Consider the following 70541-nt stretch of genomic DNA (forward strand, 5'->3'; position numbering starts at 1 on the left):
CTCCATTTGCATTTAGCTTTTTCCATTTTTTTTTTAAAAACAAAAAAAATATTATATATCATAAAAAATTACTTAAATTTATTATAAATAAATATTTTATTTATGGTGGGTCATTTATAACAAAAACTCTTCATATTTTTTATTTATTTATCTCACTTATAATTAAAAGAGAAACATAATTTATTTATTTTTGACTTTTTTTAATTTAAATTAATAATTATTCTATTGTAAAAAGATATTACTTCATTTATAAAAATATACAAATAAATACTTTATTAATGTATGAACATTTATACAAAAAAACTCTCTATATTTTTTTTTCTATTTGTTTATCTCACTTCTAATCATGAAATCACAGTATTAATTTTCTTACATTTTAAGTATTTTTATTTTTATTTTTGAATTTACTTACTAGGAGTTACAACTCATGACTTGCCGCTTTTTAATTTTTACTTTTAATAATATTCATGACTCTCATAATTTTTATATTCATAACCTCCAATTTAAATTTATAAGTTTACGTGTCTTATGAAATTCCTTTATTTTGCCTATAAATTTATATTAGTTTCATGAAGATTTACATTCACAATTATTCTTTCTTTTTTCATCATATAAGTTTGATTTGTAACAAAAAAAAGAAGTACATGAAGCTAAGACTACTTCATTGAAATTTTTATTTTTTATTTCCTCTATTTTTGTCTATATAAATTCGTATTTGATTTGTGAAGGAAACTAAAAGATAAATTATTAATCCTAAAATGAATTTCAAAGTTAACAAAATAAAATATTATATCTCATAAAGAATAAGGAAAAATTACATTTAATCATAAATTTTCCTACATAATCATTTTTTACAGATAATCAATATACATGTGTAGCTCAAAATTCAAAAATTATTATATATCATAAAAAATTACTTAAATTTATTACAAATAAATATTTTATTAATGGTGGGTCATTTATAACAAAAACTCTTCATATTTTTTATTTATTTATCTCACTTATAACAAAATAATCACTTATATTGTAAAAATATATTACTTCATTTATACAAATATACAAATAAATACTTTATTAATGTATGCACATTTATAAAAAAGAAAAAACTCTATATATTTTTTTCTATTTGTTTATCTCACTTCTAATCATGAAATCATAGTATTATTTTTCTTACATTTTAAGTATTTTTATTTTTATTTTTGAATTTCTTCACTATGAATTACTACCCATGACTTGCCCCTCTTTAATTTTTACTTTTAATAATATTCATGACTCTCATAATTTTTATATTCATAACCTCCAATTTAAATTTATAAGTTCATGTGTCTTATGAAATTCCTTTATTTTGCCTATAAATTTATATTAGTTATATGAAGATTTACATTCACAATCATTCTTTCTTTTTTCATCATATAAGTTTGATTTGTAACAAAAAAAGAAGTACATGAAGGTAAGAAATACTTCATTGAAATTTTTATTTTTTATTTTCTCTATTTTTGTCTATATAAATTCGTATTTGATTTGTGAAAGAAACTAACATGTAACAAAAAAAAAAAAAGGTACATGAAGTTAATCAATATATCATTCTCAAGTCCTTATTTTTTCATTTCCTTTATTATGTCTATATAGATTCATATTTATTTTCATGAAGATTCACATACAAAGTTATAATTTCTCTTCTCATAATACTTGCTTGTGAATTAGCTAACATGTAACAAAAAAAAGTATATGAAGGTAAGATATATTTCATTCTTAAGTCATTCTTTTTATTTTTATGTACTTAGACATGCTTTCTTAATATATGTTTTTATGTTTGTATTATAATTTATCAAGTAAGTATGATTAAAAAAAATCTCTTTAATTCTTAACAATGTTTTGTCCTTATGCAATTACTCTTTTTAATAGTTAGTTTTCCATATATAATATAGTTTGATTATAATATTTGTTAGATTTCAAGAAATAATTATTATTTAGTATTGTTATTACTATTGAAAAGATAATATATAAATAAATTGAATATGATTTATATATCATTCATTCTTTTGACATAATTATTTTTAATTCGTATATGCTTTTTTTTATTCAGTTGGTTACATATATGAAGAGTTTGACATATGAATCAAAACATGATGACGGATCTCTTTGCAAAGGAAGATGGTACAAGGAAAAAAAATTAAGCATAATTAGAGATTATTTTTTCACTTTAAAATTTATTAGCAACTTAGTTACTTTTGCTAGAGTTTTTAAAATTTTTATTTATGTAAATAATTTAGCTAAATGTATTATATTGTCAATACTAATCATTGGATCCTTTAGTATTCTATTTTCTCTTTGTTATGAAAAAAATATATATAATTATTTCATTTTAACAACAATAAAATTTATGATGATTAGTTTCACTTTTATGATAAATTATAAAAAGTAATTGAAAATATATTATTATTTTCATGATGTCATTTTTTGCGTATGTAATAATTTGTCGTCGTTCTTTTTGCTTTGAAAAGTATTTATAATTTTTATGTACTCACCAATTATTATATTTTCTCTCTTCATTTTTTGTATTTTCACACCTTATTTTTATTTTTTATTTTACAAATAAAATCAATACATAATTAGTAATACATTTAATGGCTAATAAAATTATACATTTGAATTATTTATAACTCATCTCTTCATCTTACTTGTAAAGTTTAATACTAAATATGAATCATGACTTTCTATGTTTCATTTTTCGTAAATCTTATAAGTATTTAATTAATGTTTAAAAAATTATAATAAGCAAATGTAATAATAAAATAAAAGAAAACAATTTTGTTTTGACGAAATCAGAGTTTGGATTGTACATCACTACTCCTAGAAAAGATAGAGAAAATTAAAACATCTAAAATATTTTCAACCTAATACAATATATTGTTATTTCAACATATTATTCGTTATTCCATTTACTTCACCACGGTAAATATTTTGTTCTAATATATACATATACAAAACAAATAAATATATTTTATATGTTTTTAAAAAGTATATCATATCGCAGACGAGGAGAAATATAAATATTATCTATATATTCAATACTAACCTAAATATTATATATTTCATATGATTATCTTATAAATATTTCATATAATCGCGCGAAAGCGCGAATAGTTTCACTAGTATATATATATACTCTAATAATATCAAGAAGTAAATGAGTAGTGTTCTCACTGAAACATTAATGCTTCTTCCTTTTTAATATCTTCCAAATGTATATACATTTTGATAGTATCAAACAGTAAATATGAATTAGTAGTTCAAAACAAATGGTAACGGCTTTGTAAATAGTTTTTATTTTTGAGGTACAAGTGTTTATTCCAAAATTTTAACATGAATGTTGCCCATCCTTAGGAGACATACCTCTCATTTGGTTTCTTTCGACTTTGACAATCCTTTTTATCCATTTACTTGAAAAATATATTTTATAACTAGACTTCGAATTACACTGAAATAAAAAAAATAAAATAAGAGAGAACAATAATTAATTATGATTTTATAGTTATTAAAAAAGAACGCATCTCAAAGGTGAATCCTAAATAAAGACTAATTTAATTATCTCGTAATATTTTTCAACAAACAGCTCATGATCGATAGAGACAAGACGAAAGCCTTTTTATTTCAACTCATAGTCTACTATACTACCAATTTCATCATGAAGAAATTAAATGGGCAGTCTAATCTATTTAATACTTATAGAATGGAAAATAAATGAAATTTGGATTTATATAGAAAAAAAATGGTACAACCACCGTAACCAATTATGTTGACTATATATGAAAGATTCCAAAAGGACAAAAAAATGTACACCTCCCATGCATGTCTTACGCGTAAACAAGCCAGTAATAATACCATAACAAATAAATAAACTATAATGATCGCGACAGAGTGATAAATATTTTCATTGCTTGCTTAATTAGAGATATTCATTTAAATCATGAGTATGCAAACTAAATCACCTTATCAAAGAGTGCTTAGCCTTTAATATTGACTCAATCTAAATTTAATCAAACATTAATATAAATATCGAACATTGATATAGTTACAAACAAATAGTGTAAATTAGGCCAGCAAATTGAATATAATGGTAAACTGAGCGGTAGTTTGGTTGGCAGGGAACACTTTGGGTCCATTAATTTGTACATGTATATATTCACCTCCCAATCTTAATTGGTACGGAACCAATCTCATAATGGACAACATATTGAAAATGATTTACTTTTTTTTTTTATCGGACGTATAAAAATAATATTGAAATATGTGGAGTATATATTACTAAAGTTGGAATAAGTAGTTATGTTAATATTATTTTTTACGGAAAAGAGTCAAAAATATCTTTGATTATTCGAAATAGTTCAAATATAATCTTTAACTATATTTCGGCTCAAATTTACCCTTTCCGTCAAACTATAGGGTAAAAAATACTCTTTCAATTAACAGAATCTGTTAAACGTCACTTGGATGTCACTTATGCCAATAGGACTCCACTCATGTCATGTAGACTTGTAAACTTCTCCTAATTTCCCCCAAATTTCTCTATCTTCCTAAACTTTTTGAACGATTCACCGAAAAACGTAGCAACCCAACCATAATCTTCGAACTCTCTCTGAAAGAAACAATTGATTTTTTTACGAAACCTTCCATCTTTTCAAATCAATGGAACTCTATTGACTTATGTGGCATGCCATGTTGCATTCACAAGGCATCCAAGTGGAGTTTCATAGATTCTGTTAATGGGAAGGGTATTTTGACCCTATAGTTTGACGGGAAGGTATATTTGAGCCGAAATATAGTTCAAAGGTATATATATCTAAGCTATTTTAAATAGTTTAAGAATATTTTTAACTCTTTTCCATATTTTCTATAAATACGGTATATCGAGCGTTAGTAACACATTTCATGATAATGTACGGAAATGGGACTATCCTTTTGAGACGTTACTTGTTTTATTTTTCAACACGTACAAGACAAGGCCCCATACATATATACACTTAAGTCCAAGTTTTGCAGGGTACCTTTTACGTACTATTATTCAAATTGAAGGTTAATTAAGTTTTTATTAGTTTATATGTGTCACGAGATGGCACAATGTATTGTGCAGCCATATATATAGTACGTACTCAATATTTCTTTAAAATGTAATTAAACGTTTCATATGTTGATAAAATTTGAACTTTGATCAAAAATAAACTTTTAAATTGTACAAATTGGTACTACTAATTGATAAAGTCCATCATATATTGACTTTGACGTGAATTTAGAAAAATACTATTATCATAGTCGATTTTATGTCTTCTATTTAAAAAACTTTAAATTCTTTCCAAATAAAATGTCCAAACACAATTTGAAAAAATTGACATTCTTTTTTCAATTTCAACTTTAAAATTTTCAGCGAGCTTGAATATTATGATATTGAGTGTTAGTATATGATTATGTTTATTTCACTAGAAAAATGATTGTAAGCACTAGTTGCTACTACTAAGATTGAAAATCAATATACTATTCATATAATTGAGAAAAAAGGTAAGCAAATAATCATGCAAACCATTGATTTTTCTTTTGTCTTCTTTCTTGAGCTACTAACATGTCGACTTCATTAGTAAATTACAAAAAGAGTTAAAGAAAAAGGTCATTATTTAATATACACAATAATAAAGTTTAAAGAACAATTAAAAAATCCCTAAAGAGAGATCTCATAAAAAATATCAATAATCATTCAATTTTAAGTATACTTTGCAAAATTCAGTTTTCATCACATAAAGAACATCTAGTTTTGGTAAAAAAAACGATGAAGTTAAATAACCAGATACGATTCATTCGAATTCAATAACTTTTAACTTATAAGTAAATACAACATGTATATTTTTCTATAGTTTAAATGATAATAATGTTCATATAGTAACTTTGTTAGATCAATTAGGCAAAAAAGTATACTAGGAATAAAAAAAATAAAAAACTATAGGATATAAAATATCAAAAAGAGAATGATTTTATGAGTGAAAATAGGGAGTGAAAGAACAAGGTAGTTTCTTCATGTAGGAGAAATAAACAACAAGTCGGTGACGCCCAGCTGTTCAACTGCCCAACTGCTTCTTTCCTTTTTCTAACAATCAAATAATCTATCGTCATTAGAGATTTCGAATTTAAATTATAAATATAAAAATAATATTGTTAAGAATATTGATGCTAATTTTTTATATTAAAATTTGTGATATGTGATATTATATTTATATAGAATATGAATATCAAATATTAAATAACGTGTTACATAATTATTGTTAATTTTCTGACAGGTGGACGGCTATATATCATTCCTTTCGGTTCAGAATTGCAAACGTGCGTCTGCTATTTCATTAATCTTTTGTGCAATGCAGCTATTATTAATTCATTCATTAAACGGAATAGGATTCATTTTTAAAAAAATCCTTTCAACATATTGATAAATGTTCAAAAATTGACAATTTTTTCGTGTATTAATTCAAAAAATTATCTCTCATTGAAAATACATATATCATGAACGTATTGAAAATGATTACAAGTGCCCCTTCCATCCCAATCAGTCCGCAAGTGAATTCTCTAGCTTATAGCACAGTATAAAGAAATTCTTATATCTTTTTTAAATTAATGGGTGTATGTGCACCCTTACATATGAATGTGCATCTGCCTCTGCGACCCACCCATCCACATTTTTTTTGAGTAAAAGTATCCACCAGCATATAAACGACATCAACAACATATCGAGTATAGTTTTATAAATATTTTTCTAAAGATGAAAGAAAGATAATTTTTAATTAATCGTCAATTCTAGCACAAGCTTAGAAGAAAAACAAGAGTAAAGAGCAATAACAAATGTTAAGAAATTCCATGAACGGGAAATTAGTCTCTTTATATGAATTTTTGGACAAATCTCTATCTATAAATTAGCTTTTGAAATTAAATTAGGCCAAAATATCATATCTTTACAATAAAATTAACAATAAAAAAAATTAAAATTATTACAAAATAGATAATAATAATAATAAAATCAAAAAATAAAATAAGGACGATACAAAATCGTTTGTGGTACACGCACGCAAGTAGGAGGGAAACGATAATTTTCACCAGACAAAACCGAAGGTGAAAAGTCAAAGGAATTCAGACTCCGAATCACGTGAGATTCTTTTCCAGGCTGTAATGTGGGGTCCAGTCTTACGTGGAGCTACTTGAAGTCATCCTTAAGCTCCTTAAATTAATTGGTTGATTTCACTAATTAATTAATCTCAACCGTTGATTAAAAAAGACAAGATAGATCTAGATTTTGATTCCCAGCTGTTAATACTGAAAAGTTAGTCAAAAAGTTGTAACCCAACTTGACATTTTCAATCAACTTTTTTTATTTTTAAAAAAACAAATGTTTAATTACTAATTATAGAAAAAAGAATTACCAATAATAAAACGGCGTTGGAGTAATAATAATATATGATTATGTTAATGTTGATTATGATAAAAACAGCTAGCTAATTCGGCTTTACTGTCTCTCATGTTTTAAACGCTCCCTTGTTTTATGTAAAAAAAAATGACTACCTACCTAGCTAGTACCAGAATCATTGGTACTAACCTTTTCCTTTATTTCCGTTTTTGCCCTTTCGAAAAATAAAACTTCTATGTATTTTGAATTTTCTTATGATGATTGTCGGTCCGTTAATCAAAATAGGCTCTTTTGTTACAATGAGAATGACTTGAAGTGTCTAACAAATATTTCAAAAAAGAGGTACGGGTTATATATCAATCATTAATCAATATATAAATGTCACTATTGTCGTGTGATATTTTTGTCTCTTAGATTGTGCGGTTAAACAATTGAATTAAATAGTTAGATATAACTTGATTGCCTCATAGAAATACTAAGTTAGAGAAATATTTTTCTATATTTCATATAGAGGCGGGGCTAACTAGGTGTAGGCTATGCGTTCTCCTGAACCCCCAGTAATTATAGTTCAAATCTTATATTTGTCTTGAAAAATCAAAACTTACTCTGATTTCATCCTAATTCCTAAGTGTTGATGGAAAATTTTGTTTGGAAATTAGTATGTCATGCTTCGGCTTTTTTAATAGATAAACCTATTTACATTTTTATCTCTTAAAAAGAGCGCTTAAAATGGTTGGATCAAATTGTCACTAGCAACTTGACTGTCTTACTTATCATTAAAACACAAGTTGAAAATGTATCGACATATATGTCAATCAAGTACCGATGGATAAAATCTAGCTATTTGAAAGAATTTTTTAATAAAGTTAAAAAATAGAGGTCACAATGTTTCTATTTGAGGAAACAAGTCTGAAACAAAACGAAAACATAAAAATTCTTATTTGAATTGAAGATGTATTTAATATAAATTATTTATCTTGATCATAAAATCTGAATTGTAATAAATTAAATGACAACAAATATAATATTATATCAAAACAACTTCTAGCATCATTAGAATGATTAAAATCACATTTATCGACCGACTATTCTTATATTTGTTGCAAATGTTTAGATTAGGTCATATATAATATTAATGAGGAGTTTTTGGTTTCGTGAAGTAACAAAATGTAGTTGTAAGTAGTAATTAATAAAGGAAAACCATGTGACATAACTTTAGGATTAATTGTGACTGATGTAGCCATATATATTGATCCTTTTTTTTTTATAAACTTTGTACCAATGTTGTTGTACGGAAGTTGTACAAAAATAAAAGATCGTTAATTAAAGATCCCAACGATTCATTTATGAATCTGGACTACAAGACAAAACAAAATGCAGTGAAATTGAAGCAATAATACTTGAAAAGCTTCAATAATAACACTAAATTCAATGTATCCACATTTCCTCTCATTTTCATAGACCTAATGTTCATATTAAATATAGTAATTTGTCCTCCTTCCCCTAGATTATTGGATATCCAAATTTGTCAAATTAATCTATGTGTTAATAATAACGACAAAACATCACCAGCTATGACAATTCTGTTTTAATATCACATTTAATATATGTCTATCGAGTATGTGCTTAACAAGTGATAGATATCCATTCATTTTCACTTATGGAAAAAAATTTAGTAAAAAAATCTGATCAGGATGATATTTTTTAATGTTGCATTTATTTAGAACACTTTTATCATTATAATGTTAATATATTTTAATTAAAATATAGAGTAAAGATTAATTTATTTTAAAATAAAAAATATTATAATTTTATTTAATTTTATGATCATATTTTCTGGCCATTTAGCACTTTTTTTTACTCGTAGATTTTGAGTTAAGTTTCATGAATTTAAGTTTGAGTCTAATTTGAGATATAAAACCATCTTTGGTAAAGAATATTGCATTGTTTATATAAAACTTTTAAACGTATATGTAATTTGTATCAATATTTATTTTAGTATTTATGTATTTTAAATATTAAATAGAAATATTGAAATGCAGATGTTAGTGGATATAAATTGCTAAGAAGGTGGTCATATTTTTTAGCATGACCTTTTCAGTTATTTGGTGTGAGGTGTGAAATATAAAGTATAATAATTTTAGAATAAAATGTATGACTATTTTATTTCGCTTTTGATATATTATTTATCTCACCATTTATTCTTTAGTATCGAGATAAGTTATCTCACATACATGATAAAATAACTCATTTATAATTAATAATCTTGAAATAATTAATCTCAAGACAACTTATTCCCCACCAAATAATCTCTTAATGTCATAATCACCCTTAATAACTCATTGACTATAAGTTTTACAATATTATTGTCTCACTATTATGATATTTAATCTATTAATCACTAATTAGTAATTCCCTCGTTCATAAAAAGTGGTGTTTTTTTCTTTAAATAGATAGAGAAAATCATGAGAAATCTGTAAAAATAATAGTGAAATTAGTGTAGTGAAAAACGTGATTTCAAGTTTTCAACTTCTTTTATTATATATAAAAAGGAAAATTACATTGAATACAAGTATTCTTTAATTTGACGAAACTTTGGAATTTTCTATTTTAATTTAGAATCATTTACAAGAACAATAGTGAAATTATTATAGTAAAAAAGTGGTTTCAAATATTCAACTTTTTTACTATATATATATTAAAAGAAAACATGACTATAAGTATTATTTTGACGTATCTTCTGAATATTGGGCTGTGCATCGATCGGTTCGGTTCGATCGATTTAATTTATCGATTTTCAATTTTCAAATATGTTAATCCAATGACAAATCAATAAAATACTCTTTATCGATTTTTGGTTATCTATTTTTTATTGTTATCGATTTACCCAATAAGAAAAAATTCGTAAAATATAATATGTCTTCTCACTTCTCTAAATGCCTTGATATAGTGAAACAAGAAAGATAATGAATAATTGCATTAATAAGAGAAAAATATAGTATGAAGTCTATAATTACATGTTATTACCAAAACATAGTATGGAATTTTTTATGTTAATCAAACTACGGACCTTTACAAACTTACAAATGCTACAACCTACAACTAGAAACTAAAACTATAATAAAATAGTGCGACAAAACTAAAACTAAAACCAAATAGTAACAAATGTGGAACCCTTACTTTAATCTTTAGGTTTTTTAGTAAACAGTAAAAATTAGTAAAACGACCTAGTGTGAAGTTTGTAGAGTACTAATAATTTGATATAGTTATAGTGTCTAATTATATATTAAATTACTAATATTTAATAACTAGGAAGAGTAAAATAATAAATTATTATCATATTATTGGGTTATTACTTTACCCAATAATCCAATAGTACCGAATCAATAATCCAATAAATATTTTTTATAAACCCATTAAAAATCTAATAATATTTTTCTCGATTCGATTTATCGATCGATTCAACTTTTCACACTCATAATTTTATTTAGAATTGTTTGAGTAATTCGATATTATTGAATCGAAATCGCTATAAATATAAATCAAACCTTTAATAAAAAAGTGAAATGTTTAAATTCTCATTTATTTAATTATCCAACGATAATTGACGATATATATATATTGAAACCATAAGATAAGCACAAACACCAAATAAGAATAAGAAAAAAACAGCTGGTTTGCAGATGTAGGCACCCTTTTTAGTTCTATACAAGTTATAACCCCTACCAACTTTACACAAGGCACTTTCCAAGAACCACACCTTCACCACAGTCCAAAAAGCCTCTAATTCTACCTAAAATGGCTAAAAAATAAAGCCATTCTCTTATGTTCATGCATTTCATCTTCTCTATATATACACCCTTTACATCACTTAACCCCACTTAACTAAACATCATTATTCATTTTCTATCTCTATTTTCTAAAAACAAAACAAAACACAATAATCTTGATATGGATTTTTTTAACAGATGTTCAACTTCATCTTCTTCTTCTGAATCATCTTCATCAGAATCTTCGCTTTCGGGTAAAAACCCGAATAAATCTGAAAGGATAAAAGGGCCATGGAGTGCTGAAGAAGATAAGATTTTAACGAAACTTGTTGAGCGTTACGGAGCTCGGAATTGGTCTTTGATTAGTAAATATATAAAAGGTAGGTCGGGAAAATCCTGCAGGCTCCGTTGGTGTAATCAGTTAAGCCCTAATGTTGAACACCGGCCGTTTTCTCCGGCGGAGGATGAAGCTATTTTAGCTGCTCATGCTAAATATGGAAACCGATGGGCCACCATTGCCCGATTACTTCCGGGTCGGACTGATAATGCGGTTAAAAATCACTGGAATTCGACATTAAAGAGGCGTTATCAGCAATTAATTCAGCAGCAAAATCAAAACCCGATTGGGTTTTCTGATGTGAAAATTAATGGGTCAGGATCCGGATCAGGATCTGGATTCGGGTCGTGTATGGAGTATTTGAATGTGGATGAGAGTCCAAAAGTGAATAACAATAACAATAATTACGCTGTTACGAATAATTGTAGCGGTGAATTTGATGATCCGATGACGATTTTGTCACTAGCGCCGCCGGGAATGAGCGGAGATGAGTTGCCGGAGAAGAAAACGGAGAGTTTTCCGGCGGGATTTTGGGATGTGATGAGAGGTGTTATTGCTAGAGAAGTGAGAGAATATGTTGCTTCTACGGGGTTTCCTAATTAAAAAGAAAAAAACAATGTTTATTATATTAATTAATTTGTCAATTTTAAAGTTGGCTTTTAAGCTTTGATAATCACTTTTGATTGTTGACAAGTATGCTTATAAATTGATTAATTACATGTTAAATATGTTTTTTGGAAGCTTAATCTTGAATTGCATCCTTCTTAATTGTTTTCAAGAACTATTTTATTTGCTGCCTAAAATGTTTGTCTTTATATGGTACCAAATTCCCAATAATATGCGTTTGGATGTGTAAGAGAGAATTTCTAATTCATTTTTTAAAACAAATTGGGACCTAACTTTTTATTATTTTATAGCAATGTTTTATTAAAAAACAATTCGACGTACTAAATTTTTGAATCAATACATACCCTTAATTTGTACATGCGTAACAAAATTGTTTCTATTACTTGATTAGGCATTTGGTTGTGAATTTCTATCATATATATATATAAGTATATATGAATTAAGTCATCAATAATTATCCTAAACAATAATTTGTTTTATCTCCATCATGTTTTATTATTATTAGTGTCATATTTAAGATTTGGACGATGTGAGTTTCAAGTTCAAAGTAGGTGTTTAAAATTGAACAAACAAATTTATATCCACCACTTATTATTCAATTACTAATTGGGTGATTATATAAACGTTATAAATCTCTAAAATTCAATAAAATCAAATTTTTAAGCTTCTATTTTTGGTAGAACTTTGCTTCATATATCGAATGTACATCTAGTTGTCAATAATCTTCATTTCATCAGCTGTTAAGTTATATCAATTTTAATTTTAAAAAATAAGTTGGGGACTCAAACTAAGTCCACGAAGAATTAGAGAATGATAAAAGGTTTAACTATCATTGTCTTTAATTTCACAAGATGTGTCATTGTTTCACTTGGAGTTCCCTCCGCTGTAGGTAAAGTTGACGGTACTCTACGAGGATGAAAAAAGTTTTCAACTTATTTGTTGCAATACAATTTAAAACAAATGTAATTCAATAAATTTCTCTTGATAAATATTTATTCATACATGATATTTACATCAAATTATATAAATAATTAGAATTACAATAATAAAAACAATACATTCAATATAACTAAACAGAAAGAATGGGACAAAGAAAAAGATAGGAATATACAAAAATATTTTCATGTTTTGTCTTTTTAGTTTGTGGAACAAAGTGTGTTAAGAGGGAATGTTCCTACTAGTTGCTACTTTACATATTTTGATTAAAGGCAAAAACATGATCCATATTTTGAACGTGCTAGAGTCCGTTGGTCATGTGAACGCGTTTTTTTTTTGGTTAGCTTTACAACACCATATAACTAACCCATAGATAAAGTAGCAAAAGAATAAAATTGTCTTTGTCTATTTTTTTTAAAGAAAAATTATGAAAATCAAGCATCTAAAAATATTTTTTTTCAACAAGATCTTTTTTTTTGGCCATGTATATACATATATGTCATTGAGAAAGAGATTACATTTGAAGAAGCACGGCTAGGTCATACCTTCTTGAGAGTTGTACAAATATAATTATAAACTCATTATTTTTAAAATTATAAATGTATTAGATAAATAAATATTTTGAATGATATCTTGGATAGCCACGTCCAAAAAGAATCTAATATAACTAGACAATGCTCGATCGTGTATTAACCTTTAGTTTTAGGTTATTTTTCGGTAATTTGCAAGGCGAATCACCTTTTATCAAATACTTCTTCAATCCACTTATATTTTTATTCAAATTCATTATAGTTAACCTCTCAGTGAATATTTGTGCATCTCCTATTTAAATGTCTAAACCATCTCAATCTCATTTTTCTTATCTTATTCACCGTAAGTGTCACTTCTACTTTTTCCGAAATATCTTCTTTCCTAACTATATCACTACTCGTTTCTTACACAAGAGAAACCAAAATTTTGATCTTAATAATTCTGAATTTTATAATGAGATAATTAGCTTCTAAAATTAATATTTGTATTTATTCAGAACACTGTCATATCCAGGCTTTGTGCGTGATTTACGTCCTAAAATTTCGTAACGGAGTATGAATTTATAGGAACAAAATTAACCAGCGGATTTTGTTCCTAATAATAACTGTTATTTATAGCGAAATCAGCAGGAATTAGGGTTTTACATTATACCTTTCAACTTTCTTCCCTGCCGATCAACAAATCAATGGCGAAACGAAAAGAAGAGAAAATTGATTATTGCCCACAAGTCACCAGTCGAATTATTCTAAAGGAGATTCAAAAAGAGTTTTAAAAAACCAAAAATTCGAATACTAACATACTCCTCTCTCCATTATCTTTCCACGCCGTACTGAACATGACGGCCGTCGGAGCAACGGGAGATACATTGGATCAGATGCTTCGATTTCTCGGTGTTCGTGACATTAACGATTTGAACTCCAAGTTTTTAAATATGATTCATGTTATTGAGAGCAGTAGTAATGGTGGCCCTGATTTGAGTTTTCTTAATGGAATGTGGGTTGCTCATACTCATGAAATCAGAGACTCTTTCAAACATTTAGCCAACACTCTCTACAAAATTCAGCCTAAAATTGTTGATTTTAAACTCAGGGTAAGTGCTCTGTTTAATTTCGTTATATTTGTTAAAACAATATGGTATGATATAATACACCAAAACAAAATGGTATGATATAATACACCAAAATACGATACTATTCATTATGAAACAATATGTAGCAATCATACATACAAAGTTAAATGAAATTACACGGAATATGTCAGTTGTTATCATTATATTTTGTATATGTTTTGAGATATTTGTTTACAGAAAAAAGATGACAGGAGTTTCTTATTGATTTTTATTTTTTTACTTGCTGTTATAATGTCTCAGAAATGTGAAATATTGGTGTTTAGATGAAAAATAGTTGTTGACACAAGTGACCCAAATTTTAGAAGCACTCAATTAGAAATCACTTTCATTATCTGTGAGGCGTATTCAGGATTCAAAATTTAGATTGTGCTGGAATTCGAGCAACCTACTTCCACATGGTTTTCAAACCAATTTCACTGATCAATATGCCATATTTTACTTATGGTTCGATTTGTGCATAGTCAATAACACGAATAAATTCATTATTGTGCAGGAAGAGGTAGCAGAAGATGTTAACATCTGGGCAGAGTCTGCATCAAGAGGCCTTATCAAAGATATTCTAAAGCCCAAATACATTACAGATGATACAACGGTTCTTTTGGCGAATGCCCTCTATTTTAAAGGTAGGTGGGATTTTGATGAAGAACGTACCATAGACAGAGACTTTTACCTACTCAACGGTGATATGATTTCAGTTCCCTTTATCACTGGCTGCGAACATTTCACCTATGGATCATTTGAAGGCTATCAAGTTGCTAAAATTCCCTATGAAATTGGAAAAAATGGCGTTAACAAAGATTACTCTATGTTTATCTTCCTTCCAAATGAAAAAAATGGATTGCTTAACTTATTGGAAAAGGTGAACTCTGATCCGAAATTCTTTACACAAAAATTCAATCTTTGGTCTGAATCACTTGATGCATTCTACATCCCAAAGTTCAAATTCACATACACTGCGATGAAACAAGTTATAAGAACAATGAGGGAAACGGGATTGACTCTTCCTTTTGATAAACACTGCATGGAGCTCACTGAGATTGTGAAACCTGAGGGGCCATTCTTTGTTAACAGGATAATACAAAAGGCATTTATCGAAGTAAACGAGAAGGGTACTGAGGCAGCAGTTGTTACTGTGGTGTCTGATGATGACATGGGATGTTCGTTGTATGAAGCCCCTAGCCCAAGATTTGTAGCAGATCACCCTTTCTTGTTCATGGTGAGGGAAGAGGCTTCAAGATTGGTACTTTTCACTGGAGCTGTACTAAATCCATCAATTGATCATTCAGATGCTAATTCATCAAGTGATTCAGATGATTGTTAAGAATGAAAAAGAGGCATGGGAGGACTTGTTTTTCGTAATTTTTAAAAAGATTTTGTTTAACAACATTGATGTTTTATGTTTTCCTTTGCTAGATGATCTTGATATATGTGTATTGCTTGTAACTTGTACCTGAGAAGGTTCAACGTCTAATATATATATAAATTAATCCTTGAGTTGTGACATTTGATATCGATGCTTTGACACGCAAAGCATGGCGATTGTGAAGCAAACCTCAGTTGAAACAAACTAGGCTAATTCCGTATTGAAAAAATACAAAATAAAAGAGATGCTCAATGTTTAAGTAAGAAAATCTTCAATCCTAATTACATGTTTTAAAGCGTGTAGACCTAGATCCAAAGTCGACAGTATCATTAGTGAATCAATTGTCAATGATAAGTAAAAACATGCATTCTAATAATATTATAGTAGAGGAACTTTCACATATAGCTACTCAAAAATAGTCTAATTACTTTTCGTAGCTATAGTTTGATAGTTATAGTTATAATTCGTAGTTACACGAGTGAGACTGGGAGAGAGAGGGAAAAGAGTGGGAGAAAGATGAATTCTATATGTATATCGGTTAAATAATTGTATATTATACAGATGTATTTGCACATATGGCAAGCGAGATTGGGAGAGGGAGGAGAGAGGTCAAAGAGTGGGAGAGAGGTGAATTGTATTATGTATATAGGTTAGATAATTGTATATTATACATATACATTAGTATATATGGCAAGCTGGGTTGGGTTGAAGGAGGAGAGAGGCGAATGAGATTAGGAGACGCAAGAGAGAGGGTTAAGAGTTGGAGACAGGTGAATTATATAGGTATATCGCTTAGATAATTGTATATTATTCATATGTATTTGTATATTTTGACGAATTATACATATACAAACGTGACTAATTATACAATATCAAAGTTAGCCCACGTAATTAATTAATGTATGATATTAGTCGTGAATGGTAAATAACAAACTATTATAACTATGATTAGTAATTAAACAATATAATTTTTTCATACTATAATGGAAATTCTATTTTTGGTCTTTGTAAAAATATTGGGCCTAATTCTTCTTTTCTCCACCTTAAGCCTATTGGGCCTGTTAACATTTTTTCTTCTGGGTCTAAAGCTGAAAAAGGCCTGCCGGTGAAGCCCTAATAGTGTATTACATTGATCGGAAAAAAACTGAAATCTTGGGAATTGTATAGCGAATCGATCGTCTGAGAGAGCGAAGATGAATTCAATGGTGGCTTTGGGGAAGAAATTCACGAGAAATATTCAAGATAACAAACGCAGATTGTTGTCTGCTAAGTATGAATTGAGGCGAAAGTTGTATAAAGCTTTTGTTCAAGATCCTCAACTTCCTCCTGAAATGCGAGAAGCTCATCAGTACAAGCTTGCCAAGTTGCCCAGAAACAGTTCCTTTACGCGAATCAGAAATCGGTGCATTTTTACTGGTCGACCTCGTGCCGTTTATGAAAAGTTTCGAATGTCTCGTATTGTTTTTCGTGGTTTGGCTGCTCGTGGTGCTTTGCAAGGTGTAAAGAAAGCTTCTTGGTAGACAACACAATACCCAGGTAAATTTTGTTTACGCTTTGATTGTGCTTGGATTTAATTTTGTGCAAAAAAGCTTGTTTGAATTTGAATTCTGCTTCTTAGTAGCCAGTGTTTGTGTTTGAGCAAAAGGTGTTTGTTGAAATGTCTAGGCTGAGGAAAACTATAGAAAGAGTAGGTTTGTTAATCTGTAATGGGAATGTGTATATTTATAGAGAAAGAAATTGAAGCAGCTGAGCCTGATAGAGATATACTGCCGCCTGGAGGCTGAGCTTAAACCTTGTGTATCTACAGACTACAGTACAAAGTTTAATATGCAAAAGTAGACCTTCCGCGATGAATGAGGGAATAAGACAATTGCTTTTAGGGTGAATAAATTCGATGAAAATGCTGCAACCAGAATGTGCAGCTTCGAAATTTGGTTGTACTTTGAGACTGTAATGTATTGTATGACTCGTTCCGTTGCATGTAAGCAGGATATGAGTAAAATTGGTCATTGTGTTGAAATCCTCTTTTATAATGATGAGATATGATGAATTTCTAGACCAGACAGATTTTTTTTCTTTCAATGTGCAAGAGTATTAAAACAGAACTAGTTTTTCAATGTGTAGTAGATATATGATCATTAAACCTCGGAGATTGTAGTGATTTTTTTAGTATTTACTGCATTACATGAAATGTTATGTTCTTTCTGTCAGAATGAAATGAAACTGATACAAAAATGGAAATGCATATAGAATACAGATTAAGCCTTCTGTTGTTACTTCTTTATTTAGTAATTTATTACCATGAGAAACATGCATTCGTTCTTAAGATTTATAATAGAAACCATTGAGAGCCTTAGTGATGATTTTATTTATAGATACTCAATGAGATTGCAAATATTTAGGAATACCTTAGTTTTATGATGGGGGTGTTTTGAATTTTAAAAGAAGTTTGAAACTGTCCATGGTTGTTTGAACTATTCACAGCAGTATGTTTTTAATGGGAAATGTCAATGTCACAAGAGGCATAAATATGCTCCTGGCTCACCCTTATCTCTATAGGGGCTTACATACTAGCATAGTGCTTATGATCGTGGTAACTGCAAGCCTCCTGTGTCTTTCTATACTGTCCTTTTTAGTTTGCCTTCCTCTTGTAATCGCCTACCCTACTTGCTTGGAATTGAAGTGTAGTAGTAGTTGTCTCCTCTTGTAATTGCTGACCCTAGTTTGGAAATGACGCTACTTTTAGTACATCTAAAGACGATGAAACTATATATGATATGCCATGAGATAGTTGTTTCATTTTCATCAGATGTGAAACCATATTCCTCGCTTCGTAGTAGTAGTTGTTTCTTGTAATTGGCCCTTGCTTTTCTGCTACCTGTTTTTCTTTGAAATATGGTGCTACTTCTTCTAAAGAAAACTTTTTTTGAACAAAGTTCATTGTTTGCCTAAACAAATTCTATCTTAACCAGGTTGATCATTTTTTTTTTTATAACATGTCGTTTTTTCTTACTGCAGGATTTCTTCTTTTCAAGATTTAGGAGTATTACTACTGGATATCATATACTAAAGCCTAGTAGATTACAGTGGGACAAGGTTTTCTATTTCAGGAGTTGTTGCCAGCTTTTTCAAATAAATCATCATGTTACAATCTCTCTCTCGTCCCTCATCCGGAGTTTGGCTATGCCAATATATTTATCTCCATCTTTGCCTCAAGATTTCTTGATGTTCTTACTCTGCTTGGTAGAATATTGCTAAAGCTTTTCACTGTCTTGGAACTTTTGATTTATGAGCAGACCTGTACTCTATTTCCAGCTTTGAAGTTTGAACTAATTGCTTATCAGATATATGCATGCATCTTGCAATCTGTCTATTCACTTCTCCCTAGTTTCTATCCTCTAATCAGTTATCAAAACTATTCTTTATGCTGCATGCTATACTTGTTTACAAATGAGATGTCGCCTGCACAAGTTCTTTGTCTTTTCTATATGTACTATGTATATTTTTGCCTTCAAATTCTACTTGCATATGTTCATGAACTTACAAACATTGGCCTTGTGGATTTTTTATATAAAGCTACAAGCCTACAACAGATATTAGATGCACTCACAACAGCCAAATGCAATTGCTTGATGGCTCTTAAGATAACGAAATACAGATTATAGGTTCTTCTTCCCAACCAGTAGAATATTCTCTCAATTGATAAATGCAGGAAGAGGTTCTTTACTGTAAATGCTGTACATCGAAAAACGAAAACATTATCCCTTCAAGTATCTTTCAATCTCTTTGGCCTGCAAACAACTTCCCTGATTTGGAAGGAACAGTATTAGAGCCAGGTGCATTTATCAAACTTCCATTGTGTGACATATAGAAATGGTTGTAATTGATTCTGGTAACCAGATCTGCCAAATGTGGAAACTGTCCCACGTTGAGCTTGAAAGATAGAATCTGAAAGTTTGCAACATGATAAGAACCAATCAAGTCCGCGCTATTGAAGTAGTTATAACAGTTGGGATTGGAATTAAAAAAAAGGAGGAGAAAAAGAACTTACCCTCATGAGGAAAGCTATGCAGTCATCAAACTGTTTCTCAATCCTATTGATTTCCATTTCACACCTTGCCTTGATTGCAGAAACAGCTCCTCCACTGCTAAGAGTCTGCTGTACTGAATAGAAATCGAGAGCTAATCCAAGAATACTGTTGATACGGCTAGCAATCAATGCCCACTGGGAAAAGGAAATTGTTTCCGGTTAACCTCTCATGGCTTGAATCTTCATTTCTATGTTTTGGGAAGGGGGGAAAACAGAGAAATAGTGCATGCATGTGAAAATACCAGTTTTTCTGGAACAGCAAAGCAGTGCCTTTGGATTGACATTAAGTAAGCCTCGTGTATTTCGATGACTTCATCCAATGATCTTGCTGCAGCCAAACCTTCACAGAGTTCACCCCATGCACTGTGATACACCTACATGGTCGGAAACAGTTAGTGTTAAAATGTAGCAACAATTGATTGCAAAGGCCAATCTACTACTGTATTTAATGTTATAACAGTCAAGTGCAGATATTGAACAAACTTTTTTCTATTTCTATGAGCTTATGAATTCATGATTTATGTTAGAAATTGCATTTACTTATAATAGGGGTATAAGCTCCGCTAACAATACACAGTAGAAATGCAAAAACATATGTGATAATAGTAATTATTTATGAGAACAGACGAGAATATAAAGGCAACCTATAAATTTCTTCTTTCCAGAAACAAAATCACCATGTTTCAATAATTTTCCATCAATACTGGTGCCCTAAACAAATTTTTTCACATATCAAGTGGGAGGATTATTAAAAAGGCAGGACTCATGAGTCCAAAATATGCCCCAAGTATAACAGAAATTCCACCAAAAAAATTACGATCAAAGAGAGAATGAATACCCTGTCCATCACATAGTGGTGGAAGGCATCCACAAAATGTAGCAGTTTTTGTTCCAGTAACCAATGATGTTTGCGGTTAATAGATGCTGAACTTCTGTCCTGAAAGACAAAGTTGCTATAATTAAGTAACCAGACTTGACATTTCAATAAGAGCAAGTAAATGAATTGGTTAGAAGCCATAAAGTACGCCATTCTTAAAGAAATGGACCTTGGGTCTAACTCAACCACAAAAGGGTTGTTAGTTAGTTTATGAGCTGAGCATTGTCAAAGACCATTTAAGTAGACAAAAACATCCCATATTTTAATTAATGTCTAACACTTTTAACACCCCCATACCTTGGGGCTAACTCAACTCCAAAAGCTAGTTTATGAGGTGAGGATTGTCCAAGATTATACAAGCAGACAAATAGCTCATCCGTCAACCAACGTGGGATACTAAACATAATTATTACTGTAATAGCTTGAAATTGTTATCTGGGATCCAAATTAACCAATATAAGATAACATAGAGCAAACCTTCCACATCCACCTCCGAGCTTTATCAAGAACAAATTTTGCACGTCTGACCTTCAGTAAGAACCTCATAACCTAAAGAAGACAATAAACTACTGAGAAGAACATTCAAATTGATTACACCTTAAGGGTGACTACAGTAGTCTATTGAATACCTGATTATACTTCTTTATTGCTTCTGTATTAGCAATAAGCTCAAGGGGCCAAGGAACCTGTTACATTTCAACATTTTAATACAATATGACAAGGTTGTAAGACACCATAGATCAGACAGCCTAAAGCACGCATACCTTGTATGTAAACATGAGTGAATCCAGACCATCAATGCCAAAGTTTTGCCCTCGACTCTTGCGAGGTGTCGAAGTTAGAAGAGGCATACCACGCTGATCATCCTCAATAGTGGCATTATTTCTTGTTACAGATACAACTAATGAATCGGGCGTGCTTAATAGTGCGGCATCAGCAGAGTATCGGATTGATTCCTGAATCATCAACAAAGGTTAAGTAAATACATAGAAGCTTCCTCACTCGCAGACGCAAAGAACTGAAATTAATGAAGTCAGTAGCAGATAACAACTAGGATGAATAGGAGAGGGAAACACCTCTAACAATTGGATTCTACAGACGTCAAAGGCTGCAAGAGTTTTTGTTCAACCCCTACTCATTGGTATAAAGCAAATGGTCTACGAGATCTTTTATCCTCCTTTTCAGATATAATATAGAAGTCACTCAGTACTACTCACACAGTTTTTTTTTTTTTCCTATTTTGGTATAGTCAGCTTGCAGAACATAGTTCTTTTTCCTGGTTAATACAAATAACATTCTTTCCTTTTCTTTTGTCTGAGCAGTGCTGTTGTCTTCTTGTCTTGATATGTTGGAACATGCCTTTCTGGTGGAAAACAGGATGTTTGGTAACAATAAACATGGCAAGGGCTTTTATTGCTTAACTTAAGTGAAAGAAAACCACTTGCATAAATAATAATATGATGGGTATTACTCCCTAGGGATCTTCAGTTTTCCATATAATCTCCCTGTAGAGCAAAAATAGGTAATAAGGCCCCTAGCGATTTCAAAACCAATGCAATTTAACACGCAGCAGCCTCCCAACTAATTCTATGTATGTTGCATTGATTTACCCTCTAAGAACCTCATTGAAGTATTAAAACCCTTCTGTTCCTATGTCTAAACTCTATCTACATTAAAATACTCATCCACTTATTGTTGACTCTCCAGCCTAAAATAACAGAAGTAAAGGCTTTTTAGATAACTTGATCCATGTAAACTACCAAGTAGTCTCGTACAACTAAAAATTATCTTATTTCAAGGTAATTTAGTTGATTGAAATTTGTTTCAAAATATTGTCCACTATTACAGCTTAGTCTATGTTAATTACCAAGTAGCTTAGTGACTAATTATCTAATGATGTTTCATTGATTGATTGATGTTTGTCTCAAAATATTATCTAGTATATTTGATTATGCATGTAAAATGATATTACCACTAGATTCCACTATGACAACATAAGGAAGAATCTTCATAGAAAATTCTGCCGACAGATAGAAGGGAACTAATAAATCAAGGAAAAGGATTGAGTGGTCAGACCTGCAGTGTTGTATTTAATTCAAAATCATCATCCAGGCTTTCTCCTTTGTCTAGTTTATTGAAGACCACTGTCAAGAAGTGCTGCAGTAGATCACCTGAAGAAAGCAATATAATAATCCTGTAAAGAATGCCAATGATGATTGACTACTAACAAGCTAGCTTAACAAAAAGCAATGTGTACCTGAGCCTAACAAGTATATAGCACGCAGCACTTCCAGCTCTTCTAGCAGTCTCCACTCAGACAGTAATTTTGACAAAATATTCCTGCCAATACAATCAGCCTGCAGAGTATAACAAGAGGCAATCGGACATATTAAGCCTCAACCATGTAAATATAAAAAGGTATTTCAGATGACTAGATGCTACTACCTGTTTCTTTATGAAGACAATAAGGCATTCTTGAAGAATAACCGTAGGCAACGGAGTATTCCTTGGTTCGACCCTCCCAATCCAGTTTAAGGTCCTTGAAGCGAGTGTGCTATTTTCCTGAAAAGGAAACACCTCCGACACATGATCATCCTCCTGTTCCAGAAATCATGTTAATTTTTAAATTTTAAAACGATGGAATAACAGCTAAACTAAGACAAGTACTAGCCATGACTAGCCAGATGAATTGATATGAACTATTTAAACTAAGTTCACTTAAGAAACATGTGAAAAGCCTAATCTTGACAGAGCTGCACTTCCAACTGAAGGTCTTCAACAATTTAAACAATCTGTTAAATTTCAATAGTGAAACTTCTAGCCACTCAATAATATAGAAATGTCTTTTATAACCCATGTCCCATGCTTAACGCATGGATTGATATGCCAAATGAGGTTGTGCAGATTCCCAAGGGAAGAAGCAAGACAGGGATGGTGGAAGATCAAGAGCCATGCAATTACATGCTGCACTCGGAAAAAGCAGCAAGTTGAAGTCTTGCATGGCGAGGATGATGCTGGAAAGTCAAGAAAAGCTGTAATTCAAAGGTCATGATGAATTTGATACCATGCTAAGCACAAACTTCAACCTCAACAATTAAATAATAAGCAGTAACAATCTGTTAGAAATGACTTCCTTTATGGAAGAAACTAAAAAAATTTAATCAGTTAACTCGGGCAGTTGGTCTCAGAATAAGTTATCCACCCTTGCTGAAGAACACTACATCTAAATTTCTACCATAATTAAGTAGGAGTGTGAAAAAAACAATATACACTTGGCTGGACTAGAAAATTTTCAGACGGATTTACAGTTTAGCCTAAATTATCACATCCATTGTTTTGAAAGTTGATTTTACAGGTGTAAAGTACTACATATTTATATGATATGACCTGGTATAAGAAGAAAATATTAGGCTAAATAGCAAATCACAGATAAATGACCTCTTACCAGCGCCTTAGAAAGGGGTGGTGAGTAATGCTGAGCATTTCAAAAAGAAGTTAAGCAATTTCTGCTTTTATAACTACTGAGGTTACAAGATATAAGTACCTGAAAAGGAGGAAGAAGAGTTGGAAAGGGGAAAAACTCCTCCAGAAAAGTGACATCTTCTTTTAATCGATCACGTTCAGATTCACCAAACTGAAAACCGAAGGTATAGTTTGTACTTTTGGTTGCCACAAATGATCCAGCACTTCCATCGAATATTGCCTGCCTTAATCCCTCATCATTAAGAGGGGGAAGGTAAAACTCTCTAGATAAATTCAATGGACCCCAAGCATCCCTATTAGCATGAAGAAAATTTTGGCTAGTAGTTATAGCTGGATTTTCAGGACGGAATCCTAAGGATAGAATATCATTTCTATCTAAAGCTAGCTTATCTCCTTCTACAACAAAGCTATCCACTTCCTCTCCAAGAGCATGACATGATATGAGATTAGCTTTTCCTTTCTGAACCATGGTATCAACCAAGAACTTACACCATTCTTTATCTGAGCATGTCATCTCTTGGAAGCTCTGGTTACTTCTTTCTTCTTTTTGCCTTCCAGTAAATGATTTAACTAATGGAACAATTTTCTTCTCCTTCAAAAAGTATTCAGATACGTGATCCCCATAGCCAATAAGAGCTGATAAGGTGACACAAAAGATCTCTGACAAGCTTAACCCAGCAATACGGCCACTGGCAGATACTGAGGATGTCATACGAGTATGTTGTACAAGCTGCAATGACTTTCCAGCAGAGATAATATCCCTGGCTATCTCTTTCATAAACAGAGGACACACATCTAAATCTCTCCCATTTGCCCCTCTTTCTTTGGCCAAACCAGACACATCATTAGGCTCTTTTCTACTCACGTCGTCTGTCCGTTTTATTGAAAGCAAAGAATCAGTGACACGACCAGTATCCATTTTTGCAGATCTCAGCAGATAGCTCTTCTCCCAAAACTCAGACTCCACAACTGCAATTCGTTTGTTAGCATGAAAGAACATCTGCATAAAAAGCATACATGCATAAGATTGTCTTAGAGAATGTCAATGTCTAAACATAGGTGTTGCTGAACCGTTTTCTATAAGCATAACTATGAAAATCACTCAGTCACTCTTGTAATATACCCAAGTCACTCTTCCCAGAGTTCCATCGTGTGACTCATAAGTTCAATGCACGATAGTCCACACTTTTGAATATCTCGGTTTTTCTTATAAATTGGGGAATTAAAATACGCTTTCTCCACTTATGAGCATCCTACTACTTCTTAATATAGCATTAAATAGCTTGGTAGCCATCCTACTTCAACCTTACAAGACACTTCCAAATCTCTATTCAAGGTATGGCTAAGATAATCACAATCATAAAAATAAAAAAAATGTTGAACAGTAAAAGCTTATATCTCATCATTGATCAACGGGGTATGAGATTTTGCTACAAGAGAAAGAAGCTTATATTTGAGGTCTGGATACACATATTTGAGGAACAAGTCTCTTATAAATTGCAAGTTGCTATTATATAAAAATATTCAGCATTCCATTTGCTCTTATACATGTGTCCGGATAAAAAATGACGGGGCATCTACTATCACAAGCCATTACTGAGTTTCACAAGTTTAATGTAAATGTGTCCATTTTCTTTCTAATAATGTTGAAACATACAGATATAAACGTGCTCGTGGAAGCTATTATTCTGATCTATGTTGAAAGCTATATGAAATCATTTCACTATTCCATTAACACGACTATCAATAGAAACTTACCTCCTCAAAGGGGTCGTCCAGAATTCCTTCATAAAGCCATGAATCAAGGCCCTCAATGTATGGCAAAAGAGTGCTAACAAATGCATGTAATATCATCCTGTAAGCATCCTCCTGAAATTATTTACTCCAGATAATAAATTATAAGATGGAAGGACTCAGCAAATATGTCCAATAAAGGAAAGCAGTTTCAAACCTCGCCACCTTGCACAAGACAAACTTCAGTCAGCTTCTTATGTAAATAATTAAGAATATGCACAGCAATAGCTGTGGCAGAGATAGGCGAATCTTGTGGAATGGCTTCTTGCACTACTTGAAACAAAAACTCGGCTCCTGCACACAAACTAATATCGCATGATAAATCTTGTTAGGAACTTCTATTAAAAACCCTAAGAAAGGACAGGAAAAAGAACTGTGAGCAAAACCAGTCAAACAAGTGAGCTATTAAAATTCTTTTGGGTAAGACCTGCAAAAGGGGAGCGCCATTGGACTCTCCCTTGGCATTTTAAAAGGAAAAGGGGTTTCGTGAAAACATGTACTAGGAGTTTTCTCTTCAACTCCTAGTAGTTGTAACTACCCAATGATGGAAAAAAATTGCTCTTGCCACCCTTTTGTTTATATGATATTTAGCTTATCATAACTATACCTCTATCACAAAAAAATAACAACTAAATACCCCCTTGACTTCTCTTAGTAACCAATTTAGCTGTATCATCCCTGGCTCAAATTCCATTTACTTCTATGACAAGTACACTACGTAATCTTCATTCTTCCAATCTTCTTTCCATGATTTCTTTCATTTGATGACCTCTTTTTCTTTATTCTTTTTCTAAGAAGAATCGCAAAACGCCAGGGGTGTATTTGGACATTTCCACCCTTTTTTTCTTCATTATGCTTAATCACGCTAGCATCACTGAACTACACCATGCTATATTTTTCGAACTTTCATTTCACAAGGTAATTCATTTGTATTTTATTTACCAACCTTGATAAAGAACTTGACAATCCCAAGAGGGTTGGAGTAGTTAAACTACATGAGTCGACCACCTTCATCTCCTCTTTCAACGCACCATTTCGCAACCACTGCACCACAAAAAGAAGGAAAAAGTTGATGTCTTTCTATATCAATGCATACACATGCAAACACTCAAAAGTGCAAACAAGTTGAGCAACTTACTGTTAGCCAAGTGGAGATAGAGCAACAAAATGCCCTCAAAGTAGGTGGTAGAGGAGGCACAGATTTCTCAACCTCCTGAATTCTACTTTCAACCATCTTTAAACATGTTGCCGCATAGGTAAACTGATTGAGAACATGATATAGACTAGTATGCGAAAGATGACTAACATATATCCCACTCCGAACACGAAAATGATGCCCTAATTCATCCCAATACAACATTGTACTCGAAAACCCTTGTAATATTTGCAGCACATTTCGCACCTAAAGACGAAAAATCACAAATTGGGAAAAGGGGTGAATTAAAGGTGAAAACTTTAAGCAAATTCGAATCAATCAACTAAAACTAAGTCGGCTATATGAATCCTCATAGCGAAATATGAAAAGGGTATGAAAAAAATGAACTTACTAAATCAAATTCGTTAGTTCGTAAGGTTGAAATTGGCTTCGCAAAGTGTAACCCGTCGGAATATGAAGTGTATAATTTTCCGATTAAACTCTGGGGAGCTTCCATTTTTCTGTTGTCTACAGTTGATAACACTACAATTTGTGAATGTTTTCGTGGATCCATTTCAGTCTGAAGTTACAAATTGCTTTCATAATTCTACAGAAAAATTCTGTCCCGCTTTCTGATTCAAAACAAAGGGTAAAATGAAAAAGAGGAGAATAGAAGGGGCAAAGTGTCTCAATTTTCCAAAAAAAAAAAAAATCCTTCTTCTAATTTAGTGTGGTATAGTATCAGACTCGACTAAATTAAATTTATCGAGACTAAATTTAAATTTGTCCTTAAAAATTTATGAGTACTCATTACTCTGTCACAACTCTCTTATTACGATGAAGGGGCAAAGTGCCTCAATTTTCTAAAATTTTAGTTTTTTTTTCCTGTCTTAACGACTAGGGGTTTTTGTTACAATTAGAGAATTTTCTGGAGTGTGCTTGTCGATTAGAGATGAGTCGTTTATTTATTAAATTAGCATGATTGTGTAGGTAGTTTGGTTGTAAAAATGAGGGAAAATGATACTCATATTGAGTTTAGCATAAATTATTTAATGTTTTGATATTTCCTCTTCCCACATGAAATATAGCATTGTAGACACAAAGTCATGTTTTCAATCAAAAATATACTACTAACTTCAGAATCATCTTCAATTCTTCATGAATATGTTACAAAGATATGTATGCCTTCAAATACAACATGAGTATTACATATGGCAACATTTTGACTAATCATCCAACAGAAGTTTTCTGTATCTAATTCTCCTGATCTGTACATGAATTTCCCTCCTCTCCATTCATTTATGATCTTATACAGAGGTTTGGAATTTCCTTCCCTATGATTCTATAAGGACTTCTGTTTTCAGGTCCCAGGCGAAAGCTACTAGGAACGCTTGAGGGGCTGGCTGCACGTGAACTCGAGTTCAGCTCCATTGAAGTAATACAGGGAAAGACTTCAAGTGCAGAACGTGGAGAATGGTGAGAAGTTGCTCTATATTCACAGGTTTCAGGTTGAGTTTGCCGGCAAGTTTCACTGGAAGAGACATAGTTTAACTTGCATAAGATGGACGTGACAGTTGATGGCATAACGTGAGATATAGTATCTAGCTGCAATTGTAGATACTAATACGCGAAAAAATAATCTCACAGAATAAAGTGTGTGGTATTTATAACATGAAAAACTCAAAGACAGTTTTTACCTGCTACATGGTGATTTTGCTTGCCTGCCAGATGTTCCTGGTAACAGTGGTTTTTGTTCCTTTTTGTGGTTGATTGGGTTCTTAGGACTCAGGGTATCCTGAAATGTAATGAATTCAGAGTTCAAAAAAATTTTGGAAAACAAAATTTAGAGAATCTCACAAATAATACAGTGACGTTAACCCTTAATGTCACATCAGTAGCAGGCTAGCAGCATGTACCACTCACATGGAATTTCTTCCCCGGAGAATCCTCTGAGCAACCAGCAACATTGATACTATGCTCAAGGGAACTAGTACTACGTAAAAAAGCATGTTCAAGTAGCATCATAGCTGATGGCCTATCTGCAGGTTTCCTCCGAAAGCAGCACTGAAGGAAATCCTTTCCTTCTGATGATAATTTTTCTGGTATAGGTGGTGATTTGTTCAAGACACCGAACATTGCTTGCACCTAATAAAGCCAAACCATGAACATTTAGACACTCACAGAAACCAATTCGAGAATGCCTGAAAAGTAAGAACATAGCTCTGGCTTTATTGAGATTAAGCCGACCAGTCAGCCTTGCTCGTATATTAAAAAGCTATGATGCTATATTGACAACTAAAAGCTCACAAATATATTTAAGCTTGTAATGCGATTACATTGTTCTCAAAATGAGATGTTTCAAACACTTACCCAACTAAGTTCGCCCCAAGGGGGCTGTCCAGTAAACATCTCAATAACAGTACAGCCCAGGCTCCATATATCAACAGCTAAGGCAAGCTCTGGATTGGCATCTTTGCGCAACACAGCCTGCATTACCTGCATATAAAGTTAAGTCCAGACATAAGTACAAGCCAATTCATAAAGGGGAAAGAAAACTGAAGCCAGGCAGAGGCAGTAGCCGCAAAATAGCTTAACAATGCCCACCTCTGGAGCCATCCAGTGAGGGCTCCCTTTCAGAGAAAGATCAGTCGCACAGCTTGAAAGCTGGGAAAAAGAGAAACAATATAAATTACAGCAGTAAGATATGCATGAAAAATAATCGATGAAAGATCAAACTTATTCATTTTCACCACAGATCAGGGTTTACAAGAAAAATATTAAAGTAGAACAAACATAGATAGTAGCATTTTCAGTTTGACATTAGATTTTTGAAAGCTTACATGTTTTGCTAACCCAAAATCTGCAAGCTTGACAACACCAGATGCATCTACAAGCAAATTTGCTCCCTTAATGTCCCTACTCAAAAAAAAAATCATTGAAACCAACCATTAGACCGAGCATCACTGTCAACAAAAAGTTTTATTTTAAAAAAAATGGTAAAAGAAAATAGTTTCTTCCTTGCTTATAACAAGGAATTGCAACTCAGACGCTTTAGTGTCCCGTTAATGAATCTTTAAATTAAGTGACATAAACCACATCGATGTAGCCCAGTATCTACCTGTGTATTGTTTTAGTGCTATGCAAGTAAGCCAACCCTGATACAATATGCCTAGTAAAGTTTCGAACTATTGACTCTGTCATAGCTCCGCAATGTTCCCGAACGTACTTATTAATTGAACCGGGGTGCACATATTCCAAATATATGCAAAAGCGGTCTTCCATCTGAACAACAACAACATTTTTATCTTTCAATATTCTAAAGAAATACCTGAACATGGCAAGAGAAAGATAAATGTTCTTACTATTTCACTGCCATAATATTGAACAATATTTTGGTGCTTCAACTGCCGGAGAACCCTTATTTCCTACAACAAAAGTAAGGAGGAAACTGAATTGATTCAGAATAGCATAAACAAGTGAAAATTTGTCATAGTCTTTGCAATCCATCACAAACTATGTATAAGCAAGTAGAATAAAAAACGCAATATGAAACCCTCAACCTTTTTCCCAAGTCAGTTACCAACATTCCGAAAATATTTTCTCCATGATGCAAAACGTGAAGGAGGCTTATGAAGTCAAAGAATATGATCAATAAAAGTAGCTATATGGATAAAATATTGATTTTTGCATCTTCAGGCACATGATAGTTAGTTCAAAGTTGGACATAACCTTGAGTTGACTAATCTGATAATGCAAGTTAAACAACTAGGAGATGTTATATTAACATGCTTAGTAAGTACTTGTTTTAAAGTTCACTTCACTTAAAAAAGATTTGACCTTTAAATTATGTTTTCTCTCACCATGTATCTCAAATAATTGCAGTTTATATGCAAATTTTGATTACTGTAGCCCAAAAAGACGTGAGGAAGTCACCTGTTCTAACTGCTTTATACATTCAGCAGATTTAGGATCATCAGGAGTAAGATCAACTTCTTTCATTGCACATAAAGCACCGGTTTCACTGTAAAAAGGAAGAAAAACAAAAGAAGAAAATGTTACATTCCTACCGAGTGTCTTACTAGCAAGCTTTATCCCTTACCGGTTGGTAGCTTCATATACACTTCCATATGTACCACGACCTAAAAGCTTCCCCTTTAGCCATTGACCCTTTGTTGGTGATACACAAGGTTTATCCATATTGCTGTGCATGGTACATAATTCTGGTTGTCGTGGAACTCCTGGTGGAAGGGGTAGTGGATGCACATTGTTGTTGTTAGCTTCATTCCAACCTAGAGAACTTTCCGGAAGAGATTTATGATGTGAATGCAAAGCAACACTTTTGCTGTTCCTGATTCTGTTAGCTGAACTTGCTAAAATTGGGCTACTCACTGGAGAATGATCAGCGCTATTTATAACCCTTGTGGGTGAAAGTTGGAAAGCGTAAGCCTCTGAAGGTGATGATGAGGCCTGATGCAATGGATGATGAAAAAGGTCCTGTGTGCTAAACCTTTTTGGGCTTCGGACAGGGCTTGTAAAACCACTACTTGGGGCACTTCTAGCAGGAACGTTCAACCTGAATTCAACACCCTCGGCGTTCAGATCCTGAGGGAAACCCCTACGCCGATAAGTTGGAGTAGATGATCTTGGATGCTGAGAACTTTTCACCTCAGCTGGAGTTCGATCAAAAGTTTCCCTGCAACTTGCAACAGGTTAACATTTCCGCGTTCAGTTTTTGTCCTTACAATCATCATAGCTAATCGAACATTTTTACCCAAAAACAAAGTAGCACACTATAAATCATCATTTGAAACAGCTATAAACCACATGCTCTTTCACAATTCCGAACCTACCTTTACGGTGGACCTTATAAAGGTTACTGAAGTTAATTCACAACCCAAAAAAGGAAAAACAATGGTTCTTTTATGGTAAAATGACCTATAAAATGTTACTGCAGTCAATCCACCCAAAAGCTGCTTCAAATTCGAACCAACTACCTTCTACTACTACTAAATCCCTTTACATACCTAAGGTGGAAAGTTTTCATCATCAAACCGAAAATAATCAAACCGAAAATAACTACACCTCAATCCCAAACCAGTATGAATCGGCTAAACAATTCTTCACTCAGAAAGGTAGCGTTTTTACTTAGAGCATAAGACAAACATGTAAGAAAAAACTAAAGAGTTCGATAAATAAATCACTCCATGTCAATTTGTCGGACTGATTTTAACTTGACACAAGATTTAACAAAGTAAAATCTATTTTTGAATCTCGTAATCTTAAACTAAAGAAACACAAAATATATCAAAATGTTATTTAATGTACAGTTACAATCAAAGATGAAAAGAGTCATTCATTTCGAAACAGAGTAAAACGAAAACTAAGACGTAGTACCAAATTCTGAACAATGGGTTCACTAACCTGGCAAGAGGAGGACTTGAAAGCTCCCTGTCAACTCTAACCGGCAAATTAGAGTGAACCGAGTTCTGTTTAGGCAGAGAATTGAGCTCAGGGAGCGGCAACGGCAGTGGCACAGCAGAGGAATTAGAACAGTGACGGAGGTGGTGAGACGACCTAGAACCCGACCCGAAATCAGCGTAAGAATCAGGAGAACCCGGCAAAGACTTTGAACGTTCATCAATAATCAGTGCCTGAATATTAGGTCTCCGTAAACCAAGATCATCATCACTAACATGTCTCAACTTCCTCTGCCTAGTAAGCTTCCTTCCACCGCCGTAAATCCGCCGGGTATTCGGTGAATCGGCCGGAGAAGAAGTACTACTGGAAGAAGAAGAAGAGTGTTGAGAGCTTGAAGATAGTGAAAATGCTTTCCATAAAGACGGCATTTTTCATGGCAAACAAATACAGAGAGAAAAAAGAAAATGAGATTACACAGAAATGAATGAGTAATGGGATTTTAATGCATTGAAAGAGAAAACTTTTCGTCAATGTTTGAATGTTTCTTAAGTGAAAAAGAAGGATGATTATAATTTGTTGTTACAAGTCAGAAACACGATTTCTTGTAATTTTTCTAAAGTCAAAACTAGTAGTAGTAGTAAATATTAATCCGTTCGTTTCATTCTATATGACATAATTAAATTTAAAATTAATGATATAAAATAAATTTTTTTTATGTTTATGTAAATTATTTTAAATGACAAGTACTAGTTATAAAATCTATTGAAAACATTTTTAAATTTGGCGAGAATTCAAAAGAGTATTCCTCTCGTGTTGCAAGATCGGATTTTATTTAAGTTAAAGTAATCAAGTAAAGAGGGGGTTATTTGATTATACGTATATATACGTTGATTTGTCACATGATATAACAAATAATCTCAAAAAAATCGAGAGAAATACTGAAAATATCCTAAATTTGATGAGAATTTAAGAGTATATCGTAAGATCAAAATGTATTTAAGTATAATTAATCAAATTAAAAAAATTATTAATAATTTAAAAATAAAATTAATAATTCACAATATATATAAGAATGTTTTTAATACTTCATCGGAAATAAAAGAGATATTATTTTGTGAGTATAGGTGTGTAAATATATGAAATGATTTTCCATGGAATTACGAGGTCAAGGTTGACACTTGACAAAAGAAAAAACGAGGAGCTAGCGTGTTAATTAAAATTGAGAAATTCCAAAAGTACGCTGAAAAAAAAAAAAACACATGCTGGTGTTTGCTTTGCTCCCAATTCTATTCTATTTTTATTCGAGCTTTGATTAAATTTAATGAAATTTTTTTAATTAAAAACATAAAAAGATAGTAAGCATAAAGAAAAAATTAAATGAATTCAATTTTTCTCTCTATATCTTTTTTTTAAAAATCATTTTAAATATATAGTATAATTTTCTATCGAAAGAAATTAATAAATTGCGATGCTTCTACTTAATTTTGCCGTAAATTAAATTAAACTTGTTGTTTGGTCACGAGAACTAATGACAATTTCTGGATTAAGTTTAAGTAAGTGTTTAGTTATAATATTTTTAAATCCAATTTGGAGTTTAGATACTAAACTTAGAAAAGTACGTCAAACTTATTTTTCAAACTCCAGCACCACCACAACAGCAACAAGCCAACATGCATGTGTGATCCCACAATTCACAAATAGGATCCAAAAAGAAAGAAGATTTTCAATAGATCATTGGTTTAAAATAATTGTTATCTATTTTTATTTACCTAAATTCTTAACGAAGAGCTCTCTTTCCTCTTTTTTTTCGAAAATATAATTAAACATAATTTTATCTAATTTCATAAATCTCAAATAAAGTACTTATTTCCTTTTTAGTCTGTTTTTTTTTTTAAAAATGATTCATTTTCTTTTTTTGGCAACACTTTAACTTTATTTTTTTACGTGACATGTTTAAGACTAAAAGATTAAAAAGCATTTTACTATATTTGACATAACTATTATTTAGAATCATAAAATTAAAAAATCTTCATTCTTTTCTTAAACTCCGTTCTAAATCAAACTAGGCAATTCTTTAGATAATAATAAACTTGTAATTTATATTTTAATTTAAATTTAAAACTTTTAATAAAATATATATAAAATATTTACCACGTCAGGACAATTTCGTTGATATTGACAAGTGAGTTAGTGCATTAAAAAATATTAATAGGATCGCGTTATTTATAGTATATATTATATAGTGTAGAATATATATATATATATAGAGATAGAAATTAAAGGTGAGAGTCAGTGCCACTTTGACACTTCAATACTCCTTTATAGCCGTCCTGCCGCTGCCGACCCAGTCAACTCATGTTCCATTTTTTGTGATAAGTGATAACAATTGACGCGTATATTTTTTTCCGTCTCAATTTATATTTAAATTATATGAATTTTGATTGAGTAATATTATTTTTTTTTTATATAAACGTGAGTAAAATTTTTAAACTTATATATTTTTGTTTAGTTTTTCGTTAAATTAGTATATCTAATTATATAGTTTTCGTAATGACATTGAAGCCATATTTGTTGGGTGAAGGGAACCAATGACAATATTAAAGAAAATTAAGAGGGATTCCTAATTTTATGTTTTTAAAATACAATGCATTAAAAGGGAAATAATACGCCATATATATATTATTATAAGCATGAAGCTCTAAAGTGTAAAGTTGAATTACTATTTTGCCCCTATACTAAATTAAAAAGTAATAAAATACTTTACCCAAATATAAATTAAATATCTAATTGAATAGTAATATTTGAATTACATAATAGAGGAGCAAAATGAGAAGTTCAGCAGTCTATTCAATTATTATGTGTGAAACAAATAGGATGAACACTAATAAAGTTTCAATTAATATAGAAGTTGAAACGTATTTTGCTAATTATGAGAAGTTGAAAGGAATCAAATTAAGTAATCGAGGAATATCAAAGAGTTTTTATCAACAAATCTTCAAGACTACACTATATAAACATACTCAATATTAGTCATTCAACACAAGCTTCCATTGTTAAGTGGGTACAAAAGTGTCTTCTAATTTTCAGGTACAATCTTATTAAGTCTAGATTTTTTCGTTTGATTTGCTAACTTCATTTGAATGATAACTTTCTAATTTTTTTTAATAGGTAAAATAAATAGTTTGAAAGGTATAATCACACATATCAAAAATTAAATGTTGTTATACACATATGGTTTGATGCTGAATGATGATCAACTTTCTTTGAAACTCTCTACGCATAGTTTCCCGCATAAAAGAAACCATGTTATAAACTTTTAAACTATTAATAATAAATTGAAATTGTAGCTATTTGCTAGCAAAATATATCACATTTTCTTCAACAAATGTAACAACTCCAAGTCTTCTCTAACAGTGATGGATAGTAGTTGTAAGCCTGTAAATGTAAGTCTGGGTATATCTGAAAGTTTTTAAGGAAGTAGTTACATTTGTAACGACACACATTAAGGATACAAGAAGACTTTATGTAACGTCACATTTTCCCTTTTTAATTCTTTAACTTGATGCGTCTTTCTTGGAAATTTTACTTGTTGATGACTGTCTGTACATTTAATTGCTTATAAATGGGTAAGCTTTTGAGACTTATCTAATGTGCAATAGATCGAAAATATCGAGAGAACACTCGAAAAAAACATGATGTTCTCCTAATAGTTTATTATATACTTTTTCATTTATTTCTTTTATTGATTTTTATTTGAGATACACGTGCAACGCACGTACCCGAAGACTAGTTATTATATAAGAGGGTATGTAAGTTTTTTTTATATAATCAAATCAAGTTGTCTATAAGAGCACAATAACACAAGAAAGTCGATACAATAATTTTAAAGACAGAACAATGACGTACTATAATAAGGGGGAGAGTTGATTTTTAGGTCATTTATAATTATTTATTATTTTTATTTTACATATTTAAAAAAAAATATTTTTTTCTTTATTTTCCATATATATACTTGAAACATGTGTAACAACCACATACTATTTTTGATCATCTCTTCCTCTTTTCTTTATGTTCATACTCTATTAAAATTCAATATTTCATACCTCGTGAATCATAACTAGCTAATAAAGGATGTTTTTTGTGGGGAAAAAAAGAAGAAGAAAAGATTCTCTTATTTATTTGGAATGCCATTAATTTATCCTAAAAAGTATTTTTTAGAGTATTTCCTCCGGCCGATATTGTTTGTCATGGTTTTTACTTTTAGAGTCAAATTATAAAAATTTTAATTAATATTTTAAAATGCTTTTTTTATTCATATTAATATGAAAAAAATATAATTTATAGTACTTTTCATATAGTTTTAGAATATCTAATTTTTTTGTTTAATATATCGAATTAATGTTATCTAATTTATTTTTAAAAATTAATCAAATTGACTTTCGATAATCGCAACATGACAAACATTTCTGAAGAGAGTATATTATAAGTGTAACTTGTGAACTTGTAATTGGTGGAACATATGATGTTTTGGCCATTGAGGAAAAAATGACAAAAAAAAAATGAACTCTTATTTTTGCACTTTGCACGTAGGTTAAATAGTTTTTTAAATATTAAAATACGAGGTAAGCTACACAATTAGCTAAAAAAACAACAGAAGTAATTAGCAACTAAAATCATGTTTAGCTATACTTTTTTTAATTAGCATACTGACTAAGAATTTGAAACTTATACTAGATGCATATATGATGTAAGTAAGTTGAACTAGTCAAATTAGATTGATAATTGAAATTCTTTTATATTGTCAATATAAAAATATTTAAGTTCTAAATTTTTTTCACCAATTATTAAAGGACTCATATTTAATTTTTGACCTCTTAAGATAAGTTGTGAAAGTGAGTACATTTAGCCAGGAGTTTCTTCTTCTTCTCCATTGGTTTTAGTTAAAAAAAACTTTTGGACGATATATTTATTTATTTCGTTGAGTTTGCATAAAAGATAAAAGTGATTTATTAATTTTTAAAGGTTTGATTTGAATCTAACATCTGAAAATCATTATTAGTAGCTTTAATCAGCTAAATATCAAATTTGAAGTTATCTAGCGTTGATTTGTGCAAATAATACATTATTTTAGGTGCCAAAAAAGGTCAAGTTTGAGCCAAAACTAGCTTGATAAAAAAAAAAAAAAAGAACTTACTTAAATTTCACAAGTTTATGAATTAATTATCAGATATACTCTAGTTTGTAATATTACATATCTTATTAAAAATTAGTGCATCCAAAATTATTTATACATGGAGATGCATGTATCTCGAGATATATGAGGATCAAAAGTAGGTGTAATTTGTTCTAAATACATCATCTTCGAATGAATTTGTATGTAGACACAAAACAAATCTCACTCGCCTTTCTCCAATCTCGCTTGTCACTATCCTGTGTATCCAGTATTCTAGATAAACACTAATCACACCAAAAATACTCTCCTATGTGATTCACGTGTATTTGAGATACATAACGAATTTCACCCACACGTCTCTCTCTATATAATGTATCTAGTAAGAAAAATACATGTATTTAAAGACATCTTCTTTAATATATCAATGATAAAATTCGTAATATTTTGAAAGTAAAGATAATAATAATATATAAAGTGAAGTATGTCTAATTACTTAGTTTTTCCAAAAAAAAAAAAAAAAAGAAGATCTGATTTAGAAGGTAGAAACTTGGGTTGGGTTAGAGATGTAAAGAGAGTTGGGCCGGACTCAATTTTTGGGCCGCGAGATCAGCAGTGGACCCGATTGGTTTAGCTTTTCCTTTTTAATTAGTTAATTAAACACGTGATTTGTGATTAATTAGCGATTGTAAGAGACTAAAAACACCCGCCGAAAAAAATAAGCTGCCACATTTCCATGGCAGCAGCCGCCTGTTCCTCCGCCGTATTCAAACGGGCAGCTTCAACCGCCGCCCAAATTCTCCGACACCAGCACTTCTCCTCAGCGGCGGCGGCAGCGGAGATTCACCGGCCGGGGGATTTCTACTGTGACGATAGTGAAGGCGAAGAAAGTGCAGTGTATCAGCATACCCTCAAATTCCAACGCCCATCAACGATAACACAACACCAGCTTCTCCATAACTCCGTCAGTCTCATAGGAAAAATTGATTACCCGTTCAAAAGAGTTAACACTAAAAACGGCTCTTTTGGGGTTCATACTTTACTCAGTGTCTCCGGTTCTTCTCAATCCCGTCCATCTTTTAAGTGAGATTCTAATTTTACTACTATTTGCAAATTAATTACTATAACTATTAGTCGAGTGATCGTCTGAGAAATTTTAACACTCTGCAGAGTTATGTTGAAGATGTGGGATGAAATGGCGGAAGTGTCAATGGAGCATTTGAAATCAAATGACCTGGTATATGTTTGGGGTCATTTGGGATCATACATCAAGACTGATGAGAATGGTAAACATCAGATGAGATACCAGGTTCGTAACCACAAAAATAATACTGGTAAATAGAATAAAAATGTCATCTTTGATATAGGTTAACAGCTTTGATACAAATTTGTCTAGTATTTGTTATAGGTTAACTACGATGTAGGGAATCTTAGTAGCTCAGTTAGTTGGTTGTCTATCTGAACTTCACCTTCATGGTGAAGGTTCAATTTTCCACCTTGTAATTTGTCTACAACATGCAATGGTTATTGTGAACGTGGCTGGTTTTTCGTAAGGGCCTATGGGATAGAAATGGTGAAAGAGACGGGTTCAGTTGGGATTATTGGACCGAGTAAAATGTTGGAGAGTGTTATCTGGGATCCAGGCCTAAATAGCAATTGGTTAAAAAGGATTGTGTGTTAGAAAGAAGAGTTCTATGCCTATTATGTTGAAGCTTTGGCTCAGTCTGTTACTGGCTACCTATTTCCATGTTATGCCCATTACTATTGTTCATTATTAGCTCATTGCTCCAATTCTCAGTTGTAAATTTGATTCGGTAGATATAATATACATTAGTGTTGTATTGAGAAATTTGGATTGTTAGTAATGACCTAGGGATGTTGGTTATCCAGCAAGCGTAGGACTGCCCATTGTGTTATGATCTAGGATTATGACAACTTTCAGTTATTTGTGAAAAAGCTCGACTGAATTGCAATAAGGAGGACAAGATTATATGTGAAGTACTTGGATACAAAGTTGCAAGTACCTTTCTTTTGTTCAACAAACTAAGTGACGATTTTGGTTGGGACACCGAGGCAAGGATCATCCTTCAAAAATTCATTCCAATTCAGCTTATTATTCGACTTTGGATGCAAAAGATTTGTAGATGGAGCTAACCATTTCGATAAGATATTGTTCCATTTACTCTCTTTGACATAGCACACAATTTTATCTTTCAGAAGTGATTAATTAGAATTGCATCTGTCATTTGGTGTTTAGGTTTCCTATATGAGTTGCCTTTTTTTTTCCGGGGTGATTGGGGGATATGATCAGCTTTGAATATCTCTTAAAAGACAAAGGCTAATAGAGGAAGTTGTACATAAGTGCACCTATTCTTTAACAGTTAAATTTTCTCCTGGATCTTTAAAGAATAAAAAGGATGGAAACCAGAAATACCCTCAAGAAAACATGATCCCGCATTAGATGTGTTTTTGTAAATTTGAGATCCTGTGCTGAACAAAATGCTTTTTCTTTTGCCATTTTTTTATGTAGCTTGTGCTGCATAAAAATGTTTCCGTTTCATGCTTTCATGTACTGATTTTTTTGTGAAGGTAGATGTGAAGGAAATAAATTTCGTGACTCCAGATGTTCAAGCCTTAGCAACCCCAGAATTTCAGAAGAAAGAATCAAGAGGTATATGTTGCCTTTCTGAGCATTTTTTATTAGTTATGATGTTCATAGATTGTAACCAATTGGCAGACATTTTCTATAGCGGAGTGCAATGGGCCTAAATAGAGTGTTGTACATGCAGCATGTCTGAATAATTGAAAAGTAGCAAACAGTAGGAGGATAACTTCTAACTAAATGAAGCTTCAGAACTAATAGAAATCAAATATCAACTTTTGACACATTCACCATAGCCTAATTTTAAAATATCCAAGTATGATTTTACTTAGCTTAGGAAAAAGCACCTTATTGTAAGATACTCGTTGTCGCTTCCACCTTTCATTCTTCGAGTTAGAATGGATGGGTGGGAATTTCTGTCCTGACAACAGAAAGAACAAACAACTAAAGAGACTATAAAATGCTCACATAATCCAGGTCTTAGTGATCCTTTTTTTTAGTTCTCTTGCCCACTATGACCATTACATTTGGTTGATTATTGGAACTAATGGGATATTGAGACATGAACTGAATTACGAACTTGCTCAGACATTCCTGCTAACAATTTTGCTGCTTTGAACGTTGTGTTGAAACATTTGACACTGAATGCTTGATTCTCCTCCTGTCCTTCGAAGTTCAATCAAGACTTTATCTAGAGCTACTCACAGGCGGAGACTTTGATGTGCCAAAACTTTTTTTAGCGCCAAACCAAAAAGCGTGATTACCCAGTAATCCAATTAAATCAAGCCTTAGAGAGATTGAAATTTGTTGATCCTACATATATATATACTGCTTCAATGTCGTCAACTCATTTCTAGATACATTTACTTGCATTCTCAGGTGAAGATGAATTGGAGAATTACAGGAACCGTATCCAATTGTGGCAAATTTTCTTCGCTAGCCCTTTTGAATGGATGGACTTCAGGAAGAGTAAAGTCAATCCTAAATACCCTGACTTTAAGAACAGAGATACTGGTGAAGTTCTCTGGCTCAGGACAGATGATCCACCGTGGATAAAAAGACAGTTGGATATCCTAGATTCAAGATTTTCTAAGAACAATTAAGCTCCATCAAAGACATGTCCGTTTGAAGGGTCCAGTGCAATGCTGAAACCTGGTCGAAGAGAAACATCAAAGGTACTGTTGGCTATGTGCATACTTTGGTATTACACAACTTGCTTTGGTAAATAGAGCAGGATCCATCGCCATTATAAATGAGAAGAAAGGCACTGTTTGTTTATGTCACTAGTTATGTAATCTTAGCAGTAGTACTAGTTGTTTTTAGTCCTGCTTCTTGAAAAATATTTCATGTACATAAGTTTCTTGTATGATCAATACTTGTAATATGGTTCGTTATCATGACACTATGCTTATCGAGTTAACATTGAGGATCAGTTTCTTCGTCATTATTTTTCGTAGGAGCTTATAGTTAATAAAAATAAGGGCAAATACGAGACAAATTATTTCTTGTATTCCTAGTAATACATGGTAAATTTAAGCATTTCCCTATTTATATAGGATATTTTGAGTTTTAGATATTTTTCAGTCTTCCAGAAGGATTTAAGTATTAATACACTTGTAAAACACTATAAATAGATATTTGAAGTGAATTAGAAAAACTTTCTTTAGTGTTGATTACGAAATAAGTCAGGTAAATATAATAATAATCGAGATTTTTACTAGGAGAATTCAAAATATAAGTTGAAAATTTTCAACGCAAAGGTTTAGACATCATTTATCATCTCCTATAGTAAAAAATTTCACTTCATTAGTGGAATACAAAATAATGAACCTACCATTTGAGTCTTTATTGGGATGACTTTTATAGACTTTCGTGTCCAATTTGAACTTTTTAAGTCCATAATATATGTCCAAATATATAGTGAATAAAAAGTCATGGTATGCCAATCTACGATAAGTTAATTTATCCATTTGTCTAAAATTGACAATTTTATATATATATATATATATATATATATATATATATATTATCCTTTAATTATGTGGTGAATAATAATACATGAAATATCACGTATTTTAAGGGTAATTATGTTGTTTGATACTTTAATTTTTGTGTTCTATCTTGCATATATAATTTTTGTTGTATAATTTAATGCATGTATTATTAAATACTTGCAACCAAATTCAAAGTTAGGTAGATTTTTAATCTTAGGAAGAAATATAATCTAGTATCTACGATTTCATGATGCGTAACATATTAATGTTTTCCCTTTCGCTCGTAAAGTTTGTGGTGAAATGATAAGTATTTTTCTTTTTTATCATTAATCAGATAATACATATCAAATGTTTGGAATAGATCTAATCGCCTTTAATAGGAAATGGTTGTGAACCTTCCAACACGAATTTAAATCAATCAAGTCCCAATGTAAATCTACAACGTATAATTTTTTAAAATATCTTATTTGGACACTACTATTTAACTTATACCAATTGCACAATTAACTTCAGACACAGTATCTGAAATTCAGTCAAAAATGGTTCATGAACTTTCAAGCAAAAACAATTAAATACGTTCACACATGCTAAAATTCAGACAATGACTACATGTGCCTAAACTTCAAGTCATTTTAAATTATAAACATTTTGTCTGGAACTTAAAGCTTTATACGTAATATTATTTCAATATAAGTAGACTTATAAATATTTACGCATTATATATATAATTTAAATGATAATCTCCGAATCGAATATTTGTGGACGTCGGCCATCTTAGACAAATGAGTGAGCAATTGGGGTAAGGCAATAGTATTAGCAGCCTCAAATCAAATGGGCCCACTAATAGCCGTGTTGACCGGGTCGGTTTACCCAATTTCAATTGTTTTTTTAAAAAATAATCACTCTCAAAAATTAATTTGATTAATTTTTAAAGATAAATTAAATTATGTTAATTTGATATTTTTTTAAAAAAATTTATATTAAAAAAGTATACGAAAAATACTATAAATTGCAGTTTTTTACATATCAATATGATGAAGATGTTGATCAAAGTTTTTATACTTCCTCCGTTCATAATTATTTGTCAGGTTAAGGTCATGCACACCCCTCAAGGAAAATTTAATACAAGATGTAATTTGACTAATATAACTCTACTATACCAAGAATACCAAAAGTCTACACAACTTTTAATTGAACTACACTGTCATTAAGGGCATAATTGAAAAAAAGTGACTAATTATTTCTTAATTGTTTAAATTGACAATTAATCTTGGACATCTATTTTTATTATACCTGAACAATTGTGGACGGAGAGAGTAATTTAACTCTAAAAAAGAAAATCATGACAATTAATTGTGGACGGAGGAAATATTTACTTTGCTCTATTTTTAGTATCCTAATACAGATATTAAAAGAAAATAGTCTAGGCCATACTTAAAAGAAATAAATTACTATGATTACAATTTAAATTTCAAAAAAATATCTAAATAAATTATTCGATTTAATGGAAACAAATAATCAATAATCTCTTTTTTTTAAAATAAACTTCTTCCCGCGATGCATGAGTTTTCTCTTGCAACGAATGACTTTTTCTCGCGATGCATGACTTTTCTCGATGCATGAATATCAACTCATGATGCATGATTTTTCGCGATGCATGAATATCTTCTCGCGATGCATGAATATCTTCTCGATGCATGAATATCTTCTCGATGCATGAATATCATCTCGCGATGCATGAATATCTTCTCGGTGCATGAATATCAACTCGTGATGCATGAATATTTTCTCACGATGCATGAATATCTTCCCACAACGCATGATATTTTGTGGGGCATGAATATCTTCCTGCGATGTCTGATTTTCTGCAAGACATGATTTCTGTGGGACATGAATATCTTCCCACGATGCCTGATTTTCTACGCGACATGAATATCTTTCCGCGATGCATAAATATATTCTCGCGATGCATAATTCTTATAATGAGATGCAATGATTTAAAAATGTATATAAATTCAAATTGATTCACATAAATAACCGGAGTCTAATTTATTTAGTAGGCTATGTCAATATTTATCGCTCAATGAAAGATTATCAATATATTTGCTTACCTTTTACTTCCATGTTTCATTTTTATAGTACAACCATTTGTAAACGTAGTTTTCCTTCTGTAGTGGATTGACAATTAGTTAGTTAGTAGTTCAAATAAAGGTGAGACACAAAGTCTATGTTCTCTATCATATCGTTTTATTTTTCGCTACAATATTTAATAGATAAAAAAGTACATCTTTAAACGTGAATTTTAATAAATCGATTTTTCAAATCAATGAACTATTTATTTTAAAAAAGACATAAGCGTCATTAGGATTTTTGGACTTTTGCGTTTTGAACGTGGACTTAATTTTCAAGCTCAATCGTGCCAATATCTTAAATTCTTGGAGATAATAATTTATGATTAGTGATATGATTAGACTTTTTGAGTTTTGAATTAGTAATAAATATTGAATTTATTGTGCTGAACTGGAGATTAAAAAGGATAAATCATCCGAAATTATTTAATTATAGTAACAAAAAATTTATGCGAAATTACAGATTATTGTTAAATAAGATAATGACAATTGGTATTATGGGCCCAAATAACCGTGTTGTGTAGGTTGCTTCTGTACTTACAAAACAATTCCATTAAGTTATGTGAAAAATATTTAGAACTGTCATTTTTCAGTGAATATAAAATAAATTATTTACATTATTAATATTAATATAATAAGTCTTCCTTGTACAAGGAGATCTACCTAATTTTTTTTTTTGAAAAAAAAAAACTAGAAATTTTAATAGTATAGTTGATTGACTATATAAATTTTCACATTATTAATAAAATTCAGTTTCAGTGTTGAAATTTCCTCTCACATGAGAACCTTCTGTAATTTCTGATTATTTTTTTTTTGAACTTTATACTACAACTGGCTTGTTTACTTGTTTTTCTTCTGGTGGACTAGACTCCATTATGCTCAACTATTGTTAATTTGCTCATAGACTTGGACTGGACTCAATTATGCTCAAGTTGACTTATCTCGTTTGACTCTCGAGAAGTGAAATACGATCAGATAAAATAATTGAAACTTGGACTTTATTAGATGAATTTGTAACTTAATTTAAATCGGGTAGTAGGTTTAGATACTTTATTGTAATGTTGATTTTTAGTTAAGATGTACTAATCTTGTTCCTTACACAATGAAGCAACATAAATCTATGCCAATAACAAAAGAAAGTAATTAAAAAGGATTAGTCCAAAAACATTCATAAGAAATTTAACAGAATGGTCATTATCAGACTTTGGTAACCAACTCAGATGTATTTATTATATTATTGTTAAGACAAAATAAATACTTCTTCAGTTAAATAATCAAAAGTAAATACTATTTTATATCTATTTTTGAGTACCGATCATTTTCTATCATTTAAATAATTTATAATAATTAAAAATGATATATTACGATTTTTTTTTAATCGTTATATCAAATTAAACATAAATAAGTTAGTACAATCCAGGAGAGTTCATTATTTTTTGTGAAATCAATAAACAATTGTTGTTTTTCTTATATTGTTTAATTTAAAGTAACGTTTTATTAAACAAAACAAAATAAGGGGTTACCATATTCTTATAGGAGTAGTTCTTGTTTTTATTTTGGCCAAATATAAGGAGATTCCTAAATTTGTTGTCTTTTTTTCCTCAGGTACTTTAACTATGTCATTTTTCTATTAAATCATTGATTCCTCATAATTTGTTCCGTTTAAATAAACATCGTTGTCTGATGTAGAACCAGATTTGTGAGGGGTATTGATAGATGATACATATGTTGTTCCACAACTCATTAGTCCAATTGATAGTGAAAATTTTTGAGAATAACTGTTTTTTACTTAAGTCATTTGAACACATTAGAAAACAAATGAGGCTAACACGGTTTGTCTTCATTCATTTAATCAAAATTATTACAATTGTAACACAATTAAAGGCATCTACAATAGAAAAGCTGATCGAAATCAACCAACAGTGTTTTTAAAGAAACAAATTATAAGTGGTTCAATGATCAATAGAAAAATAACGTAGTTAAGGGGAAAAAACCCAACAAGTTTAGGAATCTGTTTATGTATTTGACCTTTTATTTTTATTTTTATATATTGTTATTGTAATTACACAAAATATATAATTAAAAAAAAAATTGAGAGGGTTAAGTTTGTCATTTGACACAGTACTTCCTTAGCATAATAACATCACTCAAAACTTCAACTTCTTTCAAACAGAATGTGGAAAACAGTTTGAAGTCTCCAAACATGGCGGTGACGGACTTTTTCGCCGGCGAGATTACCACCGAACTCATAAAATACCTGCTGTTGATAGTTAAAAAATCCACTTTATGCCGTTCAAGCGCAGGGAATCTCATTGACAATATCAATGGTCTCCTTCCAATCATCCAAGAAATCAAACAAACCGGTGTTGAACTTCCACAGATACGGCAAACTCAGCTCGACGATTTCTCCAAACTTCTCCGAGATGGCTACGAACTCGCCGGAAAAGTTCTCCACTCCGGCCGTTGGAATATGTACAGGTGTCACCTTCTCATTCGACTCTAATTTCAATGAATTGTACTTCTTCCTGCTCAAATTAGGGTTATTGTTAGAAATTAGTACTTAAATTTATATTATGCCTTATTAATAACAGGAACCTACAGTTGGCTAGGAAAATGGAGAGGTTAGAGAAAAGAGTAGCGAGGTTCATGCAGGTGACAATGCAAGCTCATGTACTAGCTGATGTTCATCATGTTAGGTTTAATATGGAGCAGAGATTTGATGTGCTTGAGCATAGGCTTAAAGCTATAAAAATCGGAGTTGACGATAGAAGTGGTGGAGGAGGAGGGTGCTTAGGGGAAGCTGTGAAAAGAATGGAAGAAGATGAGAAATGGTTTGAGGATAGTTTTGTAAATTTAGGTGCTGGGATTGAATTGGGGAAGAGGAAGGTGAAGGAGATGCTGATGGGTGAACAAGATAGGGGTGTGTTTGAGATTTGTGGAATTGGGGGTAGTGGCAAAACTACCTTGGCTAAAGAGATTTGTAAAGATGATCAAGTTAAAAGTAAGTAATTAATCCCAGAAAAGTTTCTCATGTAGAGTATTTTAGCTTTTTGTGGGGTTGAAATCTCGAATGGTTACTCAACTTATAGTTATTATCTCAGAAAATCACTTTTCGTTCTTGATTTTGATGCAAAGAAAGTCACTTTGTTAGATATAAACTATCAGTTGAGTGACCATCTGTGAAATCAACTCCTGTGTTGCGTTGCTGATGATCGAGTTTTTTGTTTTTACTCTTCTGTTGCGGATGAAACAGTGGATAAAAGTTGAAAACTTTATTAGCTATTATCTTTATTTTATCAGTTGAATTCTAATAGAGATCAATTTTGCATGTAAATGACTCATAAAAAGTTTTGATTGGAGTACAGTTTAAATTGGTCTTAAAAACCTTTTCTTTAAATAATGGTATGGTATCTGGGCCATGTTGTTCCAGGTTATTTCAAGGACAAGATTTTCTTTTTCACTGTCTCTCAATCTCCAAATGTGGAGCAATTAAGGAAAATGATTTGGGAAAAGATATCAGGGTGTAATCTCCATGGTTATGGATACGGGGAGATGTTTCCCCAATGGAACCTACAGTACCAATGGAATACGAAATCTGCATCCCCGGTACTCTTGATTCTTGATGATGTGTGGTCTGCATCTGTTCTAGAACCACTAATTTTCAAGATCCCTGGATGCAAGATCCTAGTTGTATCGCGCATCAAGTTTCCTCCATCGATCATTGACTGTATTTATGATTTAGAGCTGTTAAGGGAAGATGAAGCTATGTCCTTATTTTGCCATTTTGCTTTTGGACACAATTCCTTTCCGCGTGGTTTCAGCCAAAAGCTTGTCAAAGAGGTATTAGTGTATGTTTTTGGCAGCATGTTAATTTTTCTTTGCAAAAAACTTCTTGTTATACTTGAGTTAAGCTAACTAAAGCTTCTTGGACTTTTTAGATTGTGGATGAATGTGAAGGGCTTCCTTTGGCTCTTAAGGTCATTGGATCTTCATTGAAGGGAAAACCTGAGATGTTATGGACAAGTGCAAAAAACAGATTATCACGGTGCCAACCTGTCTGCGAGTCTCATGAACTGCAGTTGCTTGAGCGAATGAAATTGAGTATTGACTGTTTGCCTGAGAAGGTGCGAGAGTGTTTCCTGGACTTGGGTGCTTTCCCAGAAGACAAAAGGATTCCTCTCGATGTTCTAATTAACATGTGGGTGGAGCTACATGATATTGATGAGGAGGAGGCTTTTCACATTCTTGTTGAACTTTCAGACAAAAATCTCCTAAATCTAGTCAAAGATGCACGGTAAGTGGTGGATTCAAATCTCTTTAAACAATCTTTTAATTTTTGTTAGAAGGTGATTGTTTATGGAAAAAATCAATATGTTGATAGTCTTCATATGTGTTATTCATGTGACAGAGCCGGAGACATGTATACAAGTTACTATGAGATATCGGTGTTTCAGCATGATGTATTACGAGACCTAGCAATTCATATGAGCAACCGTGATGATATAAATAAGAGAAAGCGATTGGTTATGCCGCGAAGAGACACAAGCTTCCCAAGAGAATGGGAAAGAAATGTGGACGAACCTTTCCATGCACGAGTTATCTCTATGCATACAGGTATTAGATCCTTGGTTAATGCTGATTGCTTAGTAATGAAAAGTTTATCTTGTGATATAAACATAAATATTTCTCTGTAATGTAGATGAAATGAGAGAAATGGACTGGTTCAGAATGGATTGCCCGAAAGTTGAAGTACTGATTCTCAACTTTGCCTCATCTGAATACTTCTTGCCTCCTTTTCTGGAGAACATGCCAAAGCTAAGGGCATTGATAATCATAAACTATAGTGCTGGCAATGCCGTTCTTCATAACATGTCTGTATTCAGTCATTTAACCAACTTGAGAAGCCTTTGGTTCGAGAAGATATCCATCACTCACTTATCTGACTCCACAAATCCTCTCAATAACCTGCGAAAGATATCTCTAGTGCTTTGTGACATGAAAAACAGCTTAGATGAGTCAGATGTAGACCTCCCTGGTTTGTTCCCACAGCTCTCGGAGTTCACAATGGATCACTGCATCAACTTCAACAAGCTACCATCAAGCATTTGCCGGTTGCATAAGCTCAACAGCCTTAGCATCACTAATTGTGATAGTCTTTATGAACTTCCATCTGATTTAGGTGAATTACAAACTCTACAAGTTCTAAGGATATATGCCTGCCCACATCTGAAAAGGCTTCCCCCGGGAATTGGTCATTTGGTAAAGCTGAAGTACCTTGACATTTCACAATGTGTTGGTTTGAGATGTCTCCCTGAAGCAATTGGTTGCTGTAGAAACTTAGAGAAGATCGATATGAGGGAGTGCCCTCAAATCGACAGTTTGCCTAGCGCTCTATCCTTTCTTGAATCATTACGCTGTGTTATCTGTGACGATGAAGTTTTTTGTCAATGGAAAGACGTTGAGAAGGCTGTACCAGGTCTCTGTGTACAGGTTGCCGAGGAGTGCCATACTCTTGACTGGCTATCTCAGTAATCAAAGTTTTCAATTCCCTTACCTTGGGCTTCTTTTGTGTAAATATAGCAAGGCTCAGTTAATTTTCCAGTTCTGTATTTTCCCCTTTACATGGGGTTCCTTATATCTCTTGTAAATAATATATATAGCTACATGTAAATACATAGATGGACTACATCTCAATAGCTGACCTTTCCTTTTACTTTACCATAATGCTGGAAGCAAAATTACAAAAGGTAATCCAAGACTAAGGCGAGTTATTTGGTATAACTCGAGCAAATTCTGAATCCATCGTAAAAAATTCAATGATAAGAGGTGTGATTCAAAATTCATAAACTTAAGTCGTTTTTTGTCATCGTGAAGCAGAAAACGATAGTTGAAGTAAACGTGTGGACCCTGCTAAGTGCTAATAAGTAATCATGATCACTGAAATTATGCAAGTAAAGACACTATTTAATGAGATTCATGGAACAAAAAGATTTAGTAAATTAAATGTGGGGACCTTTTGCTAGTTTTTTCTTCTTGAGATGATTGGGAAAGAAGTGAGGTTTGTTCAATGAATTTGATAAATTTTCCACCAAAATTTGGTAGTGTTCACATCCAGCATATTGCTTTCAAAGAATTTTTGACCCATAAACATAGAGCACAAATGTCATTTTAGTTAACCACTCTTATATGACTTCATTTTCATAAGGTAAGTTGGCAAAGGAACCATATTCTCATTAGATTTAACTCGATCTCCATAGACATCTCGAGATATCCTTAAAAAAGTTTTATAATAGCAAGCGAAGGAATTGAATGAAATTGTAGCTAAGACAATTCTAATGCCTCACAACAACAAACAGTATAATCCCATAGGTGAAGTCTACCTATCTACGTATCCAAGAGCCATTCTAGTGAACGTCTCGCTTATGTAGTACAATTATACTGACATAAATCCACCGTATAAAAGTTGGTTAATAACATGAGAAATATAAACTAAAACTTAATCCTACTGGTTATGCATCATCAAAACTTGCAGGCTTTAAATATTTGATGTTCAAAAATTTTATGTGACAATAATTGAAATGGAAAAACAAACAAACAATGGACTAAAGTGGAGAGCTAAAAAGAAATTTTGTCATACAGCTTTGATACAGTCATATACATGGATGTATAAGTTATCACAGAAATCTACTTGGGATGTACTCATTAATTCTAAGAGGGTAACTATAGAACTCCTCATTTCTGCTATCTCCTTTCCTCCTCTGGAAAGGAACCAACCACGGAATACCTCTATCGTCATACGAGTGTCTTGCTTCGAGTGTGTTGTCTACTACTGTCCCGACAATCGTTGCAACAGTAGGAGGTGAAGAGAATATTGTGTTCAATATGTCATTGAACTGCAAAAAACATCGGTCAAGTTTTAAGTTTTAGGTCGTCAATGATGGTGTAAAAGATTCATTAGGTAATTGCAAGTACAACTTATTATCCTAAAATCTACTGTCAAATGTATATCGCAAAATTAAAAAACGAGGGATCATGAGAGAGAAATGGTTCTTACCCATCCAGCTGGAGTTCTAACAGGTCCATGACCAGCTATATCTGTGTTCATCACAAAGTATTGAGGTATAGATATACCGAGGAATAGAGAGACACCGAGCACGTATATATTCCGCATGGAGTTTTTGTTCGCAAATTGGATGAAGGAAATACCAATAGCAGCTGCAGAAAACATATCCCTTCTTTAGTTATTGTTAATAAGATGACGCGAAGATTAACAAGCTCTGCTAAGGGAGAAATCACTTACCTACTATACCGTATAAGATGCAGTAGATAGCTGCAAATATGGGCAAAGGAATTTGAGCAAAGAATGCTCCGAATTTTCCTAGATAATAACAACTTACGTTAGTCACTGCTAGTCGTAAAACATAGTTTGAGATGAAGAAAGAAAGGGACAGGGTGGCGGAGAAATGGAGGGAGAGAGAATGTCAATACCAAATATGGAGAAGAAGATCATGAAAGCAGTAGAAATCTGAACAACTCTTCTACTCCCAACACGAGTTAGTCCCAGAAGGCCGACATTTTCACTGCAGTTTTGTATGATGCGTAAATTAGGAATGAAGCGCCACAATATTCAAACTTAAGTAGCTTTAGGCTGTAGCCTACACCTGAGTTCTCGGATGGTATGTAGTGTAAAAGACTTAGAACAAGATAAACTAAATCTAACTGAGAAGCATGCCGTTGATACTATATATCAACCAAATTGATCAAAACCCTTACACAGATGCAGTAGTACCAACAATAGCACCAAAGAACCCGTCAAAGAGCTGTCCTATACCCTGGATAAGAAGCAAAGCACAACTGAACAACTTTCTAATGAAGAGTTAATTGGAGGGGCTAAATTAGAAGAAAAATTGTGCTCAAGTGAAAAGGCATTGCTGAATCACTTGGTGGATGTCGCACCTGTAAGCCAATGCTTCTACTCACAACATGGGCCGGAGGGGTGGTCGCACCTGCAAGCCTTGATGCAGCATAAAAAGTTGCTGTTGACTGCAAATAAATATTTGAGGTAAATTTGAAAGAGATCATAACAACAACTGCTTAAGTGAATGCCACAAACAATTCAGGTTCGGATCAATGCAAGATCAAGAAGAATATACACATAAGACTTTAAGGTGAACTAATTAGCTAGAGGGAAAGGAAACCAAGTGATTATAGCAGAAAGCAATCATGGGGTGTGGTTCTCTCTAAACCCATAATTTGTTAGTGGAACCAAATACTAAAACTCGTGTTACTAAAAGAAAATTTAATACAAAGGGAAATGAACAAAATTTAAAATTAAAAGTGAACCTCTGCTGCTGATACAAGTGCAGCACCCATCATTCCAAAGACATTGCTAGCTCTGAATATAGGAGTCCCCCACAGGAAAGGGTAAGGAACTTTGATCCTACACGCAGCAAAACATACATGTCAGAAGAAGACAGAGAGCTGAAGACATTGTCATTATTTAGTCCAGCTGAGTACCATGGAGCCGATGACAAGAGGAACGAATGGTCAATTCGGCAGTTCATCTTAGTTTGCTCCTTCACATGGTTGTAAGCACCGGCAACAGTAAGAATAGCAGCAAAAGCCCAGATAAACCCAATGCAGAGGAGCAAAGCAAACCTTTCAAGTATGGATTGGGCAACTGGATGAACACGTTGCATATACTGCAGATGACTTGACCAACATTACAATCTTCCAGTAAAGCAAAAGAAAATCGAAAATACAGTCAATGAAATAATATATTACCTGCTGAGAAATGACAAGTAGAATTAACATGGGAAGGCCAATCTCTATACAATCACCCACCTGATCAAATTATAGCATCATAAGGAAAACTGGATGATGTTTATGCAACTCTTTGAGCAATGAAGATTTTAGATAGACATTTGGGGTAATACCTGAGGAAAACCCCTACCAAACAAACCAAGACCTACAACACAGACAAGTGGCGTAATGACTACAGGACTGAAAAACCTGCAGAGAAGTAGGAGGATGACATGTCATTTTTTCAACAGGAAAAGTAATACAATGATGAAACATAATGGGAAGGCAATGGAAAGACGATTCCGAAGTTCAAAACCAACACTAATGGTTCTTGTTAAAAGTATTTAGAAGCAGAAAACACAACTTACCTTGTAAGATTTCCCCACGCTTGGCCATATCCAAGTATTATGTTGATAAAGGAAGACACTATCAGTGACCCTTGAATAGCTCTCATAGTGTGCTTGAATCTCTACAAACAACAATATCAGGGTAATACATCAGAAATATCATCTGCAATTACCCACTGTCATGAGCATTGACAACATACTTCACATTAACAACACAAAGCCCCAAACTTTGAGGTAAAACACAGGGGAAGTAAAGCCAGAATCTGAAACCAGGGTGCTTAATCAATATGGACATGGTGAACGTGAGAAGCAGATTAAATTAATTTTTCTGTTTCATCACAAGAGGTAGATCCATGGAAGTAGCATGCTTCAACTGTAAGATTCATGCACTCTGTAATTCCAAGAACATGCATTAAAAGCCTTTTAAGACGCCATGTCTTTTTTGATTCTTCAAACTGTGGCTTTGACTTATCCTAACTCTTAAATGAGATTAAAATTTCATCAGCATTTCTGCGTATAATCTTGTCTTCCACTATGATGCTTCTGCTCAAATTACAAGTGAAGTAACTATCAGCGTTTCTTTGTATGGGAGAACATCTTGTCTTTGAATATCCTCTATAAACAAAGTACCTATCTCGGAACAAGCTACTTACCCAACAAAAAGTAGTCATCTGGTAGCTCAGTCATGTAAAATATTAAGCTTATCCCCCAAACAAGGGCTTGCTTAACTTAAATTGATACGACTATGATGTCATTAGCACTTTTGTATATGAGAATATCTCGTCTTATACTGTACTTCTGCTTTCCATAAACCTCTCTTTTGCAAAAGTAAAGGAAAAGTGGAAAACTATATTTTTCAGATGAGATTTCCCCACTAAGTAAGATCAAGGAATACAAAGAAATGAAAGTTTTGCCTATCAGCAGATTGCTTTAGATATCCACTTTTTTTATTTAAATCTTTGATTCTAGCCGACTTACATTGGATCTTTTATCAGTATAATCTGAAATGCAAAAGTCAAAATCCACCATACAATATCAAAGAATTAATATTAGAGTATAAGGTAAGGTGACGTATGATTTAAATGAATTTATGCTTTAAGAGTAATCAATGATCTTAGGAAAATAATCTAACTCTTTCATGACAATTGTCTATGAGTTCACCAACATAATCCTTGGCCAGACGGGCAACGCATATTGGCTAGTACCTTCCATCAACAGTGCAAGGTTTTTGATTCTCTGTCAAAATCGTAGAAGCTCTGCTACTACTTTGACGGAAGATAATTTATTCATAAGGTCAACACATTTCTTTGAGTTCTCTTCCATTCTCCACTACTCTCTGCATTATGAAAATAACTAGCAATATCCGTATTTCTAATAATAAAAACCTTCTGTATAATTCTGACTACAAATCCTATTTAGACATGAAATGAATAAACTAATAATATCAATTCCGAAAAAAATTTGGTTTACTACAACATCAAATTATTCTTCAACTGTGTCTTATCACTGAAATAGGGGGATGGACCTACTAAAGGTGCGATAAAAGAAAAATGACAGGTCTCCATAAAATACATTATACAAGTAATAGAGGTAATACCTAAACAATAAATTTTGTTACCTCATGCTCACTCCTGAAATTACTGTCCGAGAGATCGTTAATGACCGACAGAGCTGATATGATGTAAGCAAATGACGGACCCATCACAGTGGGAAGTCTTGTGCCAAAAAGCGTTTGCAGAAGAGTATTCACTCCTGAAGTGAAAAGCAAAGACTGGATAACTTGAGCTTTGTCACCCTGCTCATAAAGATAAAGAGCTCACAATGTCAATATTACATCGAAAAGGTAACTCCAATACAAACAAGGGAAATGCTAGAGATATACCGGACCCCCACCCATCTGAGGTACCAGCACGGTGGCAATCATTACTGTTGTTCCAAGCATAACTATGTAGTGTTGAAAAGCCAGCAAAACAGTTTGTGCTGCAAAATTTAGAATCATGCAAGTAGTTAGAGAAAAAGACCAATAATATAGTCAGGTTTCAGAATCAGCAACTCATTACAGGTGGTGAAAACTTCAAATCATACAATCATTTTTTGGGAGGATAAGTTAGATCATGAAATTGTTACGGCCACGATTTTCCGAAATTCTTTTATCTCTTTATGTGATAACAAAGTAAAAATTCCAATTTACAGGAACAAGGCGAATAATCAGAGAAGTGATTGCTCAAGTGGGCCATATGCAGCACAAACAAGGTAACTACAAACCAGATCTTATTGCTCAATAGGGAAACCTTTGTTCTATCAAAGTATATTCCTCCGGATGGTAAAATACAAGAATTATCCTTTAGCCAAATAACAGTTGATGTTGAGGCAATCTACCAATGGTTAAGAGGATCTTTTGTCGTTATCAGAATTCAGTCATTCCATGGAGAGACTGAAACTCCTTTTGGTTGGAAAATTATATATTGTATGAATGCAAATTTCACATTTATGGAAAGCCTTCCATGATACATTCTGCATCTTAAGAAAGAAGCTTGACACCACTCAACTCCCCATAAACAGTTTGATTTAAGTCTTCTGATGATAGACAGCTCCCTCAAGAGAAAAAGAGAACATGTTACAACTCGATACTAGAAACAAAAGCATTTAACTTGGCAGTCAGAGCAATCTCAACTCCAAACATTGGAGGAGCGGGGAGCTTTCTAAATCACCATGCTTACTATGATTCCAATTCCTTCACCTGACGATAGTCAAAAAGCATAAGCACCAATTGACTCACATGAAAAAGTGACCATTACATGTCTTGGACGATTTAGAAGCTATAATGAATTTTAAGTCGATAATATCTGCAGAGACTCTTCCTTTTCCTCATCATCATTGAATCCCACTACCCTTAGAAGCAATTAAGCTAATTAAGATGGCCTACGTCGTTTCAGAAAGTGCCTCCTCATCCTCTCCTCTTTTTGGAAGGTAGCGGCCTTTCATCTATCTAATCTTTGGCTCATCTGAATAGCTTTAAATTTGTTTGTCTGTATAGAACTCAACGCGCCACATTAAAATTTGCGACCAAAGTGCAGCAGAAAGTGTAGATCCAACCATGCAACGTCACATCCCATGCAAAAGAAGAAAACTTCCAACAGGCTTATCTGATTGTACTATTGCACATGAAATGGAATCTTCACTGAATACATAGCTCACATTAACAATTGATGACAAAAATGAGTAAACTGAGTAACGGGATCGAAGCTTGGGAAGCGATGTCAATATAGGACTATAGGCTCACGGTACGGGGATTAGCTCAATTTGGCAACATTATTGGCGTATGCTGATCAATCCCATTCTATCCCGCTTGAGGAAACCACCAAGTTATCAGTTCTCCCCGTTGGAAGGGAGACTTAGCTCTTCAGCAATTCATCATTCTGACAGTTAATCTTACTATAACCGGAACAATTTAACCTCTTCTGTTTTTGTGATTGTCTCGCAATAAGAGCGAACAAAGCTAGACCATGTGCAAAATTGGCATCAATTTATACCAAAGAACAGGAACACAAGAAGGACTGCTGGAAAGAAGCTTTACTTTCTCAAAGATGACACTATCACACAAAACAATCAGAAAACTGAAACATATTTTAAAAAACATAAAAAGGTTGAACCTTTTACAAGTTGATTCTTGTTCAGCAAAAAGGTTATTCAGTAGGAATACTTTTAGATTTTAAAATTCACTCAAACCATGAAAATGAAAACACAAACTTCACAAAAAGGCGGGTGTCAATTTTTTCATCTTTAACTTTACAAGTAGATTCTTCTTCAGCACAAAAAAACACATTAATATTACAAGCAATACTTCTAGATTTTAAAATTCACCCCAACCAAAAAACTAAAAACAAAAACTTTACAACAAAAAACATCAATTTCAATCCCAATACTTTAAGATTATAAAATTCACCCCAATCCAAGAATGAAAAAGACACAAACTTTAACAAAACAAAGTGTCAATTTTTCCTCTTTATCTTTTCAGTAAGGCATGTATAGATTCCACTATAAGTAACTAAAATTAAAGAAATGAAAAAGAATACTAACGCCAAGAAGGATTTGAGTGTATGCAGTAGTGAAGCTGAAGTAGTTGCTCTGCCGGAGGAAACATAGGTCCTCTTGCTGAACCAAGTGGCATTGCTGGTGGCGCCGCCGCCTGTTGCGGCGGTGGCTGGTGGTTGTGTTCATGATTATGTGTCTCCCCCATAATTTTCTCTCAATAAAAAAATCTACAAAATAGGTCTAAAGGTTGAATCTTTAAACTTAGTTTTCAAAAATCAGCACCGACATGAAATCTGAGCTTAAAAATTGAGTCTTTTTTCCCTTTTCTTGAAATGACTAGCATTAATTACAATAGTAAGTAAATGGAATTTAAATACTCAAGATCAGATTTTGAGATTAATAAGTACTGAAACATGCAAATTATAGACACCCCATTTTTTTTTATTTTTTTTAAAAAAATCTTAGTACTATATAATATAATTTTATTTATTTTCTGACAAGAGATAAGAGGAGGGAAAAAAGACTACATTTTTAACGTAAACTGGTTAAGGTATTTGTTATTTTCGAGGAACATAACGCATAGCATGGGAACGAAGGAGACATCCCGCGTGGGTTCCACGAATATCGATGTCATACTTTCTAAGTACCCTTGATTCTTCACTTATTTACGACATTGACATTCTTGTACTTTTTTTTTTTAAACGCAAATTATAAGTTTCATTTTTGAGTTAAATCGATCTTGCGACATGAGTGAAAATATACTCTCAAAAATTCTCGTCATGTTTATGGTTATTTTCAATAGTTCTTTTAGTTTTTACTAAGAGTTTTAGACTTTTAAGAAACCATTTGATACGATACGTGACAAATTAGAGATTTAATTAATTAAGTAAAAGAATATTTTAAAGCTGTTAACAATTGAGAAATAAAACTAATAACTTGCTTTGAATTTTAAGGGTGTTTTCAATACTTCTCTAATAAATAATAAAAAATTTAAAATACAAAAACTTACCTAGTAATTTCATCATTATAATTTAGAAGATATTTATGTCTGATCTCTAAAATAATGATTGATATAAATAAATTTTAATTAGGACAATATGAGTTTTAAGAATTTTAAAAGATATAAAAGGATGAAAAGGGAAAAGGCTTTAATGGAAGAAAATAGTCACACAATAAAAAAACAAACCATCATTTTCTTATTTATTTATTTTTTTGGAATAATTTTAATTTGAATTGAAATGATGATGGTGTAAGGGCTAAAGAGAATATAGGGGCAATAATTAAAGGCAAAGAAAATGAGAAGAAAACAAATTAGGAGCTAATTTAAGTACTTTTTTCCTGTAAAGTGTCTGCCATTAGTTAATAAAGACAGAGACTTATCTTCTCCTAATTACCCAAACTCTTCCATCAAATTCTCAAAACATATCTTAGCATTAATCAAATTAAAAAATTTGATATGACACATGAAATCTTAAATTACACACGTCAATTATAATCTTGCAACATGATTAATATACTCCTAAATTCTAATCTCATTAAGATTAGTAATGTGTTTTACACTTTTTCAATATTTTTTATTAAGAGTCATATGTTATATGAAAATTTGAAATCAGATGTTATGTTATATGATAAATCGAAGGTGATTGAAAATATATCTAGATTTAGTTAGCTAAGTAAAAATATATTTTTAAATCTGTTAATTAATTACCCTTTTGTGCTTGTCAATCTGTATTCCATTCTTCAGATATAATTTAAAAACGAAACTAATAATTTACTTCAAATTTAGACGATTTTCCAACACTTCTCCCTATTGATCTCATGACAATGTTAGTAATGGCGTTAAATTGTAAATTTGCAACAAAAACAGCTCTAAATTGGGTAAATAATACGATTTGAAACTTCACGCCAGCACGTGGTATTAGTATGGTGTACTTGGAATAATTTGTACTTTGGATCTCACTTTTTATAAATTATTATTCACATTATTTGATCATATATTATATAACTATTACCCTTTCACTCAATTGGAGTTTTACGTTTAGTTCTAATTTTGAATATTCCATACGCTTTTGAAATGGTAGTTCATGTAAAGATAAAAACTTATCGAATCCGAGAAATCCAATCAGATTCTCTGTTAGATCGAATACTTATTCTCATGTTAAAAATTATAACGAATAATAAATATGTGACTTTATTAGCAGATATCATATTCGATTATAACTCAAACTCGAGTCATCTATATTGGAAAATTAAAAAACTATAATGCAATTTGAATGAGCAATTCAATCAATTTATAACAAAATAAAAGTGTAACATTCTGAGTTGACACTATTTGCACGTGAATTGTATTCAATCAATTTATAACAAAACAAAAATTACACTATTTGCATGTGAATTACAATTCAATCAATTTATAACAAAATAAAAATTATATTATTTGCATTGAATTACAATTCAATCAATTTATAATAAAATAAAAATTACACTATTTACATGTGAATTACGATTCAATCAGTTTATAACAAAATAAAAATTACACTATTTGCATGTGAATTACAATTCAATCAATTTATAACAAAATAAAAATGTAATATGTGACTTTGGCACTATTTGCATGTGAATTAACACAATTTTTTAATAAATGCATGTGATTTTTTTAAAAAAATTTGAATATTTTTATAAGAATTTGACATGTCGCCTTTTTTTTTTTAAGTTGACATGTGATTATCTTCAAAAATTAATATATATATATATATATATATATATATCAAGGAAATCGCTGCATAGGCAGCGATTTTTTTTTTTTTTTAAAAAATTAATTATTTGAATTTAGAATTCTATTTGAACTCAAACATCATTTAAATTTAAATTCAATATAATATCTTTTTTTAGAAAGAAAATATTTTTGTTACCTTACTTATTCTTAATTTTTTTTAAAAATAATGCATATTTTCTTATAAGCTATATATTTGAATTTCAAAAAGATATTTGAAAATCAATGAAATTTGTTTTTTCCTTCTTAGTTTTTTTTTTAAAAAATGAAAACTTTTTTTTATAGAATCGCTGCCTAGGCAACGATTTCCATTTAAAAAAAAACATTTTTTTTAGGAAATCGCTGCATAGGAAGCGATTTTTATTTTTTTTAAAAATATTTTTTTTAGAAAATCGCTGTCTAGGTAGTGATTCGCTAAAAAAAATAAATTGAAAACCGCTGCCTGAGTAGCGATTTGATTTTTTTTTTAAAAAAATTCAGCAAAATCGATAAAATTCAAAATACAAATGTTGCTTCAAAAGTTGTACTAAAAGGTCGGCACCGGCCTTTGCTCACATACACATGTACACAAATTATATTAATTAAATTCAAGTCGTGTGGTATTTGCTTTGCTTTTATAAGGTATAATATAGTGACACTCAAATTCCATAAATAGACTCTTTTGTCATATATTTATAGTTCACAGTTTCACACTAGAGATCTTCGAATAAAATTCACTACTATAAAGTTTAAAGAAGTGAAGGGAGGTAATGCTAAAATTGAAATTGATTTCTCTGATGATTACTCGATTATAATAGGTCACATTTCTAACTTTTTTCAACAAAAAAAAAGTCAACTCCTAAAAAGTTATCGTTGTATGATCATGATACGATTCAAATACAGTTCAACTCTTTCTCAAACCCCACAGACAATGAAAGATTAGTGCAACGGGCCCAGAGTCCCTGATTTGAAGTAGTGACACATTATATATCAAAATCAACTCTAGTAAAGGTTAGCCAGAAAGAATGTATTAAGCTCTTTTAATGGATATTTAAGACTGTAAATTATGGACTTCATTGATGATTAAAACAAAACTTACTAATATTATACATCTAAGTTGAAGTATTAGACAGACCTTTGATGTCAATTATTTCATAGTACACTGTAGGGCATTACAAGTCACACTGAATTTCAAACATACAAAGAGCAGTTGGCAAATTGAACTCACAGTATCGGTTGAGATAGAAGGGCAAGAAGGTGGTTTGAGCTAACTCAGGGTACTAAAGTAGTCCGAGGGTGATACAAAGAAGATACAAGCAACATATATCAACCTCAATATAGTGGAATACGACTTACTCAGCGAGAGGATTAAGCATACTACCAACAAACAGTACCACGCCTGTTGCATCTTCTCTAATCAGGAAGAGGTATGGATGATCAGCAACAAAGTCTACTTTCTCTTCCATCATCAATCCTCTTAGTTTAACAACACCAGCAGTTGCAGCTGCAGCTTCTGTTCCCTCTTCATTTACCTCAATAAAGGACTTGTGAAAGATGTTAGAAACATAAAGGTTACTGCCAACGGGGGAGTCTACCATCTCAGTGAGGCCATCACCAGAGAAAGGTAATACCAGGCCAAGCCCTTTCAGAACGTTAGAAGCTTCAAATCCAAATGATATTTTAAATTTGGGGATACGGAATTCACCGACTCCAACCTTTTGATATGGAAGGTGTCGCTCCAAGAATCGGGATTCAGAACTGACCTTGTCTACCAAAGCTGGCAGTCCATCATTGGCATCAGGCAGAAAGAAGTACATGGAGAAACGGCGTCTATCCTCACCTTGTTTATACGGAAGGCCTAACACCTTGAAACCATCAAAAGCTTTTACATATTGCTTCGTCTTGCTAGTCATGAAGGGCACTTGAATAGATGTCCCATTTAGAAGGTGGAACTCACTTTCCTTGGTCACTGATGCATCAAACTTTTCGTCCCAGGCTCCTTTAAAGTACAATGCATTTGCAAACACAAGTCTTGTTGAACTGTCAACTGAGTCAGCTGGAAGTATTTCTTTGATAAGCCCATTTGTTTCCTTTTCAGCCCATTGATTCACTTGACTGGCAACCTCAACAGCCTACAAACCATCCAAACTTTTGTAATAAGAATTTATTCAAAGGATTATTTTTATTTTATATTCACTTCAATGCTATCCTTTTAATATGAGTCTAGCTCCAACTACTGGGTGACTAATATTAATATAGGTCAGTATAACTGTAAAACTATCCATGCTAAGGCTGCAGAGAAACAGAAATGTTTGAAGAGTATAGTCAGTTTTTTAAGCAATGAACGCAGAACTTCTTCGATTTCCAAAGAGGGTAGCAATACATCAGTATTTGAGATTAAAGTGAATGATAAGCATAGTGAAAATATATGAGACACCATTTATTGGCCTGCTGTTTATCACTAGTGTAAATGCATACCCAATCTGTTCATAGTTCAGTCTCCAGCTAAAAGGAAAAAGTACAAATAAAGATGAAAGCCGAAGCCGCTAATTTCCAACGTCAAAAATATGAAGTTCACTAAAAGTCTTATCTTAGCTAAAAGTAGAAATGACAATCCCTCGAGCATAAACATTAATCAAACTGAATCTCTTATGTAACAAAATATAAAACAGGACTACTTTGGCTGATCCTGCATCTCCTGATGCTACCGAATACAAGGAAAGTAAGTGGAAAGTTGCAATACTTGTCTTTTACTCGGCCTGATGTTTCTTACTAGGTGAACAAATTGTCTCAATTTACACATACTCCATCTGATGCTCACTGGAAGACTGTTAAATGCCTCATTCCATATCTCAAAAGCACTGCTAACTATGGCCTTCGAATTGCTCCAAGCACCAGTCTAAATCTCTCGGTGTTTTCTGATCCTGACTGGGCTGGCAAACTCACTGATCGAAATTCTACCACAGGTTATGCTAGTTTTCTTGGCCTTACTTGAGTTTGTTGGTCATCAAGAAAACAACTTCCTAGTTCCACCCAGTTGGCTGAAGATCTCACCATAAAGCTTCCAAAAAGCTCCTTTCTTCACCATTTGTTAGTACTTGTTTTATTGCATAGGTTGTATTTTTTGTTCCACCATTTTAGGAGTTTTTGTTAATTTATTTCCCTTGTTTACTGGTTTATCTTCCACCATTTGTTACTATTTAACTCCATATCAAGTTAAAACAGACAAACAAATTAAAACGGAGTGAGTACTTGGAACTGAATAACATCAAAATTTCCCCATAAACAACTCAAAAACTCAAATTCAACAGATCTCTTCATATAACAGTTATCTCATCAAGCATTTCATAACAGAATCAATCAATTATATTTGAAAAATTGAAACAAAATAGCTCTAAATAAAAATGGGGCGTTAAAAATCGAACCTTTTTCTGAAAATCAACAGAAGAAGAAGTAGCCTTATAAACATTGTCCACAATCTGTTTGAAAGAATGCTTAAGAGGCAAAGTCTGTTCAACCCAGACGCTATTAGCAACCGAAAGTCGAGGCCCACCACTAGGGCTACCATCAGCAAAGACAACCTCAACAATCTGAGAAGAAAGAGAGTTTAGTTCATCAGTACACTTCGATTTGAGGAAACTGAGCAATTGGTCACGGGTCGGGCCATTTGAACCCGCTGCTATGAGACCCAACACTACATGGATCGACAAAGGGGAGAAGACCATGTTCGTGGTGTCCCCTTTAACCTCAGTGGAGAAAACATGTTTGGCTAGCGTTAAGGATACGCCTGTTTGGTTGCTGATTGATTCTTGAAGGTCCATTGCTATGGAGATTTTTGAGTTTTGTGAATGAAGAATTTTATGAGTCAACAAAAAAGAAATGGTACAGTTGATACACGTTATGAAGTTTGAAATAGTATTAAAAGTCAATACTTAGCATAGAAGTATGGAATTTGTACCACGGTATCAAAAGGGAAAAAAAAGAATTGTTTATAGAAAGGAATAATGCTATCTTCGTTTAAATTAGTTTGTCGAAGCATTTGAATTTGAGCATATTGGTTTGATTATTATAATAGCGGAGTACATATTTTTGAAGCAATTATTTGGAATGTCGATAAAAATTAGTATTTTAACGTGCTAAATGAGCAGAAAAGATAAAAAATGTTTGGAAAGCTAATGTGAGGCCGAGTCCCTTTAGTCAAGCCTAGGAGTGTTTTAATAAGTACTAGGCACAGGGACGCCAAGTTTGAAGTGTTTTCACCACTTCACTCTTCTTCGTTGCTTGAGTCATTCATCAAACTTCTAAGGAACAATACGACACCAGTAGATTCATCTTTTATAAAGAACAGGAATGGATGATCAGCAACAAAGTCGATTTCCTTCTTAGTAAACAAAGACATGGGCATTATTAGAGTAACCGTAACAGCTGCAGCTTCGGTGCCTTCCTCATTTACCTCAATAAAGGACTTGTGAAAACTTTTGAAACAGAGAGATTCTCAGGTAATGTGGAATCAACCATCTCAGTGAGACCACCACCGCAGAAAGATAACGTGAGGCCAAGTCCCTTTAGAATGTCGGAAGCTTCAAACTCGAAAGTTATTTTGAATTTAGGGATAAGAAACTTGCCTACACTAACTTTTTTAAACAGAACGTGGTGAGTTAAGAATCCAGGTTCTGTACTGATTTTGTCAAACAAAGCGGGCAATCCATCATGTGCATCTGGAAGAATGAATTACATTGAGAAGCAACCCGTATCTTTGCCCTGTTTATAAGGAAGCCTCAATACTTTAAAGCCATTAAATTCTGCTATGTGCTTCTTCTTCTTGCTAGTCATGAAGGGTACTCGAATAGGCAACCCATCGAGGAGATGGAACTCGTGGTCTTTTGTTTCTGAAGCATCGAACTTCTCATTCCATTCTCCTTTGAAACATAGTGCATTGGCCAAGATCAGCCTTTTCATGTTGTCCACTGCATCACGATCAAGAATCTCTTCGATGAGACCATTTGTCTTCATTTTAGTCCATTGATTGACTTGATCGACAACTTCAGCAGCCTTAATCAAATTGGCAAGACAAACATGGAATGATAGAATTACACATTTCATATTAGTAATTGCAGTCATTTGTATTCTTATCACATAACAACGTTTGGAGGCTTATAAAAGGGACATCGGTGCACTAGGCTCCCCTGATGTGCGTGGTACAGTGAAAGGATAGACCATAAGAGTCTATTTCACACAGTTGTATCTTGCATTTCTGCAAGAAATTGTTTTCACAGATTGATCTGATGACCTCCTCTGGTCACACGACAACAACTTTACCAGCCACACCAAGGTTCCCTTCGTTTGGGGGCTTAGAAAGTAAGACAAACAAATTGAAGCGGAGAGACTAACATTTGTTTGAAAGAATAAGGCCTAACGTTATTTTGAAAGTCAACATACTCTGAAGCCGCCTTGTAAGCATTATCTACAACCTGCTTGAAAGAAGGCTTTAAAGGCAGCCTTTGGTCGATCCAAATGCCATTAGCAACGGACAATCGTGGACCTCCATTGGGGCTGCCATCAACAAAGACGAAACTGGAAATATGTGAATAAAGAGAGTTTAGTTCATCAATGGAATTGGACTTGAGGAAACAGAGAAGCTGATCCTGAGTAGGTCCATTAGAGCCAGCAGCAATAAGGCCAAGAACTATTTGCATTGAGATTGGAGAAAGCACCGGGTTGGTATCGCCTTTAACTGCATTGGAGAAAACATGGTTAGCAAGCACGAAAGAAATATTCGTCTGGCTGGTGAGGTGATGACTCATGAAGATCCATATTTGCACTCCAACAAGAAGAAGAAGGAGGCTTAGTTAGTAGAATGAATGATCACAAAGTTGAAAGGTTTGCAAGAATTTATATACTATACTATTACTTAACAGGTGGGGTTTTGCATTAGAATCGATTCAGTACACAGGAAGTAATCAATGGAAGGAACGCGTACCACTGACTTCCCACAACAAAAATCAATTATTATATGGTCAATAATGTTGATTGATTGGGACCAACAGAAGCTGTTAGACGGAAACAACACCAAAATAACACGTTAAAGGAAAGTAGAGCATGTGCCACCAGGGGTTGACTTCAGAGTTAACCTGTTGTTGCCGAAGCAAATAATAATTAATGACATTTTGCATCTCTATTTAAGGATTTGAGTCACTCAAATAACAGCTATTATCTCAAGAAATTGCATTTCATCTGTATTCCAATTTTTTCTAAACAAAGAAAGTTCTATGCATGCATGTCAAAAGTAAATGAAAAGATTATGTAGGAAAAGCAAGTAAATCAGTTATGGACATAAATGAAATTCAAATCTAGAGTTCACTCTTTCAAGTTTTTCTTAAACTCTATATCATGTCGAAATATACACACATATTAACCATAGAAGAGTCAATTATATAAGGTGCAAAAGACAGTAGAAGATCTCATCAAAATAATACACAAATCAGGAAACTGGTTATTTAGATACATAGCATCTCTCATCAAACAGAAACACAAGTGAGGAAACTGTGAACTTTCCTTCTTTACAAAGTTGTATATAATCATGCAATATGGTCTTATTAACCAGAAAGAGGATTCAGCACGCTCCCTATGAACAACACAACACCAGTAGCGTCGTCTCTTATAAGGAACAGGAATGGATGGTCAGCAACAAAGTCGATTTCTTTCTCAATTCTAAGAGACAGGGTCATTACTACACCAGCTGTAACAGCTGCAGCTTCGGTGCCTTCCTCATTTATCTCTATGAAAGACTTGTGAAAAACTTTTGAAACAGATAGATTCTCAGGTAAAGTGGAATCAACCATCTCAGTGAGACCACCACCACAGAAAGGTAACGTTAGGCCAAGTCCCTTTAGAATGTCGGAAGCTTCAAACTCGAAAGTTATTTTGAATTTAGGAATAAGAAACTTGCCCACCCTAACTTTTCTAAATGGAACGTGGTGAGTTAAGAATCCAGGTTCTGTACTGATTTTGTCAAATAAAGCGGGCAATCCATCATGTGCATCTGGGAGAATGAAATACATTGAGAAGCAACGTGTATCTGTGCCCTGTTTATAAGGAAACTTCAACACTTTAAAGCCATTAAATCCTGCTATGTACTGCTTCTTCTTGCTAGTCATAAAGGGTACTCGAACAGGCAATCCATCGAGGAGATGGAACTCGTGGTCTTTTGTTTCTGAAGCATCGAACTTCTCATTCCATTCTCCTTTGAAATATAGTGCATTAGCCAAGATCAGCCTCGTCATGTTGTCCACTGCATCACGATCAAGAATCTCTTCGATGAGACCATTTGTCTTCATTTTAGTCCACTGATTGACTTGATCGACAACTTCAGCAGCCTTAATCAAATTGGCAAGACAAACATGGAATGATAGAATTAGACATTTCATATTAGTAATTGCTCATTTGTATTCATATCACATAAGAACGTTTGGAGGCTTATAAAAGGGAAATCGGTGCACTAAGCTCCCCTGATGTGCGTGGTACAGTGAAAGGCTACTGGCTAGACCATAAGAGTCTATTTCATGCAGTTGTATCTTGCATTTCTGCAAGAAATTATTTTCACAGCTTGATCGATGACCTAGTCACATGACAGCAACTTTACCAGCCACACCAAGGCTCTCTTCTTTTGAAGGCTTAAAAAGTACGAGAAATAAATTGAAGCGGAGAGAGTATGAAATTAACAAAGGCCTAACCTTGTTTTGAAAATCAACATATTCTGAAGCAGCCTTGTAAACATTATCCACAACCTGTTTGAAAGATGGCTTCAAAGGCAGCGTTTGATCGATCCAAATACCATTAGCAACGGACAATCGCGGACCTCCATTGGGGCTGCCATCAGCAAAGACGAAACTGGAAATATGTGAATAAAGAGAGTTGAGTTCATCAATGGAATTGGACTTGAGGAAAGAGAGTAGCTGATTCTGAGTAGGTCCATTAGAGCCAGCAGCAATAAGGCCAAGAACTATTTGAATTGAAAGAGGAGAGAGCACCAGGTTGGTATCGCCTTTAACCGCGTTGGAGAAAACATGCTTAGCAAGCATGAAAGAAACATCCGTCTGGCTGGTGGTTGACTCTCGAAGATCCATATTTGCACGCGAACAAGAAGAAGAAGAAGGAGGATAGTGAGTAGAATGAATGATCACAAAGTTGAAAGGTTTGCAAGAATTTATATACTAAACTGTTACTTAACAGGTGGGGTTTTGCATTTGAATTTGATTCAGTAAAACACATAACAACAAATAAAGACTTCTAATTTCTCTGAAGATCACATTCATACACAGGAAGAAATCAATGAAAGGAACACATAGCACTGACTTTCCACAACAAAAGCAATTATTATATTCTCCATATTTATTAATTGTACAATTGATTGTTTCTTAAGTAAAACTGTTAGATGGAAATAACACCAAATTGACGCGGAGAAGGAAAGTAGAGCATGTCCCACCAGGGGTTGACTTCAAAACACTTAATGGTGACATTTTGTATCTCTATTCCGGGTTTGAGTCACACAAGTAATAGTTATTATCAGAAAGTCACATTTCTTTCTGAATTCCAACTTTTTTCAATTTTTTTTTAAAAAAAGTGATTTTCCGAGATATAACTATTAGTTGAGTGATAAATTAACTCATTTAGTCAACAGGCTTTTGTGTTATTTTTCATTAAGTTGTTTTGATCAAATCACTTTCAGGTCCAGGTGGATGTTAATGTATATAATATCTAAAGAAGAATGAGTACAATAAAGAGAAAATGACATATTACCTTTAAGTAATAGTGTTTACTTCTTCTGATTAAATAAGAATTATGAAAGCTCCATCCATTAAACATGTACTTAAGATTTAGTGTCATTCTGTTACCTAAAACTAAGTTGCAAATAGAGAATAATTAGATACATAACACCTCTAATTAACCAGCTAGAGGATTCAGCACACTCCCTATGAACTACACAACACCAGTAGCGTCGTCTCTTATAAGGAAAAGGAATGGATGGTCAGCAACAAAGTCGATTTCCTTTTCAATTATCAAGGACTTAGTCATTACTACACTAGCTGTAACAGCTGCAGCTTCGGTTCCTTCTTCATTTACCTCAATGAACGACTTGTGAAAAATCTGTGAAACAAACAGCCTGCCACCTAACGCGGAATCTACCATCTCAGTGAGGCCACCACTAGTGAAAGGGGAAGTGACACCAAGTCCCTTTAGAACCTTAGAAGCTTCAAAACCAAAAGTTGTTTTGAATTTAGGGATAAGTAACTTGCGCATTTTAACCTTTCCAAACGGAACATGGTGGTTTAAAAATCCTGGTTCTGAATTGATTTTGTCTAGTAAAGCTGGTAGTCCATCACGAGCATCTGGCAAAAATAGATACATACAGAAATGACGCGTAGTGTCTCTACCTTGTTTGTAATGAAGTACCAATACTTTAAAGCCATCAAAGGCTACTGCATACTGCTTCTTATTACTGGTCATGAAAGGTGCTTTAATAGACCCTCCTCTGAGGAGATGGAATTCATAGTCTTTTGTTTCTGAAGCATTGAACTTGTCGTTCCACACTCCTTTAAAATATAGCGCGTTTGCAAAGATGAGCCTTGTCATATTGTTTACTGTACCATGAGGAAGAATCTCTTTGATGAGATCATTTGTCTTCATTTTGGCCCAATGATTGACATGGTTGGCAACTTCAGTAGCCTTAATCAATTAGTAAAACAAACAGATTTTACGACAGAATCAGCATTATGCTT

At 32.6% G+C, this 70541-nt stretch overlaps 10 protein-coding genes and 1 non-coding gene across 19 annotated transcripts in view; 5 read left to right on the top strand and 6 right to left on the bottom strand.

The window, feature by feature from the left end:
• The first annotated feature begins 11028 nt into the window (after window positions 1-11028).
• LOC101262913 (transcription factor MYB73-like) lies at window positions 11029-12329 on the top strand. Its single transcript, XM_004238136.5, has one exon. The coding sequence runs from the start codon at window positions 11393-11395 to the stop codon at window positions 12149-12151; it is 759 nt and encodes a 252-aa protein (XP_004238184.2). The 5' UTR covers window positions 11029-11392; the 3' UTR covers window positions 12152-12329.
• Window positions 12330-14160: 1831 nt separating this feature from the next.
• On the top strand, window positions 14161-16272 carry LOC101263021 (serpin-Z2B-like). Its single transcript, XM_019213690.3, has 2 exons — window positions 14161-14732; window positions 15265-16272. Exons 1-2 carry the CDS (start codon window positions 14478-14480, stop codon window positions 16090-16092), a joined length of 1083 nt encoding a protein of 360 aa, XP_019069235.2. The 5' UTR covers window positions 14161-14477; the 3' UTR covers window positions 16093-16272.
• A 980-nt stretch (window positions 16273-17252) lies between these two features.
• On the top strand, window positions 17253-19507 carry LOC101263511 (uncharacterized). The gene is made up of 2 exons (XR_002027676.3): window positions 17253-17670; window positions 19153-19507. It is a non-coding gene; the product is annotated as an uncharacterized protein (transcript).
• Window positions 19508-19669: 162 nt separating this feature from the next.
• LOC101263207 (uncharacterized) lies at window positions 19670-28218 on the bottom strand. 2 transcript variants are annotated; one of them, XM_069296479.1, is made up of 16 exons: window positions 27926-28218; window positions 27517-27780; window positions 27325-27422; window positions 26536-26683; window positions 26343-26453; window positions 24646-25584; window positions 23547-23663; window positions 23359-23458; window positions 23178-23272; window positions 21866-22057; window positions 21731-21787; window positions 21579-21650; window positions 21063-21161; window positions 20467-20598; window positions 20186-20359; window positions 19670-20082 (listed from the first exon to the last, which is right to left on the bottom strand). In XM_069296479.1, the coding sequence occupies exons 1-16, from the start codon at window positions 28085-28087 to the stop codon at window positions 19912-19914; spliced, it is 2931 nt and encodes a 976-aa protein (XP_069152580.1). In that variant the 5' UTR covers window positions 28088-28218; the 3' UTR covers window positions 19670-19911. The 2 variants fall into 2 exon arrangements, with proteins under 2 accessions (XP_069152580.1, XP_004238185.2); XM_004238137.5 differs by having other exon boundaries at window positions 23547-23699.
• Window positions 28219-28655: 437 nt separating this feature from the next.
• On the bottom strand, window positions 28656-34037 carry LOC101263809 (mitogen-activated protein kinase kinase kinase 5). 8 transcript variants are annotated; one of them, XR_011220432.1, is made up of 11 exons: window positions 32935-34028; window positions 31613-32206; window positions 31447-31534; window positions 30876-30938; window positions 30632-30795; window positions 30354-30429; window positions 30118-30177; window positions 29884-30009; window positions 29430-29658; window positions 29211-29308; window positions 28656-29044 (listed from the first exon to the last, which is right to left on the bottom strand). XR_011220432.1 is itself a non-coding variant. In XM_004238139.5 (11 exons), the coding sequence occupies exons 1-11, from the start codon at window positions 33357-33359 to the stop codon at window positions 28813-28815; spliced, it is 2148 nt and encodes a 715-aa protein (XP_004238187.2). In that variant the 5' UTR covers window positions 33360-34037; the 3' UTR covers window positions 28656-28812. The 8 variants fall into 8 exon arrangements, 6 of the variants coding, with proteins under 6 accessions (XP_004238187.2, XP_069152581.1, XP_010320358.2 ...); XR_003246665.2 differs by having other exon boundaries at window positions 31613-32212; window positions 32935-33473; XM_004238139.5 differs by having other exon boundaries at window positions 29437-29658; window positions 32935-34037.
• Window positions 34038-38770: 4733 nt separating this feature from the next.
• LOC101264117 (protein OSB1, mitochondrial-like) lies at window positions 38771-42135 on the top strand. Its single transcript, XM_004238140.5, has 4 exons — window positions 38771-39184; window positions 39272-39410; window positions 40691-40772; window positions 41583-42135. Exons 1-4 carry the CDS (start codon window positions 38838-38840, stop codon window positions 41804-41806), a joined length of 792 nt encoding a protein of 263 aa, XP_004238188.2. The 5' UTR covers window positions 38771-38837; the 3' UTR covers window positions 41807-42135.
• Window positions 42136-46902: 4767 nt separating this feature from the next.
• Window positions 46903-50520, top strand: LOC101264419 (probable disease resistance protein At4g33300). Its single transcript, XM_004238141.3, has 6 exons — window positions 46903-47304; window positions 47418-47827; window positions 48257-48666; window positions 48765-49120; window positions 49235-49440; window positions 49526-50520. The coding sequence occupies exons 1-6, from the start codon at window positions 47030-47032 to the stop codon at window positions 50356-50358; spliced, it is 2490 nt and encodes an 829-aa protein (XP_004238189.2). The 5' UTR covers window positions 46903-47029; the 3' UTR covers window positions 50359-50520.
• An 815-nt stretch (window positions 50521-51335) lies between these two features.
• LOC101264718 (nucleobase-ascorbate transporter 3) lies at window positions 51336-58575 on the bottom strand. Its single transcript, XM_004238142.5, has 14 exons — window positions 58056-58575; window positions 55858-55955; window positions 55594-55770; window positions 53997-54097; window positions 53763-53838; window positions 53611-53670; window positions 53344-53528; window positions 53170-53266; window positions 52783-52869; window positions 52600-52658; window positions 52315-52406; window positions 52127-52204; window positions 51881-52041; window positions 51336-51719 (listed from the first exon to the last, which is right to left on the bottom strand). The coding sequence occupies exons 1-14, from the start codon at window positions 58213-58215 to the stop codon at window positions 51501-51503; spliced, it is 1650 nt and encodes a 549-aa protein (XP_004238190.1). The 5' UTR covers window positions 58216-58575; the 3' UTR covers window positions 51336-51500.
• A 3237-nt stretch (window positions 58576-61812) lies between these two features.
• On the bottom strand, window positions 61813-66617 carry LOC112940027 (uncharacterized). The gene is given in 5 exon segments (XM_069296864.1): window positions 61813-62894; window positions 64188-64693; window positions 65029-65238; window positions 65241-65814; window positions 66180-66617. Coding segments are annotated over 5 exon segments (2457 nt in total). The 5' UTR covers window positions 66567-66617; the 3' UTR covers window positions 61813-62114.
• A 556-nt stretch (window positions 66618-67173) lies between these two features.
• Window positions 67174-69556, bottom strand: LOC101265918 (serpin-ZX). The gene is made up of 2 exons (XM_004238145.5): window positions 68496-69556; window positions 67174-68138 (listed from the first exon to the last, which is right to left on the bottom strand). The coding sequence occupies exons 1-2, from the start codon at window positions 68886-68888 to the stop codon at window positions 67359-67361; spliced, it is 1173 nt and encodes a 390-aa protein (XP_004238193.2). The 5' UTR covers window positions 68889-69556; the 3' UTR covers window positions 67174-67358.
• Window positions 69557-69562: 6 nt separating this feature from the next.
• The window catches only part of LOC101266216 (serpin-ZX), a 1495-nt gene continuing 516 nt past the window's right edge, over window positions 69563-70541 (bottom strand). The window contains 1 exon segment of the mRNA XM_004238147.5: window positions 69563-70488. Coding sequence (XP_004238195.2) covers window positions 69706-70488 — 783 coding nt within the window. The 3' untranslated portion in view covers window positions 69563-69705.

This window comes from Solanum lycopersicum, chromosome 4 (genome assembly GCF_036512215.1).
Source record: "Solanum lycopersicum chromosome 4, SLM_r2.1".
Taxonomy (NCBI): domain Eukaryota; kingdom Viridiplantae; phylum Streptophyta; class Magnoliopsida; order Solanales; family Solanaceae; genus Solanum; species Solanum lycopersicum.

Coding starts and splice junctions, on each gene's coding strand:
- LOC101262913 (XM_004238136.5), top strand. CDS start 11,393: ATGGATTTTTTTAACAGATGTTCAACTTCATCTTCTTCTTCTGAATCA.
- LOC101264419 (XM_004238141.3), top strand. CDS start 47,030: ATGGCGGTGACGGACTTTTTCGCCGGCGAGATTACCACCGAACTCATA. Junction 47,828..48,256: donor TAAAGATGATCAAGTTAAAA/GTAAGTAATTAA, acceptor ATGTTGTTCCAG/GTTATTTCAAGGACAAGATT. Junction 49,121..49,234: donor AATCTAGTCAAAGATGCACG/GTAAGTGGTGGA, acceptor TTCATGTGACAG/AGCCGGAGACATGTATACAA.
- LOC101263207 (XM_004238137.5), bottom strand. CDS start 28,087: ATGGATCCACGAAAACATTCACAAATTGTAGTGTTATCAACTGTAGAC. Junction 25,585..26,342: donor TGGACGACCCCTTTGAGGAG/GTAAGTTTCTAT, acceptor CTTTTTATGCAG/ATGTTCTTTCATGCTAACAA. Junction 22,058..23,177: donor AATTAAATACAACACTGCAG/GTCTGACCACTC, acceptor TTGATGATTCAG/GAATCAATCCGATACTCTGC.
- LOC101263021 (XM_019213690.3), top strand. CDS start 14,478: ATGACGGCCGTCGGAGCAACGGGAGATACATTGGATCAGATGCTTCGA. Junction 14,733..15,264: donor TTGTTGATTTTAAACTCAGG/GTAAGTGCTCTG, acceptor ATTATTGTGCAG/GAAGAGGTAGCAGAAGATGT.
- LOC101264718 (XM_004238142.5), bottom strand. CDS start 58,215: ATGGGGGAGACACATAATCATGAACACAACCACCAGCCACCGCCGCAA. Junction 53,839..53,996: donor GCGTGGGGAAATCTTACAAG/GTAAGTTGTGTT, acceptor ACTTCTCTGCAG/GTTTTTCAGTCCTGTAGTCA. Junction 52,205..52,314: donor GATCTTCTTCTCCATATTTG/GTATTGACATTC, acceptor GTTATTATCTAG/GAAAATTCGGAGCATTCTTT.
- LOC101263809 (XM_010322056.4), bottom strand. CDS start 33,359: ATGCCGTCTTTATGGAAAGCATTTTCACTATCTTCAAGCTCTCAACAC. Junction 29,309..29,436: donor CTCCGGGGAAGAAATTCCAT/GTGAGTGGTACA, acceptor ATTACATTTCAG/GATACCCTGAGTCCTAAGAA. Junction 29,045..29,210: donor GCAAAATCACCATGTAGCAG/GTAAAAACTGTC, acceptor TGTCTCTTCCAG/TGAAACTTGCCGGCAAACTC.
- LOC101264117 (XM_004238140.5), top strand. CDS start 38,838: ATGGCAGCAGCCGCCTGTTCCTCCGCCGTATTCAAACGGGCAGCTTCA. Junction 39,185..39,271: donor CAATCCCGTCCATCTTTTAA/GTGAGATTCTAA, acceptor AACACTCTGCAG/AGTTATGTTGAAGATGTGGG. Junction 40,773..41,582: donor TCAGAAGAAAGAATCAAGAG/GTATATGTTGCC, acceptor TTGCATTCTCAG/GTGAAGATGAATTGGAGAAT.
- LOC101265918 (XM_004238145.5), bottom strand. CDS start 68,888: ATGGATCTTCGAGAGTCAACCACCAGCCAGACGGATGTTTCTTTCATG. Junction 68,139..68,495: donor ATGTTGATTTTCAAAACAAG/GTTAGGCCTTTG, acceptor AATTTGATTAAG/GCTGCTGAAGTTGTCGATCA.